The sequence below is a fragment of the Hesperophylax consimilis genome, unplaced genomic scaffold (assembly GCF_061612785.1).
Source record: "Hesperophylax consimilis isolate HC1 unplaced genomic scaffold, BYU_Hcon_1.0 scaffold_32, whole genome shotgun sequence".
Lineage (NCBI taxonomy): Eukaryota > Metazoa > Arthropoda > Insecta > Trichoptera > Limnephilidae > Hesperophylax > Hesperophylax consimilis.
Genome location: NW_028301262.1, coordinates 542,394 through 605,290, shown reverse-complemented (window position 1 = coordinate 605,290; position 62,897 = coordinate 542,394). Strand labels below are relative to the sequence as shown.

Here is a 62,897-nt window from a genome sequence, read left to right as displayed (position 1 = left end):
CCTTTACGTACTTTGGCAGTTCCTGCAACCCCACCACCTCCAGGTCGCAGCCCTGCCATTTCCGTATGGTCGGCACCATCTCCCTCAGCCATGTCTCTGACTCCTTGTCGGAGCAGGTCATTTTCAGGACGCCCCTCTGAGTGAAGCATTCGTCGAATCTGGGTTTGAACTGCCCCTTTGGGATGCTCAAAATCAGATCCGCGGCCGCCTCACTCACGAGGGCCTCCTGCTCTTTTGTAAATTCTTCCTCTCTGTTTCTATGGACAACAGCCACCCGAATTTTACTTCCAGCGGCTTCCGCATAGGTAGCAGAGGTGAGAATTCCTCGGGGCTTTTTCCTGGCATTTCCCGGTGAAAGCCCCAAGGGTTTAGGTTCCGGTGAGGTTCTTCTCCTCTTCCCGGCCTTCTTTTCCCCGGACGTTCCAGGTTGCTCCCGGTTACCTTGTGCGGTCCCCGTTAGCTTCCGGTCTGTCCCTGGTTTGCTGGTTCCGGCCTTCGAGGTCCCTGGTTGTCCCCAGCGGACTTTTACAGTCCCTGGTTGTTCCTGGTTTCCTTCCTGCCGCCCCTGCTTCTCTCTTTTGAGTTTTCTCCTCGCAGCCCCACTGAGTTTCTTACTGATGTGAATTTTTTTCACACCGTCTGACATGGACTTTACCTTGTCTTCCTCAGCGGTGGTTGTTGGAGTAAGTCTCTTCTTTAAGTCCCCCCCTCTCCCCTGGTTCCCCGAGGGCCCCAGTTGGAGCCGGGGGTTCTTAAAGAAGTTAATTTCCAGGTCCCCTGATGGTCCCTGCATTTCCACGTCTGGATCCCCTGGGGGATCCCGCCGCGTTGCGTCCGTCGGAGGTCCTTCTTTATGGTTCCCAGAGGGCCCCTCAAGGGAAGAGTCCACCAGGGTGGTCCCATCTCTCCTCTCCACTTCCTCTTGGTTCCTCAAAGGCCCCAAGAGGGATGAGTCCACCGAGGCGGCCTCAACTCCTCCTTCCACTCCCCCTAGGTTCCTTAAAGGTCCCTCGTCAGTGTTGTTTTGGTTTTTGTTTGAACAGTCCATATTTGGTCCCACGAGTATCTAGGGAAATAAAAGGTCCACCCCAGCAGAGCCCCGAATGCTGGGGTAAGGTCTGTATACTCCGAGATACGACCTTGTGTCTCGGAGGAACCGTTCGTGACACTGTTCCCCAGTGTCATTCAGCCCTGAGCACGGTATCTCACACCTTAGCTTGGGATGGCTATTGCAGGTCGTGTTTCCACTCCCTGAGCGATGGGTTCGCCACACTCCCTACGCTTACGTGCTCCAGTTTCCGGATCCACAAAATGTAAACTGTGCTTAACACAATAATGTAAACTGTGGTTAACACAATAATGTAAACTATGGTTTACACAATAATGTTCAAAATCTTCGTATTTGAGGCAGTCGTAAGCTTTCCAGCAATCCGAAATTATTTTCGTCCGGCAAAATATATTCTTTAATTAATCTTAAGAGAGTTTCTTTTGTTATGTCCTCCACTGCACAAACGAACATTTGATCCCCGCTCGTAACCATCGAAAATCCACTGTCTCTTTACAATTCTACCCCTATTATATTTTCGTTTTCCTATTTTGGCCACATCTATTTCAACCGTAACACCTACACCTCCGATTTGTTGTTTATTTTTATACACACATTGTACACACACTTCTCTACAAAATGACGACCAGTCAACTACAGTATTGTTTCCGACTCCTAATTCTAATTTGATAAGCGATATTCTGGGTGGTCGCAAAATTGCCCAAAATAGCACAAATTTACAAATATTTTCCATAGATAAGTTTGATTTAGAAAAAAAAAGTATTTTTTCTGGCCGAAACACTAAAATTACACCTCTTTTTAATACGTTTGTGACCAACACTTATTGTAGAAGTTTTTTGGCAAACATATCTAAATCCGATTTTAATAATATACACACATTTTCACAATTATCACATATTTTTTCATTACGTATAACGCCGTGATTCTTTAACCACTGTAACAGTTCATCAATCTTATCAACAATTCTCAAAAAGCCTGTCAAACCAATTACGCACGAAGCACACGACATTGCAAATTTTGGGAAAAACCGGGAAAATCTACTGAAAACTAAACCGGCAAAAAACAACGGAAACAATATATATATTTTTTAATGTGCATATTCCTGATACAACTAGTTATTTACCTAGCCAGTGCGCGGGTTAGGTACAGTACCTACCTACGAACTAATTCAGTTAAAGAAAATAAAATCTTGAAAATATTAAATTAAATATATGAGGCGTGTTGAAACAAAAACAGCAATCTCCACTTCTCTTCATTTTGAGTAAAATGCAATAAATGTTTTTTTTTTGTTTTTTTCCAATACCGTAACTATAAAGTATAGATTTTTTTAGTAAATATTTCCTTAAGTAACAGTCTGTGTATATTTTATTGCGATTAATTGGTAGATTATTGAGTTATTTTCAATTAATAGATGGATATTGCTGCTTTTGTTCTGGAAGGTTGGACACTGCCGGTTTTGTTCCAAACACATGTGGATTTTGCTAGTTTTGTTACGAACTGAAAAGGCCATTTTTTTAGGTTACAGTAAAACACGGAAATCAGTAATAAGTATCATTTTACATATTTATTCAGAAAGACATATTTTACAACACAAGACAATTTACATATTGGAAAGGTAATTTTAAAGAATGTATGCAGCGGTAGTGCAATGCGATAGATTCCATATTTTGAAAAAATTATGCAAAGTAACAACGGTACAAAAAATAAGAATAGAACAGAAAGCAATTTAATGCTAATATGTAACTCTTAAAATAATTAATTACACAAAACCAACAAAATAGTGACGAATAAAAGACACAGTATCCTGTCATCATAAATAATATTATTGTTTTCTGGAATTTCTGAAATATTTTCTAACGAATTTAATTTCAAATTAAAAAATACAAAAGTAGCTTATCAAGTAATTATTAATTAAGTACAAAATAATATTGAAAAATGGTAAATAATAATAATAATAAGAGCAAAAATTGTTGAGTGAGCAGGAATTGTTTTTCCGAATATCTGAAAAAAATATTATGTTTTATATTAAATAGGTTAGTACCAAACAATAAACGTAAGATAAATATTTCAGAATCCTCTTTATCACAATATAACACTTTATCTTACGCGGGAACTAAAAACATATATATGGGCATTTCACCAAACGGACAAAAGTTTGATGTTTATGTTCCTGCTAGGCAAACTCGCAGTAAAGATACTTTTAAATTTAACAAGAACCTCAACACTAATTATTCTATTTTTTCACCAATTCCTAGAATTCACAACCTTGCGAATAAATACTGTGAACTTATAGATATATTTGGTTTTGACAATTTTGTGAGCTTTAAAAGGCAACTTATTTCGATTCTATCGGCTAATAATTAACTTTTATAGCTTTAATAATTTTATTACATCTTCTCCCATTCGAAACCTTTCAAGTAAATTATATCCATATTTGTTTGTTTTTTATTTGCTCTACTATACACTTATAATTGTATGCATATACCTACTAACTACTTTTTATACATAACACTATGTTCCATCTCAGATCTTATTATTTCTTATTCATGTCGATATTGCTAAATTCTATTAGTTTTTGCTTTTTACAGGTGCAACTCTTATTTTGTTATTTTTTTTTTTAAATCTCTGTTATAATGTTCTTTACCTCACGAGTAGGTAAGTTACACTCTAATTTATATTGGTTTATCGATTTGTTAAACACACAATTAATACTGGGTTTAAACACACCCACTTACTTACTTTTTATGTTGAACTTTCTTTTACTTACTATTTCATGCTTGGGTATATTTTATATTGAATCCATCTTATTAGTGTTTTGCTAATTTGCACAAAATTTTATTATATGTGTTGCTTTCTTACAATTAACTCCATTTATCTTCTTATGTTCAATTATTGTAATCAATGTAAATGTATATTTTCATGTAAAAGCCCATAAGGGCGTAAATAAAATAATAAATAAATAAATAAATAAATTACTAACCTCTGTTTTATGGCAACATTCCTCTACGACATTTCTGGTTTTTTCGCACGCTTCCTTGCCATTTCTGGTGTAACTTCATTGAGAAAACATTCCATCTTTGATTTCAATAAAGTTTACAGTAGTATAAATCACCTTTTCACCACAAAAACATTAAAAAATCGAGCTAATGTATCACACCAGCTGTTCACACTTTGTATGGGGTGGCCATTTTGAATATCATATTTCTTGGTCTCTGATTGGCTCAAATAAAAACTGCTGTTTTTGTTCCGTAACCTAAAGGAGATTGCCATGTTCGTTGTGGAACTAAATATTAAAATTCAAAAATGTATGGGATATTGTCGTTTATGCTCCAACATCTTTGCAGCGGTCGATAGTATTTTTGATTCTCTATCCATCGCCATATCTAACTCATTTTACACCAATGGTGGAGAATGCTGTCTTTGTTTCAACACGCCTCATATAATATAACCTAACCAAATCTAACTGTGATTTTCTATAGCAAAAAAATGCCCCTTTAATAACGCCTGCTCGCGTCCCCTTTAGAGTTATATCCCAGTTTTCAAGTAGTTTGTGGGCTACGCTAGGTTTGTATAGACTGGTTTGTGATTTAATTCTAATACCTTTTCCCATATTCTAACCTAACCTAACCTAAACTACCTAAACGGAATACGTTTAACCTTTCCCTTACTGTGCTAAAAAAATCCACGCGTTCCGATGCTGTGTAGTCAATACACATTTCAAAATAAGCGATTTAATATCGGAAAAAAATGAACATTCATAGCTAATCGATTATGTTTACTATATTTTATATAAAAAGTAATAACAATTGTAATTTAATTGCTGTAAACATGAAAAAACCATCGGCAGATGCTAAAAAAAGTGCGAGCACATCTAACGACGGTCGCGACGGTTCGCTTCCGACTGGCTATATGAATATTAGTAGACCTGCCCTAAGTGATTAAAAGCGTATTATTCCCCACTCCTCATACCGGTTCCATTGGAGCCGGCTGTGCTCGCGTATGGCCTCCCGTGAATTTAGCAAACGTGACGTCATCATTCTTGTGCGAACTATGGTCGAGGCATCATCGGTTCATTTTACGAAATAACACGGCAAAATGGTGGCTTGTGCTATGAAAACTTGTTTAAAATAGATGTGAAAAAGAGAATAAACCCAATTGTCGTATTACATTCCATATATTATAAGCATTATTTTACTTTATTTTAAGCTTATTCACATCGTATAATATGGATCAGTTTAAGAAGCATTTTTTTCGTACCCTACCCTACCAAGTCTAGTGTTGACGTATTTCTATGTCCACATCAAATTAATAAAAATCACTAAACAAAACAACTGTAAACTGAGTTTTAAGTGCACATTTTTTCTAAATTGGAGACCACGCGTCAAACCAGAGATTTTTTATCTCGCGAACTGACTTATTTATAGTGTTTTACCTTAATTTCAATACTGCCACGAAGTGTCAATTACTACTTGAAAGAATCTACTGCTGTAATATACAATAAGTGTCTCCTTCGGAAATAAGTGACGCTTAAGTGATTACTGATTTTTTTTATTTTTTATATTGAATACCTCACAAGAGTCCCAACTGCTCCCGTCTGGAGCCAGTGAGACTATGGCATCCCCAATTGGGGGATGTTGTGAGGTTGAAGGTAAGTGGGGAAGGGAAAGAGGAAGGTTGGGAAGTACCTGGCTATTCAGATCTAGTCATTAAACACGGCTAAAGCCATTTGGAGCAACGTTTCAATTCTGAATGGTGGTCTTACACCAGGGCGATACTGGTAGTATCTTCCACTCTGGAATGTGCCGCAAATATACTATATATTATTTTAATTAATTAATTGTGAAATAACACAAATTAATCAAATAAAATTTATTTGCGCACGCCGGGTTCGAACCCGCGACCTTCGGAATGGCAGTCCAATGCGTTACCACTTGACTATGCCGGCCGTCAACTGATTACCATCATATAAGAAAATTAACCATTAAAAAACACTTTTTTTCCATAAACTCGTGTAAAACATCATTATCATGAATAAACGTGCATCAAACATTGATACCCCATCAGACTTTATATGCTGTAGTGTTTGTGAAAAAAACTACCATCTTGGCTGTGCAGAAATTGTTGATACATCACGGCGTAGTGCAAGAAGTCTACAGTGGAAGTGTAAAAAATGCGTTAAAAATATCAAACCTAATAAACCAAAGCAACCTACAAACAACGTATTATTCGATGAACATGAACGGCCATCTTCTGTCAAACAAGCAAAACAGTCTACCCAACCGCTAAAACCTGTAAACACAAATCAATCAAATGACACAGAAAACTTATCAACCACAACCACAGACGGCGCAAATGATATTTTAACGTCACATCTATTTATAAAGGAACTATCAGACTTCAAAACATCCGTAATGAAATTCGTAGAACAAAAATTTGACTCCTATGTAAATAAATACGAAGCACTCATCTCACAAAATCAAGAAATCATAAAATCAATACAATTTATGTCAGATCAACAAGAAGATCTTAGTAAGCGCTTAAAGATTGTCGAACTTTCACATGAAAAAGTCAAGGATGATATAATTTTACTAAAAAATCAACACACTGTCCTACAAAATATTATTTCTAAACAGGATGAAAAAATTGACAGATTTGAGTTTTTAAGTCAAATTTGCAATATCGATATACGAGGTGTTCCGGAGTCAGACACTGAAAATAATGTAGAAGTTCTTAATAAAATCTCTAAAATTATTAATTACAATGATACCGACGCACCATTACAATCTGTTTTATCAAAAATCTACAGATTGGGACCGAAAATTTCCGAGAAAAATCCAAGATCGATTATAGCGACGTTCAACAACATTAAATCACGTGACGACTTCCTTTCCAAAATCAAAAGTTACAAGAAATCTACCACAATTTCGACAAATAAATTAAATACAAGGGATCTGGGATTATCGCAAGACGCCAAACGCATCTATGTGTCCGAACACTTAACTCAAAAAGGAAAATTTCTGTTATCTCAAACCAAAAAATTTGCCAGAGAGAATAACTACAAACACTCATGGAATTCTGAATGGCGAATTCTTTTGAGACAAACTGACACATCCAAGATAATCATAATAAATAATGTCGCTGACCTTGAACGTGAAAAACGTCAATTACTGTGACTGATTATACAAGGTACAGTGCTGCTATGTTACTTTATTACATTGGATATTAATTATTGTTTTATAATATGCTATTATCAGTTATTCTATATTTTTTCCACATTTGTAACCACACTTGTTAATAACATTCAAGTACTAACAGTGTCTACTACTCAACTGCAAACAATATATCGAAGCAATCTACACCTTATTCATTTTGTAAGTAATATTAACGGCATGAATAGTGCTCTACTAACTACAATCTCAAGCTTATACACAAATCCTACCCTTCTCATTACAAAGTCAAGTGTTTTAATATTTTTTATGAAAAAAAAAATTAGTCATTTAGCCAATAATATTTTCCTTGTAAGTTTTTATATGAATCATAGTAACAAAAGCAAAATATGTATAATTATGTATTTGTACATTTCAAAAATCATTATAACTGTTTTCTTTGTTTTAACGTATTTATTGCAATCATATACTTCACACATGTTCACTTACCCTGTTCGATCTATATACCACACCTACCTCTACTCTTTAAAAATGCCTGTAGTACCATTAGCTTGCACTTAATTATTATTATTTTTTTTTGAGTATTGGTTTCCAAAGATTGAACAAAAAAAAATATAAATTTCAGTCTAGAGAAATGATTGATATTAATCTACAAATAGAAAACCTTGGACACGTAATTAGTCCTGAAACCAATGATCCCTCGAAATGTATAGACATTCTAAAACCCTATAAAAGATTAAAAATGTTTTCATCTAATATTCGTAGTATTGACAGGAACTATGATAATCTACTTGTAACACTTGCCGGTTTGAATAATATTTTCGACGTAATATTTTTAACTGAATGTTGGATTAAATCAAATTATACTCATAAAAACATTGCAGGATTTACGGTATTCAATACACAAAATAATAATACACAGTCAGATGGAGTAATTGTCTATGTCAAATCCGAGCTGGACCCGACTATCTCTGAGTTATCCATTGAACATGCCAACTGGCTTCAAATAAAAACCAACCAAACCGCAATTCTGGCACTATATAGGTCACCTAAACACCAAAATATTTCATCCTTCCTTAAATCCTTAGACTTGGCCTTACTTAACTGTACATCAAATGAAGACCTAGTGGTAATTGGTGATATTAACATAGATTTACTTAAGCCTAAGGCAACGCAAACACTCGATTATAAAAATCTTATGACTCAACACGGGCTTCTTTCTTATATTAATGCTCCTACTAGAGAAACTGATACGACAAATTCATGTATTGATCACATATTTTGAAGAACAAAAAAAAATGCCCAGGGGATTGTGTATCAATCAACCATAACAGATCACTTCTCTGTAGCAATTGGCCTTATGCACAATAAACCCACTACCGGAACGTCACGTAATAATATAAAAATGAAAAAAGTAAATTTCGAGAAACTAACTTCTAAAATTAAATTAGAAAATTGGCACTCCACTCTAAATTCCAACGATGTAGATGTTGCTTTTAATACATTTTCTTATATCGTCTTGCAACATATTGAGGATGTCACCGAAGAATCCCGTTTGAATAATTCAAAAAATAAAAAAAACTGAAACCATGGATCACAGTGGCCTAAATGTTTGTATTAAAAAACGGGACAAGCTCCACAAAAACCTACTCAATAATCCGGACACTCAAGCCAAAATATTTTATAAAAAATACAGAAATGTATGTAATAATCTCGTTAAAACCACAAAAGAAAACTACTACAAAGAAAAACTATACAGAGCCAGTAATAATAACAAAAAAATCTGGCATATTATCAAAGAAATATCTAATACCGATCACCCTGCACAACCACTCAATAAATTAAATATCAACGGCCAGGACATCTCTCTAAACGACCATCCAGACATTGTGACCAATCACATAAACGAATACTTTTGTAATATCGGCAAAAAACTGGCATCACAAATTTTAAATAAGGCATCAACCGATGAAAATGCTCTTGCTGACATAATCTATCAGTCTACCAGTGAAACAGATAATATTCTCACACTAAACCCAACGAACTGTGCAGAAATTTCACAAACTATCAAACAATTAAAGCCCTCCCATTCATGCAATCATGAACAGTGGCGGTTCTTCATAAGGGGACCGTGGGGACAGTCCCCACTACAGATATTCCAGAAATCTACCAAGAAAAAAATGACAATTCTTTCAGTTCGCAAAAAATAATGAATGCATTCTTTACATGAAAGTAATTAACAGTTGCAGAAATTTCAACTAAAAATTCATTAGGGTAATTTTTAAGCTCGAAATTTGAAAAGTTTCTTCCGACGAACGTGCGACTAGCCTCCTCCGTTCCTTGCAGCATACTAACTAATACCAACGCGAACACGCGACGGACGAGCCCGAACTAGCTAGCGTCCAGTTATGCGCAGAACGTTCTGCGCAGTTGGGGGACAACCCCAGGGATTTATTCCCACTAAAGTGATTATTCTACTTGGACAGAATACTCTTGTATGAAATGTTATGAATTTGCGCATGCGTATTTGAATCTTCTAACGAAACCTCAGGGGACAGACTTGAAAATCCCCTTGTGATGGTTTGTTTTAGTTCTAATTATTGAGGTAGGTCAGTTAGGTCAGACAAAATATTGTCAACATTTATTCACAACAGTTTTATCACGGCGACAGAATGAATTTATTACAAAATATTACATAGTTTAATTTCAACTGGTTAATTATAAGAGAGACCAAAGTCCCAAACAGCTTTGAATTTGGTTTCCTAATATTTAAAGGGTTAACACCGAACACATCTTTAACCTTCGTAACACATCTTTAGTACAATAATCTTTGTATATTTTATACCAAAGTTCTACGGAACATATTTTGATGAGCACTTTGGTCTTATGGACGAATGGAATAAAGATATTTTCGGATAACAACTAACGAGGACAGAGGATTAAAAACCAATACTAAACGAGAAGTTATAACAAATACGAGTAGAACTGCCAATAGACAGTCCCTATTAAACTTGGCCTTAAAGCATAATCCATAACATTTATTTTAATTAATTACAAATATGCTTTCATTTTAAAAGAGTCTTTGTTAGCAATTTAAAACTTTTTGGATTGTTATTCATTTCGTTTGATGTTGATATTTGGGCTAAATTGTGATTTTTTTAAAATCTGATATAAAAATTGAATTTTGCCTTTTTGTATATAAAAAAATATATATAACTATTATTATTGATTAAAAAGTTTGATTAATACTAACTTAAGATGAATATTTGTCAGAAACAATTTTTATTCTTAAATTAAATAATAAATCAATTTACAGAGTTTAATCATTTATGTTAACTAAAATAATTCCTCAACTTACTTTTCACCGCTTTTCATTTTTTTAAATGATTTTCTTCTAAAGAAGCAGGTGCTTGTCTTTAAAAGACTTGTGAGCATCAAGATGAAGAATATATATGTTTTTTTTTATCAATAATGATTTAAGGAAATATGATAATTACAAAAATACATGGAAATAAACAAATTAAAATTTATATTTATTAAGAAAAAGAGAATTAATAATGAAGTAAGTAAAATGACATGGTTCACAATGCTAGAACTGGGCCACTCGGCCTACTTCTATTTTACAGTGTTAATTATAGTGTTTATATAATCGAGTTGAAATATGTACACTTATAAGTTATTATATTAATTTATTATTTTTCGCTGGCTATCATAGTAGTAACAAATACATGAAGGTGGGTATGTGGAATAATGTTAATTAATAATTGGATTTTTTGTATTATTTTGAAAACTGACAATAGGCCGGCATTATCGTTCTTCAACACATCCAAAAATTCGATCTCGTTGGCCGTATTTAATTTTTTCTAAAAAATTGAGAAACACGTTTAACGTTCTCAGATATACGAGCTGTGTGAGTCGGAGCTGCTTCCAAAAAATATTAAATAAAATAAACCTTCTCAACCTTAGCTTTACGAACGATTGTAATTTTTTTTCGTGTGAACATATTACCTTGCATTTCATAGAGAAGTATGTGAATAGCAGTGTGGTTGAATATTTGATTTCAAAATGTTTTCCGTAAACTTTTAATTGTAAGTCAGCATGTGGCTCATAAGAAAAGATAATTATTATATTCACTGGAAACGAGACAAAGGTTTTCTTTAACTGTGGGTCAACATGTGTCTTGTCAGATAGCTCTTCCGAGAATATGAATATTTGCACTCAGAACATGAAAATGGTTTTTCTCCACTGTGAGTCAGCATGTGTTTCTTCAGCGTGCCCCTTTGAGAAAATGAATAATTGCACTAATAACATGAAAAAGGTTTTTCTCCACTGTGAGTCAGCATGTGGATCGTCAGAGAACCCTTTTGAGAATATGAGTATATGCATTTGGAACATGAAAATGTTTTTCTCCACTGTGAGTCAGCATGTGTTTCTTCAGCGTGCCCCTTTGAGAAAATGAATAATTGCACTAATAACATGAAAAAGGTTTTTCTCCACTGTGAGTCAGCATGTGGATCGTCAGAGAACCCTTTTGAGAATATGAGTATATGCATTTGGAACATGAAAATGTTTTTCTCCACTGTGAGTCAGCATGTGGCTCTTCAGATTCCACTTTAAAGAACATGAATAATTGCACTCAGAACATGAAAAAGGTTTTTCTCCACTGTGAGTCAGCATGTGGATTGTCAGAGAGCCCTTTCGAGAACATGAGTATTTGCATTTGGAACATGAAAAAGGTTTTTCTGCACTGTGAGTCAGCATGTGGCTCTTCAGCGTGCCCCTTTGAGAAAATGAATGGTTGCATTCAGAACATGAAAAAGATTTTTCTCTACTGTGAGTTAGCATGTGGCTTGTCAGAGCGTCCTTTCGAGAACATGAATAGTTGCACTTGGAACATGAAAAATATAGAAGACTGTAGAAAGCTCCAGGAAGATATCGATGCAATTATTGACTGGAGTATTGATAACAAACTTGGGTTCAACTTCCAAAAATGTTCAGTGATGTTCTTTACAAGGGCACACAAGACCATATATTTTAATTACAAAATGAAAGATACGTCACTGAAGCACATGGTGACTTGCAATTACTTAGGAATTGTGTACGACATTCGCTTAACATTTCACGCTCATATTGAAAAGATCTGTAAATCAGCCACTAAGATGTTGGGTTTTGTCATACACAATTCGAAAGACTTGACCAACCTTGCAGTAATAAGGCTGCTTTACTTTAGCTTAGTGCGTAGCATTCTCGAGAATGGATCTCAGGTATGGGGGCCAGAGGACACTGTCTATGTACTAGGTCGAGAAGATACAAAAAAAGTTTTTACGATACCTCTACATGAGAGAGTTTGGTTATTACCCATGGCTGTTTCCAACAGCATTTATCTTGGGAATGCTGGGTGTATGCAGCCTTAGTTCCAGAAGGGATGTTGCATTACTCCTGATGGCGTATAAGCTACTAAACGGTTTAGTATCAATACCAGACATTCTGGCTAAAATAGGATTTTATGTCCCGGATAATTTTGCGCGACGCCGCCAACACAGGCTTTTGATTCTTCCTAGGTGCAGAACTAACTTACCAATGGTGATGCCTTTGGGAAGAATCACTAGGTTAATTAACTGCCTCGCAGGAAATGTGGATATTTTCCACATGTCCTACAACGTATTTAAGCGTGAAATATTATTATTCAATACTTAAAATTGTAAATCTAAATTTGAAACTTTTTTCTTTGTCCCACTTGTAAATGTACCTATTTGTTATTCACTTTTTTGTAAATGTTAATTATCGATATTGCAATGTTCTGGTTCATACTGTTTTTGCAAATAAACAATAAAAAAAAAAAAAAATAAAAAAAAAAGGTTTAACTCCACTGTGAGTTAGTATGTGTCTCGTCAGAAAGCCCTTTCGAGAAAATGAATAGTTGCACTCGGCACATGAATAAAGCTTTTCACCACTGTGAGTCAGCATGTGTTTCATCAGCGTGCCTCTTTGAGAAAGTGAATAGTTGCATTCAGAACATGAAAAAGGTTTTTCTTCACTGTGTGTCAGTATGTGGCTCTTCAGCGTGCCCCTTTGAGAAAATGAATGGTTTGATTCAGAGCATGAAAAAGGTTTTTCTCCACTGTGAGTTAGCATGTGGCTTGTCAGAGCGTCCTTTCGAGAACATGAATAGTTGCACTTGGAACATGAAAAAGGTTTAACTCCACTGTGAGTTAGTATGTGTCTCGTCAGAAAGCCCTTTCGAGAACATGAATAGTTGCACTCTGAACATGAATAAAGTTTTTCACCACTTTGAGTCAGCATGTGTTTCATCAGCGTGCCCCTTTGAGAACATGAATAGTTGCACTCGGAACATGAATAAAGTTTTTCTCCACTGTGAGTCAACATGTGGATCGTCAGAGAGCCCCTTTGAGAACATGAGTATTTGCATTTGGAACATGAAAAAGGTTTTTCTCCACTGTGAGTCAGCATGTGGCTCTTCAGCGTGCCCCTTTGAGAAAATGAATGGTTGCATTCAGAACATGAAAAAAGTTTTTCTCCACTGTGAGTTAGCATGTGGCTTGTCAGAGCGTCCTTTCGAGAACATGAATAGTTGCACTTGGAACATGAAAAAGGTTTAACTCCACTGTGAGTTAGTATGTGTCTCGTCAGAAAGCCTTTTCGAGAACATGAATAGTTGCACTCGGAACATGAATAAAGTTTTTCTCCACTGTGAGTCAGCATGTGGATTGTCAGAGAGCCCTTTCGAGAACATGAGTATTTGCATTTGGAACATGAAAAAGGTTTTTCTGCACTGTGAGTCAGCATGAGGCTCTTCAGCGTGCCCCTTTGAGAAAATGAATGGTTGCATTCAGAACATGAAAAAGGTTTTTCTCCACTGTGAGTCAACATGTGGATCGTCAGAGAGCCCCTATGAGAACATGAGTATTTGCATTTGGAACATAAAAAAGGTTTTTCTCCACTGTGAGTCAGCATGTGGCTCTTCAGCGTGCCCCTTTGAGAAAATGAATGGTTGCATTCAGAACATGAAAAAAGTTTTTCTCCACTGTGAGTTAGCATGTGGCTTGTCAGAGCGTCCTTTCGAGAACATGAATAGTTGCACTTGGAACATGAAAAAGGTTTAACTCCACTGTGAGTTAGTATGTGTCTCGTCAGAAAGCCTTTTCGAGAACATGAATAGTTGCACTCGGAACATGAATAAAGTTTTTCTCCACTGTGAGTCAACATGTGGATCGTCAGAGAGCCCCTTTGAGAACATGAGTATTTGCATTTGGAACATGAAAAAGGTTTTCCTCCACTGTGAGTCAGCATGTGGCTCTTCAGCGTGCCCCTTTGGAAAATGAATGGTTGCATTCAGAACATGAAAAAAGTTTTTCTCCACTGTGAGTTAGCATGTGGCTTGTCAGAGCGTCCTTTCGAGAACATGAATAGTTGCATTTGGAACATGAAAAAGGTTTAACTCCACTGTGAGTTAGTATGTGTCTCGTCAGAAAGCCTTTTCGAGAACATGAATAGTTGCACTCGGAACATGAATAAAGTTTTTCTCCACTGTGAGTCAGCATGTGGCTCTTCAGATTGCCCTTAAGAGAAAATGAATAGTTGCACTCAGAACATGAAAAAAGTTTTTCTCCACTGTGAGTCAGCATGTGGCTCTTCAGATTGCCCTTTAGAGAAAATGAATAGTTGCACTCGGAACATGAAAAAGGTTTAACTCCACTGTGAGTGAGTATGTGTCTCGTCAGAGAGCCCTTTCGAGAACATGAATAGTTGCACTCAGAACATGAATAAAGTTTTTCGCCGCTGTGAGTCAGCATGTGCCTCTTTAGATAGACCTTTCGAAAAAATGAATAGTTGCACTCCAAACATGAAAAATGTTTTTTTCCTGCAGGGTTGCGTAGGTGCCTATTTAAATTCGACTTATTAGAAAGGGAGAAGATAGAATTAGGACAAAATAATTGATTTTCCACAGGATGCGTCTTGATATCTGTCCAAAAAAATTAATACGTTTATAAAGGCTTTATTCGAAATAGTATCTACACTTACCATAATAAAGCACTAAAATTGTTAAAAAAATTTAACAAATTACGATGGCAGAAATTGTAAAATTTTAGGATGGAAATTTTTTTTACCGGACTGGTAGATTCTTTCTAAGCGTTCTAAGCATTCATTTTTGACATCCGGCAGGTCTATGTCAATTTCCATACAATGAAGTCCCCCATTAATATCTTCTCGGCATCCGGGTTCCGCCTTAACGGTAACAGTCTCCACATTAATGCAAGCTATAAAACAACATGTACGTACATTGATAATCGATGTTAAACAACACAAGTTTTCAAATTACAATATTTACGATAAAATACATCATTGATTAATCCTGCAGAATTGAAAATTAAATGAAGAGAGTTCAAGGTTAATTTAATCAAATCAATAAGGACAACCCCAGATGTCCGCTTCAGGAAGGAATAAACATTTTCTTTAGAGCACCTGCATTATGGATTTGTTATAAGTCGACGAAATGTTGTTTTCTTCTAATAATACGTATTTTTAACTCATGAGGAAAAAATGGAAAATTTGAGGAATCGACCACTTATTGTGAGCATTGGCGGCTTCTGTGATCAAGGGGTATGGCTCTCGACTTGTTATCTGGACGTCCCGGGATAAAATCCAATCGTGCGCAAGCAATTTTTTTGATTTATACATGATATTTTACAATATATTCTTGTGGCTCGTTCCAGAGTAAGAGATACTATCGGTATCGCCTTGGTGTAATGTTAGCAATTTTTCCATTTAAACATTGATTGAAATGATAAGATATGAATAGACAGGAACTTCCCACCTTTCACCACTCTATTTCCATTCCCTCCTTTTGACTTCTAGCCACACAACATACTATTACGCCAATAGCTTGAAAGCAGTTGGAACACGCGTGGAGTATTCAGAAAACTAAATAAAACTAATTTAGTTTAACTAATGTTGTAGATTGGCTGTTTCTGGCAAAGATAAAAACTAAAATAACTACGGCAAAAGAGGGCAGCGATAAAAAACATATTATGTTCTGTCGCCATGGCAATCCAAAATGGACTTGAATTAATAGCATACAATTTATTTTACAAAAGCAATGCAACTAACTTGCTGTCTGACTACTCTCCGCATATTGCAAACATTCCTTCTTTACATCCGGGAGATCTAAATCCATTTCACCACCGCCTTCTTCCTGGGGCCCTGGTTCCGTCTTGATGGACACAGTTTCTGGATTTACTAGATCCATGGCACCGCTGTCATAGGCTGCGGTAATTGGTACAAGCCCAAACAAAAATGTATACCTGAAACAGAACATAATTGTGACGGAACCCTATTTTAAATGAGCTTTTCATTTTGTTTGGTTAAATATTTTGTCAAAACAATGATATTTTATGCAAAACTTATATTGGGAAATAGGGATATACATATTGTGAATATCTTGACCTTGAAGTTGACATTTGAAATCTGTTGAAAGATTCGTCGGATAACTCAATATAACTATAACCATAAGTAATGTAAAGACCGGTAAAGCTTTTATTAAGTCCGCTAATGCGCTTTTAACAGAATATTTAAAACTAATTTTTGAAATATTTTCAAAATTTTTTTACTAAAATAAACAGACGTCTAATTGACAGGTTGAACGTTCCGCAAACAAAACGCCAATAGATTTGTTAAATTAGGTGTACCGATAACGGTCGCTACCAAAATTAGCGTGATTCATAAAAGCATTAGTACTTATTAATAAATATCACAAGCACGGGAAGATAAATTTAACTTCGTGGGTTCAACAATGTTAGCGATATAAAGTAGAATTAGAGAGTAAAATCCGGGGGCGACTGGCCAACTGGCGATGAAAAAAGGATGAGTCATCAAATTAGGTTAGTTTTACACAGACAATAATGAAGTCATAGACAAGTTTTATGTCATCATCAGCAATGCTTGCATATTTAATTTGATTTTAAAACGATGCAAAAGTTACAGACGGGTAAAATAATTGTTCCTCTTTGGCGGCCAAAATACGCATTTATTTTGGATTTTGGTTAAGGTGGATATCTCCAGCCATAGCTTGAAGAACAGTAAATTAGAGTTTTTTGTTCGTCAGGCTATGTTCAACAATTAAATAAATGGTTCTATGTCAATTACTTAACATTAAACTCGGGCAAAACTTATTACATAATATTTACACAAACAGACAGACAGTCCGGGCAGGATCATATAAAACATATCATGTAACATTAAAACCAACAAGTAGACAGTCTGGGGAGGATAATATAAAACAGACTTAGACCCATTGGAAGTGGTCCAAAGAAGACTCACAACAAGGTGAGTAACTCTAGTTGCAGGTACAACAGAACAACACAGAGTTTGTCATCTAATGGGGCGGTTAATTGACTATACAGAGAAACAATTCACAACAATTGACAACAATTCTTTTATCCGATATGTACTTACATATATTAATATGTCCCTAGGTATCCATGTGACTTGAATTCACAGAAAGGCCAAAGCAACCACGTGCGCCTGCATCTGTCTCTGTGATTTTACACGCAGATGGAGGCGGCAGTCGGATATTATTAGACCTAAATATTTAGTCAATAGCGTGGCCGGAAATCACAATAAAAAATTAGAAAGCTTACTTGGAAATACACCCATTACTCGGCAGATTTATCTCTAGACCCTCATTAAGTAGTAATTTTGAAATGGGAACGTTAAGCCAGCGACCCGGCAATAAAACAAACCTTCGCCCAAGGCTAGGCTAAATTGTAATTGTTTGAAGGTCATATTTAAAAACGTAATTTTAAAATATTGAACATTTAGTATAAATCTAGATGTAAGAGTAATTGTCAACTTAGATAAGAAATTTAATTGCAACCAGATATTAATTAAGTGTATGCATGCATAATGTTAAGATACTTAAATATATAATATTAAGATTTTGAACCGTAAGTTAGTACGAATCAGCCAGGGACTCAGCCAACGCACCGAAGTGGTGTAAAGCGGAACCACTATAGTTCAGCACCCCACCACAGGCGCGCTACGGTCACCGGATTGCGCGGGTGAATACCGCTGATTCAGCTCTCGACAGTCACGCTCTCGCCTCTCAGGAGTCACCATCTCGCGTCCGCCGAGAAACCTCTTGCCCTCCCCCTTGGAGCGGTCACTGAGGCTCTTCCCGTAACCCCGCGAACTTCCGCCCAGGAAGCTGCCCTCTCAGAAATCGCTGCCTGCCGACTCCGCCCTCCGGAGCCTTGGCCCAGGCTGAACTGATTCCGCCCTTCGGAACCAGCCCAAGTTGCCGCTTTTGTGTATCAGTGATAAGTGCGAACGTGGAGTACGTGGTTCCAGAATCATCGTAAAGGGAAGTGCCTAAACAATTTTTGCATATTTATCTTGTAACGTGACCCAACTTTTAAGACATTGAATGAACAATAATTTAGGATTAAGAAAAAGGACAATTAATTTTAAGAATTACAATTTAAAACTATCATTAAGCTAGATTAGGACTAACCCTTCTTTATACATTTTTTTAAATAAATTTTAGTCGTGTTCGAACTGAAGTAACTTCTTTTTTTTTGTACTCGTTCCTCCTTATCTTTTACCTGAATAATATTAATTATTAACTTCCCTTGAGTGGAGTTATAACAATATAATAAAACAATAATTTAAACAATATTAAAACAATAATTTATAATAATATAAATATTTTTTAAATTTTCTTTTACCCATTTAGGTAATTATTCGGGATCGCTGGCAACGCTTCATACAATATTTTTTTCAAATAAATACCCGTTTATAATAGGAATAAGCGGTAAGAATAGGCCGGTGCCGTAATCCGTAATATTTTAGATCGTTGTTTAAAATTGGAATTGAAATAGAATGGAATACGCTCATATAAGTGACTATGCCGCTGTCACTTGTCTATGTCAACTGTCAACCGAGATATTTTTCCTCCATCTTACAAAAGTCATATTGTTTATAAATAAATATTGAAACGATGGATTCATCACACATTGTTGCATGTCGAATATTTTTGTCAAATCTGGAGCTAGCACACACTGCAATAAGAGACGAAAAAATAAGGAAAAAAACGACGTAGGAGTGTGCATCCAATTAATCATAAAATGAAGAAAATGGGACATTTCCATAATTTGTGCCGCTATAATGGCGGCATTAGACAACAGTCAATTGAAGAAATATACAAGAATGTCGCAGATCAATTTCTATAAATTGTTAGGACTTCTACAACACGAATTAGTTAATTATATTCGATTGTCAAATAGCAGATACCATAGAGTATCGATCGAAAATACATAAATCTTAGTATATATCTCAGCTTTCTGCAATCCGTATCCGTAAAAGATAAAGTTGAAACATCTTTTCGGTTATGGAAAAAAATAAGAGATTATTGCCATCTATTATAAACGGATACACAGGTTGTCTATCTTCCAACTTCGACGGCCTAGGGCTTTTCGGCCTATCCTTACCGCTTATTCCTATCAGTGAAACGGGATGTATAGGGACTTAAGTCTAAATAGGGACAGGTTTGGGTAAAAAAAATTGTTACACATTTATTTCATACCATTCTACTCTACATCAAAAACCGTAACATTATAAGGTAGGGAAATGTATTTTTTTACGATAGCAACATTGCGAACTGTCAGAAGTGTCGTTTTCTTAACCTAAAAATCATTATTTAGTAAAGCGTGCTGGCGGTCAGAATACCTCGGTGCAAAACTTTCTGAAAAAAGTGTGCGCAGGCCTTGAAAACCTTTGAAAAAGCTTGTCAATTGTGAAGAATAAGATTCCTACATCAGGAGGAAGATATTGGTGAGTTTAATAATGTATTATATTAATTTACTTTAGAACTGAAAGTGAATTCACAGTAAATTGATTATGTTGTGGGGAGAATAGGGACGCCATATGGGGTGAATGGAGACGCTATACGGGGTGAATAGGGACGCTATATGGGGTGAATGGAGACGCTATACGGGGTGAATAGGGACGCTATATGGGGTGAATGGGGACGCCATACGGGGTGAATAGGGACAGGGCATACTCAAATTAGTTTTATTTTTTTAGTATTTAATCTTTAATATGTTCGCTGTATTAAAATGTCTCTTATTAAAGTAAAAACCCTATTTATTAATTTCAGAAAATGCCACGAACCTACAAGCCCGATCCGAGGAGTAGTAAAAGATACAAAAAATACAACGATGAGAATATCAAAAATGCGTTGGAATTACTGAAGAATGGTTAAAGCTATCGTGAAGTGGCTTCTGAATTTGGAATATCCAAGAGTGTACTTTGTCGCCATAATTTGCGCCACAAAAAAACAAGGTGGCCAGAAAGTTCTTTCTGATGAAATAGAAAATTTTATAATTGATAACATTAATATTTGTGCTGAATGGGGTTACCCATTAGACACCTATGATCTTCGGCTAATAGTCAAAGGATACCTAGACCGACGTGGGAAGAATATACCAAATTTTAAAAAGAACTTCCCAGGGCGTGATTTTGCTGAAAGCTTTTTAAAGCGCCACAAGTCAAAAATATCTCAAAGAATGAGTCAAAATATTAAACGTTGTAGAGCCCAAATATCTGTCGACACCATTTCTGATTATTTTGATCATTTGGAATCTTCCTTGTGCGATGTTGATCCGGCAAACATCGTCAATTATGACGAAACAAATTTAAGCGATGACCCAGGTCGTAAAAAAATTTTAACAAAAAAAGGCTGCAAGTACCCGGAAAAAATTGTTAATTTCAGCAAAAGTTCGACTTCAATAACGTACGCTGGATCAGCAGCTGGCGACATTTTACCAGTATATTTAGTGTACAAAGCTACTAACATGTATGACACTTGGACCCAAGGTGGCCCCCCACTCGCAAGATATAACCGTACAGTATCAGGTTGGTTTGATGGAGACACTTTTGAAGACTGGATCAACACAATTGTCATTCCCTATTTCCAAAATAAGCTTGGGAAAAAATTCTAATTGGCGACAATCTTTCTTCGCACTTGTCGCTCGATGCGATAAAAAAATGCAGAGATCATAATATAAATTTCGTTTTTTTACCCATTAACTCCACACATCTCACTCAGCCGCTTGACGTGGCTTTTTTTCGGCCATTAAAAATGGCCTGGCGAGACATACTGGCCACTTGGAAGGAAAATGATGGACGAAAAGAAACTGCCATACCAAAAAGCATGTTTCCCAGACTAACTTTTAAAAAAGTTGTCCGACAAAATATCCCTGAATGCAGGGAACAGCATTATTGCTGGATTTAAAAAGACTGGTTTACACACTTTGAATCGGAACGTTGTGCTTGATCTACTTCCAAAGGAAAGTCAAAATGACCACCATGGCACTAAGAAACTAAATGATTCGGTAATTTCCCTCTTGAAAGACTTGAGATATCCTGACTCAAGCAATAAAGAAGATAAAAAGAAAAAGAAAATTTCTTTGCAAGCAGGAAAAAGTGTCGACGAAAAATGTATAGAGAACCTTAAAAAAGCGGTGATTACGACACAAAAGAGAGTTCAAACGCAGAAAAAAGTCGCTTTAAAGACAAAAAGAAATAAAAAAAAATCAAATAATTTGAATAGCAGCTCTAACTTCGAAAATACAGAATCACAAAACATTCAGGTTGCAGATATTATTATACACAAGCTGAAGGAACCAATAAAAGTGGTAAATGCGCAAGTAAGATCAATGTGATAAAAATATACGACAAAAACGGGCAAGAACTGGTAGATGTAACATCTTCAGAACATTATCGAGCTGAACCATTGAAAGTCCTCAACCAAAATACTTTTAATGAAGAAGAGATAATGGAAAAAGGCAGCTTCTGTTATAGAAGGAGAGGCAATAGAAGTGGAAGATAAGGAAATTTATTCCCTTGTGGATGAAGACAAACAAATTTATTCCCTTGTGGATGAAGACAAACAAATTAAACAACCTAATGTTGTCAAGTCACGTAAGAATACTGCTCCTGAAGGTGAAAAAAGTGTTCAACCAAATACTATCCTCAAATTACATAGGCAACACTGCTGTGCTTGTAATTATGTTGAATATTACAAACTTAAGTCTAACTGGACCTCTATTGGATGGATTTTTTTTATTTTTATTATGAATACCTCACAAGAGTCCCAACTGCTCCCGTCTGGAGCCAGTGAGACTATGGCATCCCCAATTGGGGGATTTTGTGAGGCTGAAGGGAAAGAGGAAGGTGGGGAAGTACCTGGCTATTCAGATCTAGTCACTAAACACGGCTAAAGCCATTTGGAGCAACGTTTCAATTATGAATGGTGGTCTTACACCAGGGCGATACTGGTAGTATCTTCCACTCTGGAACGTGCCGCAAATATACTATATATTATTTTAATTAATTAATTGTGAAATAACACAAATTAATCAAATAAAATTTATTTGCGCACGCCGGGTTCGAACCCGCGACCTTCGGAATGGCAGTCAAATGCGTTATCACTGGACTATGCCGGCCGTCATGATGAAATGCATTGTGTGCAAAAATTTTGCTTGCCCTACTTGTGTTACTGGTGCTTTAAGTTGTGAATTTATTTGTACGAAATGTTATGAAGTTTAGTTTAAAGATAAGTTAAGCATAGGTATCTACTTATTGATCCAAAAATAAACACTATAACTCTTTTAAGGTTTTGATGCCTGTTAACTAATTATTAAATTCGATTCTTATTCACCCCTAAATATTTTTTTTTTTTTTTTTTTTTTTTATTGAAACATATAAACAAGATTTACAATTTTATAACAATATAAACACAAATATTTCAATCACTCTCCTAATAAAGCAGCTGCTTGTGTTTAGGAGAGGACAACAAAAATATTTTAACATTTGTTTAAATTAAACAAAAAATATTAGTAATAAAACAAAAAATATCAATAAAAGTAATAAAAATATAGGTTAGTTAATAAATCGTTCAAAGAATTTAAAAGGCAAAAACATATTTCTAAACAATAAGTAAAGTTATGAGGTGGTGCAAGAGTATTTTAATTTAATTTTATTTTTATATTTTTTTTTTATTTTTTATTATTATTTAAAAAATAAAAAAATATTTTTTAATATGTCCCCAATGATCCCAAAAAATTCTCCAATGACCCCACAGGCATCCCTAATCACCCCAAAGGCGTCCCTAAACACTCCGCATTGCAGGTAAATAGGAACACTTGCTTTTTTTGCGTTTATTGAAAAATGTGCAATGGCAACCCACAAAATAGGGAAACGTATAATTAAAGAAGCATAAGAAAAAAAATTCAGCATATTATTATCGTCCCTATGGCTTAACGAAAAAGAGCTATGTTTACTTAAAGATTATAAACTGTCCCTATACACCCCGTATATATATCTTAGCTTTCTGCAATCCGTATCCGTAAAATATAAAGTTGAACCATCTTTTCGGTTATGGAAAAAAATAACAGATTATTGCCATTTATTATAAACGGATACACAGGTTTTCTATCTTCCAACTTCGACGGCCTAGGGCTTATCCTTACCGCTTATTCCTATTATAAACCAGCCTTAAAACGTTTTGATTGAAGGTTAGGTATGATAGGTTAGTATTTGTATCGGTTTAAAACAACAAGCCCCAACTACAGTTACAAATATCGATGACATGGACAAGCTTATCGATGCCTACCAACACAATAATAGATGGAGATGCGTTTTGGCTCGCTGCTAGCCAGGGGCATATAACTCCGCTCTGGGCTATGCTTTGCTATTGCTATCCTCCGATAAAATTGACGAAAATTTCCAAGACGCCATTTTGAAGGTTGAAGTCAGTTGTTTTCGGATGTTTACGTTTTAAGAGTTAATATTTTCAATTTTCTTTTACCCATTGAAAAATAATGTTGCGTGTTAGTATTCTTCAAGGTGATAAATTAATGCTGTATTGTGTTAAAGGTTGCTCAGACGGATATTCTATTCGACCGATTCGATAATCCGGTGCTAGCAAGAAGTGCGTTTGTTTGTGAGCGTCATTTCGCGATTGAAAGCAAACATACGGTACTAATGGAATTTTAAAATAAATAAATTCTTTATTCCAGGATGTGTGGAGGTGAGTGCCATCTCACACATCTCATAGAGGGTATAAGTACAGATCATATTTACATAAAAGGAAAATTAAGAAAATAGATAAAAAAAAAAAATAAAAAAAAATAGATTAAATCAGAGAAGCACGGGAATCCATCGGATCTAAGATTGTGGGAGCAAGTACCTTTCACCAATAGTTTTCAATGCTCGATCCTGAAGTCAGACGGGATTCTATGATAAGAGTATTTCTGGAATGGTTTCTCCTTCCCCTCAGTCCTGCTATCCTGCTTCTTAATAGAGCTGTAAATCCTGGAACTCGCCCTTCTGTAAACATTGAGGAGGCACTGCAGTACCTGGGGAGTCAAAACATCAATTGGTAAGCGTTGTTATATTGCACCCAAAGCCTTTCCATTGTTCTTTTATTGAAATTTGCCAAGAGCTTGCAAAAAGCTATGAAGAGCGTCTTTTTCACTCGTGGACTACAGAGCCGAAATTTACTACTGAGCATTTTACATTTTATACTCATACACGCCTCTGCCTGTCAATATCTTCATCATCCGTTAGCTTATTGTTGATGACATGTCCTAGATATTTTGTGGTTTCTACTATTTTCAGAAGCTCACCATTCAAAAAGGCGGGGGAATGTTTTTTGAGCCATCCCTGTGTTTTATGACCAACAGTGCTGTTTTTTTCGATTTATAAATCATGTTGGTTTCGTGTGCAAATTCTTCACAGATTTTCAGGAGAATTCGTAATCCCCTTATTGACGGTGCCATCAAAACCATATCATCTGCGTAGCTCATATTGTTAATACCTATTGTTAGACCTCCGATGTGGCAGCCCACTCCAGCATTGTTTAACCTGTGGGTTAGTTCATCCATGTACCTATATGTTAAACAGTATTGGGGAGATACATCCTCCCTATCTGACCCCGCTTTCCAAGATATAGGGTTCTGAGAATCTTTCCACTTCACAAGGTTTTCCTGCTGACGGTGCCATGATTCGTGAATTTTTACCACTTTCCATGGTATCCCTCTTTCTTTTAGTTTTTTCCATAATAAGGGGTGGAAAACTCTGTCGAATGCCTTACTAAGGTCCAGAAAGTATGCCTTCGTTGTTTTCTTCTTCCTGTAGTATTCTAATGTTCTTTTTACGCAGAATATAGCCGAGTCAGTAGAGCACTTTCTTTTGAAGCCCATCTGATTTTCTTTTGTTTTCATATGGTATCCGACTTCATCTAAAAGAACTCGTTCAAATATTCTAGCGATGGCCGTGGCGATTGATATCGGTCTGTAGTTTTCCTGTTAAGTTATGTCTGCCAGTTTGGATTTTATTATCGGTATGATAATTGTCTTTGTCATGTCTTTGGGTAGGGAGCCACTCTTTATGATGTCAGTGAACAGTGTTGCCAGAAGTTTCATAATCGCTGCCCCTGCATTTTTGACGTGTTCGGTGCTTAAACCATCATGCCCAGCAGACGTTCCAGATTTCATGTTACTAATGGCCGATTTTATCATGTTAGTTGTGACGATGGGATCGATATCGTCATAAGCAGTGAAATGTGATTCATTTGAGTCAATAGTCGGCGTGATAGTTGAGAAATGTTCTATAAAAATGTTTGCAATTAATTCTGGATTCGTCTCTCCGTGTATGTTGCACGAGATTTTACAACGCATGTTAACAATTTATTTGACTTATTCCAAAATTTATTTATTAATTAAGTCACGATTATCTAGGTCCCCTGCTATTTTGTCCATCTGGAGTTGAGTCGAGTTATTTTGTCACTGTTTTAGTGCTGTTTTAAAGGCAGCACGCTTTGCCCTTCTATCCTCTGCGACAGGACCCTCGCGCCGCACACTGGGGCAAGAATGATGAAAAACGCCCTTTATTCACAGGGACATTTTTAAGAGAAAATTTGAATGTGGAAAGGAAAGTTATAAAAAAACAAAAATTTTAAATACATAATATATGTAAATTTTATTATGCACATATTTTATATTCACGATTTAAATAAATAAATACCAAAACAAAAAAAAATCAATTCTCTTTATCCGACTTGATTGAGTCAAAATCATTATCATCATCACCATCATCAACACTACCATCATCACTATCATCATAATAATCGTAGTCGTCACTATCATCATCATCATCCTGAGTACTTGAATAATTTTCACCTGTCGGCTGTAATGATTCTACCGCTTCTATGGGGAGTGTGGTCAACTTTTTTTTTTGGCTGCTTCCTTTTGCTCGCAGAAGATCTGATAACAAAAAAAAAACAAATTGAAAACATATTTTATAATTCCTTAGAATTCAGTGTACGTATTACATTGCCCTGAGCGAAGACCAAACGATTGAGAATTGTCTGCAAATCATCATGAACTGAAATATCACTAACATTGATTTTTGCAGTCACTGGGTCACATTCCTTTTATGTGGCCTGTAAAATTTTATAAGACGGGTATAGTTTTGGAGCATTTGATCTTATTACATTGTATTGGTGTCGAAATAATCCCGCTTCCACTACGAGTGCTACAGCATCCTCTCCTGACATAGTAACTGTTTCAAAAGACTTTCTATAAGCTACTTTTACTGGGACTTGATGAATCCGATAAAATATCAGTGATAGCTATAGACGCCTCTGTCTGTCCTGTAGTTCTAAGTTCCATATGTGTGGCATAAACTAATTCAGTTAGAGGAGTAGACTTTCTCAAATCCAGAGCCTTTTGTGGTTTCAATCGTTTTGTACTCTGATCAAAGGTAATTTTCGGGCGACCGGGACAACCGCGTTTTAGTGTAAGATTCGGAAAATAAATTGATGAATCCACCAATGTTTTATTTTTCTCCAGAAATCTTACTTCAATCCGGTGCGCTGCACCCATCGTAAATAGTGTTCCGATTTGAAGCGATTTATCCTTCTCGAAATATGTTTTCTGGGATCACCGATGCATCCTGTCCTCAACTCCATTTCCTTTTGCAGCGAATTTAGCTGATCTGGAATGTGTAGGTATCCAGAGTTCTTCATTATTGTGAATAATTGTCGTCTTGTCATGAATAAGGTATCAGAATTAACACCTGTGTGAAAAAAAGAAAATGAATAATTTCTCCGCTCGGTTCACGTAGTGCTTTTTAATAGATAAAATAATTTTAATAATTTTATTTTCTTCAGGGCCTCCTGTGTGGAGTAAATATAAAAAAAAAAAAAAAAAAAAAAAAAAAGTGCTGTATTTGTCACGAAGCATAAAAAACCACTGAATTGCATTGTGCTATATCTGTCACCAACTGACACGACTATTTCTCTCAGAAAACGCGTTCTATCTTTGTTCTATTATGACCAGATATGTGGTATAAACAGTTTTGGGAAGGGAGACCATGAAGTTTTATCTTTGAGTTACACTTTACCACCTTACGTCCAAAAAATGGAAATTGAATGTTGGTAACGATTATTTTGAAATAAATCTCTATTCTGACAGGTTTTGTAACCAACATGATATTAAATTGTCTGATCCCGAGTTTTAAAAAAAAACTGTTCATTTTAATTATAGCTCCCGATCACATTAAAATAATTCATTACTTAAAAAAGTGTACATATGTGCAAGATTTTAAAAGTGATTCGTAAATAACAATAGTTACTGGTCCTAAAAGTGTTTGAATGATAGCCCGGAGGTGCCCGGAGTTCAACTAATCTCTAAAAGAATATCATTTTTTTTAAAATCACGACTTAATTTTTGTATATATTTAATAAACAATTTTATCTATTAAAATAATTAATAATGTTCAAAATATAATGTGAAAAAATAAGATAAATACCTGAACATGATGGTTCCATACTCACTTTTGGGATTCGTAATAGGTGTCTTCCGAAATAAATACTTGAACTTGAGGTTTATGCTGGCACTTGTAAACGGCGTATTATCTGCACGAGTGTTCGCTCTGTACTGAGCGGTGTCACAGGTAGAAGGGTATGGTCAAAGGTTTCTACCTACTATATAATAATGCTACAACTATCGAGTTACCTCGAAACAAATGAAGCGACATCGTACTATTGAATTTATTTTTTTTGTTTATTGTATCAACTTCTGGTATTTGGCCCCAGTGTGCGCCGTCTCCCATTTATTATCCAAGTGAGCATCGCTTATCTGGATTCATCGTATTTATCCGCTACACATTCATTCCACCCACATTCTTGCTTTTGTTTTTGGATAGTACACTTAGTAAACACAAAAATGGCACTGCTTCATATAGCATTTACTATACTGCAGTAAAAGTATTTTATCTTGGCGCGTGTAGGGTTGCCGCCATCCTCAACAAATGTTTTATTTTACTTGATTTTGACGAGATAGGTTTGCGAGTAAGAGTTATATTTTCCGATATCAAGTATATTATTCAGATTCAATAGTACTGGATCCCTCAACACAGATGTAAACACTTCCGTTGTTGCTATTCCATCTGTTTGTAAGATCAGCTCGAGAGGCCGGTGATCTGTCCAATCAATATCGTAATATATTTTCAAATCAACAATTTGCTTCAAAATATTTTTCGTAACTAGATAATGAACGTCTAACCAACTGGTAGAGCTGTGTGCGTCACTGATATTAGTGTAAGAATCCACAGGTAATAATTCTATGTCGGCACATAAATATTCAAATTCTTGACAAAATGAGATTAGCTCCATTCCAAAGATAATATGCTGTCCTTGTTCTATCGGTATTACAATGTAAGATGCTCTGAGGAACTAGCGTCATTGATCCCTTCGGCACCGGTGCGTAGTCGGGATACACGCCAAACGCGCGCCCAACATTTGTACACAGTTGACACTTGTCACATGAGAACGGGTCGCTTCTACGATTCGTTCTTAAGTTCAACAGCTCGGCTGTGGAACGAACTGCCGGCCTCTGTGTTTCCTCCCTCCTACAACATGGGACTCTTCAAGACCCATGTTCATTCCTTCCTCTCCACAAAAAGACCCTCCACACAGCATCCCCAAAGATGACATAGGCCCTGAGGGAAATTATTTTCTTCAGGGCCTCCTGTGTGGAGTTAATATAAAAATAAAAAAAGAGTAAATCGGGATTAGTGTTGAAGTCTCCGATAATAATTGTGTTAATGTAATTAAAAGAGTCTTCGTCAGCAATTTATTAATTTACTTTGATGTTGATCTTTCGGGGTAAAATTTGCGCTAAAATGTGATTTTTTAAGACATTGAATTCTTAAAAATTATGTTGCTTTATTGATTATTAAAAAAATGAATTACTAAAATTCGAAATGTTCAGGACTGGAACACAGGTGTGGACACAACTCGGTGAATTGTGACCAATTCTGATGCGTTCACTATTATTAAAAAAAAATGTAACCTTAAAAAACTGAAAGATTATTAGTGCATAAAACAAGATATTATAAGATGAATATTTGTCAGAAATAATTTTTATTCTTTTTATTAATAAATTCGAGTATAATCATTTTACTAAACTAAAATAATTTGTTAAATTAGTTTTTACTTTTATTTTTTGTGTATTTCCAATAGTTGGTTGCGTTTTCGATTCCATTGAAACATGAATTTTTTTGGCTATATTTTGGTATTTATTATCTTCGTCATAATTCACTTGACATAAGTCTTAGGTGTAAGTCACTCGTTTTAAGTCAGTAGTTCTAGTATTTATTATTTAATAAATATATTTGTACAGCGCTCTTGAAAACAGCGCCACATAAATTATCCAAATATTATTATTAATGTGAAGTATTTTAAAAATAAAATGTGCATATTTGCCCTGTTTTCAAGGCGCTCGGCAATATGGCAATTATTTGGAGGTCGTATTGTAAAAATTTCATTTTAAAATATTGAACATTAAGTATAAATCTAGATGTAAGAGTAATTGTCAACTTAGATTAGAAATTTAATTGCAATCAGATATCGAATAAGTGTATGTATGCATAATATTAAGATACCTAATATATATTAAGATTTTGAACCTTAAGTTAATCAGAATCAGCCAGCCAGCGCAATCTAACGCTGAGAATGGCGATGCCAGCGCCACGGACCCGAACAACGTACCGAAGTGGTGTAAAGCGGAACCACTATAGTTCCAGCACCCCACCACAGGCGTGCTACGCTCTTCCGTAACCCCGCGAACTTCCACCCAGGAAGTCAGAGTGGTCGCCAGACTTCCGCCCAGTTCCGTCGCTGCCTGCCGACTCCGCCCTTCGAAGCCTTGGCTCTGACTGAACTTATTCCGCCCTTGGGAACCAGCCCAAGTTGCCGCTTGTGTTATCAGAGATAAGTGCGAACGTGGAGATCCGCGGTTACAGAATCATCGTAAAGGGAAGTGCCTAAACAATTTTTGTATATTTATTTCGTAACTTGACCCAAGATATTGAATGAACAATAATTAAGGATAAAGTAAAAGGACAATTAGTTAAGAATTAAAATAGTATTAAGCCTAGATTTAAACTAACACTCAACATTAAACACTTTATTTTAACAATTGTTTAAAAATATTTCGTTTGTAACTAAGTAACTTCTTTACTTTACTCGTTCCTCCTTTAATTTTACATGCATAGTGTTAATATTAAACTCTCCCACGTAAAGTTATAACATGCTTATTCCCATTTTACCTCATTCCTTGTTTAATTTTTATTCCTTAACTGTTCACCGGTCACTGTCATAAAGTTCACCAGGGTTGTCATTGGATATGTGGCTATGTCTTCTGGTTTTACAATGTTTCATCCTACATCTCATCTCTCCTCTTCAATCCCTTTTGGTTCCCTGAAGGCCCCACAAGGGAAGAGAGCCTCATCTCTCCTCTCTATTCCCCTTTGGTTGCGTGAAGGCCCCACAAAGGAAGAGTTTGCGAAGGTTGATATCTTCTCTCCACTCCTCTTTGGTTCCGTAAAGGTCCTACGAGGGAAGAGGGCCTCATTTCTCCTCTCCACTCCTCCTTCGTTCCCTGAAGACCCCGTGGGGGAAGAGTCTACTCCCCGTTGGTTCCCCGAAGGCCCCACGACGAAATAGTCAACTCCCCCTTGGTTCCCTGAGGGCCCCACGAGGGAAGACGGCCTCATCTTTCCTCTCTACTCCTCCTTGGTTTCTTAAAGGCCCCACATGAAAGAAGTTGAGTATGTTAGTATTTCGCAAATCTTTATAATGCCAGATTGGGTATTATACAGAACACAGCTTTAGTATAGGAATTAACAAGAACGGTTTGTTATAAAGCAAATTTGTGATTTGTCAATCTTTTAATAATTTGAAACAATATAACTCTCAAAGTAATTATATAAATAATCGCATTCTTGACTTAACTGTAAGCAACATACTTTTGAAAATTACGCATAACAATATTTCATTAGTACCAGAAGATGTTTATCGTAAAACACTGCTAATCTCGATTCTTACCAAAAAAAATAAATAACATCTAACACAAAGCAAATATTACAATTCAGAAAAGCGGATTATTCAGTAATAAACACAAAACTTAGCGAAATTGATTGGGATCATAGACTGAACCATTTGAATACTCAACACGTAAGTGACGTATTCTACAACATTTTGAACAATATTAAAATAAATTATGTACCAACTAAACCGGCAACAAGTTGTAATTATCCACCATAGTATACATTATCTCTGTTATAAATTAGGGTCCTTGGAATTAAACTCCGTTATTGAGAGCAAACTGAATCACTTTATTTAACAATAAATATCCACTATCACATGATATGACTACCAGAATTAAAAATTATAATTCATCAACTTAAATGTAACAGAACTAATTGCAGTCAAGAATGTTCTATACTCAGTCTAACTTCTGAAATTAAATATCTTGGTATATATATAGATCAACATTTTAAATGGAAAAAACAAATTTGTGAACTTGTCAAAAGAATTAGAAAATGTATTTATATATTTATAAGACTTAGAAATATTCTTAGACTAGAAAACCTAAAAAGAGTGTACTATGCAATTGTACAATCTATATTACAATATGGTATTATTGGCTGGGGAGGAACTTATAACAATGTATTAAATCCACTTAAAATAGTTCAAAGATTGATAATTAAAGTAATATTGAAAAAACCATCCAAATTTTCTACTGAGATTCTCTTTTCAATATTCAATGTACCCACAATAGACAATATATATAAAAAATATTCAATTCTACAAATTTATAAAGAAATACAGTTAAATAACTTACAATTCAATTCATCAGTAAGATATCAAAAAACTATCAAAATCCCAAAACTTCATACAAAGCACACACAAAATACCTATCTCTATCTAGGTATAACATATTTTAACATCCTTCCATTATATCTAAAAAATATTGAAGATATTCAGGAATTTAAAATAAAATTAAAAAATTACCTAAAACTACTATAAAAGTCCATATCTTACTCTTATTATTATTTCCTTCAAATCTTGAAACTGTATTATTGATAAATCTTGTCTATTTCTTACTTATCCCTTTGGTTTTGCAAATATATTATTTACCTACTTACATGATTCCATATAATTGAGCTAGGATTCCCTCACCAAACACAAGAGCCTTGTCTCTTTATGGTGAGGAAAAGCTATTATTATTTACCTTGATAACACTGTATAATATGTATAATTGTATATTTATTGTATATTGTAAAAAACATGACTAGGCACTTTTTACAGGAAATTCTCTGGATACAGGCTAGTTCCTGTGGTTCTTTAGGAAAGGTGAAACATTTGGTTGTTTTTGAGCAAAAGAGCGTTTTTAAGGAAACCCAACCTTATACGACAAGAGACTGTTGACAACCTTCAAATTCAAAAGGGCCGCAAAACAGGGATCGTCTTTGCGGACACAATTTAATCACAAACATATAGCAGAGGCGAGAACCTTTCAGAAACAATATAATCTAACCTTCATAGGAGTCACTAGTGGTACATAATGACTCTGAAAATTATACAATCTCTTATAAAAATAATTAAAGAAAAAAATAAATATCATAAAAAAATTCAAAATACACGTGACTACCAAACGTTTTCACTCTTAAGATCTAGACAGAAACGAATTGCACAACAACTCTACATTAATTATATACATACTGCTGAAAGTAACATGAATGGTAATCCTAAACTCTTCTGGAATCATTTCAATAACATAAAAAAAACACAATCGTCTCTTGCAAGGACGATGCACCTAGATGATAAAAAAGCAGAAAATGGCCAAGACATATCTAATATTTTCATGGAATATTTCCAGTTTACATAAACGATAATAACCTACCTACATTCGACATACCAGAAAACACAAATAACATAAATATAACCATGGTTGTTTCTGCTATCGTGGTACGAGAACACGCCGTCAGATGGAATGCAGGAAAACACTTCTTATTCTTGACATATAAATTTATTAATTCACAATATATTTGCAGAGGATCTTATTTTCCTCTGATCAAACTTAAACTGAAAGAAATAAAGGTCTAGTTTCCTTTATTCTTCAGTTTTCTCTAGGTTTACATAAACCTAGTAATTATCTCACGACTGACTGCATAGGTACGCATGTACCTACCAGTTATTTCAATTCTGCCCTCCTGCATAGGTACGCCTGTACCTACCGGTTATATCAATCATGCCTCTTTTCTGGGAGATATCTGTATTTAAACTAAATTCTAAAGGACATATTACAAAAATAAAGTTGTTCCACCCGCTCGTCGGCAAACAACATTCTTAAACATAAAATGTAATGCACTTAACTATCCTAAATAATACAGACGTGACTCAAACAATACAAATATTTTAAAGGGATTATTTTAAGGGAGATTAAACTTTATTTGGAGTTTTTATTACTATGGGACAGGAGTGGGAAAGGTATTGGAAAATATTTTTAGGCATAATGGTTTAACTAGGGTGATCATGAAATGGGGCGAACAGCTCTTGGGTGAAATCCACCGCCGTTTGAAGTAAAATGTCACGAATTCTTAAATCATAAATGATACATAAACAAGACAATATTTTTATAAAAATACCAAGCCAATGAATTGTTTTACTGTAGGGTCAAATGTGCAAATGTGGGAAACTACGCTTACTTAAAATACGAACTGTGGGAACGGGCCTGAAGGCTAAATTTTATTGAGCAATATGTAAAAGTCGCATTCTGGAAGATCCAATGGTTAAATTCACACGAGAAATAGTCTTAGAAGAAATAGGGGCTCTTGACATAAACACGAGCGCGGGGTGTGATGACATTCCATCATGCTTTGTAGCTAATTGTGCCGAAACACTCGCAAAACCTCTGCATTATACACGGTGTGAGGAAACTCGTAGTACAAGCGGGAAACTGGTGAATCTACATCACATTTTTTTGATTTGTGATTTCGTTTTCGAGTAAATCAAGTCAGAAGATGATTTTTTTTGATCAAATTCTTATAAATTATTACTGAAGATCAAAGTACCCAACTTATTAAAACTATTTAAAGGTAAAACAAATAAAGAAACCCGGATTTAAAGCATTATTTTGAAATCACCCTTCATTTAATGCGGTGTAGCCATAAAATGTTTCTGTTTAATCTCTGACATATTCGCAAAATATAGCTTTCTCTAGTATGCTAAGTTCAACTAACATATGAAGGAAAGAGACGCACGATAAGCAGATGTCCCATTTCTGTTAAATCGTAAGTAGGTCAGTTTTGGTTTATGGGTCGCCGCAGGTGGCCGTATATATGTGATTGTTGATACATTTGTGGAGGTTTTCTATGTTGCAGGAGTCGTGGTTCGCCAGAATACTTAATCGGTGCTGCGGGGTCATTGATTCGGAGTAATGAAAGAAATTTCCACGTTTAATAATTTATTAATTAGAAGGTTACGAATAACATTTTAGAGCGAAAGTGACTTGAATGGATAACAACGTGTTGGTTATACGACGCTCAAGAACAGAATAGCGCTTCGGTCACCGGCGTATCCGCTGGGACCCTCGGTGACTCGAGCGGCCGATGTTGTCATTTTGTAACGGGTGACCATCTTCTGAATAATTATCAATATATTGGGGTGCTTTACTAGATCACGACAGCCTGCCCTCCAGTATCCACGACATACTACAGGAGTTGAGATATATATATTGGTCATATCCTGACTGAGGCACCTTCAGTCAGAATGTGAGCAGCCTCCAATGTGTCCAGGAGAGTAAGAAATGTTCAGAGAAGTTATGATTGGACTTGGCGAGATGACAAATTGTTTTTTAAGCGTTTAAAGTTGCAAAGTTTTCGGGAACATATTGGAAGGCATTGTTGGCTTAACAATTATTAGAAGATAGATGGTCAGCAAGAGTACTTGATTCTAATACAATATTTATAATATGTGATGAAATGGAAACATAACGTTTTGTTTACTAGTATTAGCTTTCTTATAACAACTATAGGTATTATTGCTAAGTTTAATTATAATAAGTTGTTTGTAGTTTTAAATTATTTACAAAATAGCTTTAAACTAAAAGTTTGCTAATATTCCGCGTTTGCGGTGTCAGGTGCATCGACGAACTAATTGCTCGAAGTATTTGTTTATTATTTTGTGGTGCATGGAAATCAAAGTTTGATTCCAGTTTGTGGTTTAGATCACTGTATAAATCGTGAAATTTTTGTAAGCTGAACTATGTTCAGTGCAACTGCATGATTTTTACGCAGAGTGCGTACTATGTAGCGCTGGTCATGAAATTATTATATAATAGAATATAAAAATATTTAATCCTATCATTTATGATAAACTTGAAATTAGCATTGTACAAAGATAATTGAATCGAAAATATGTAGTCATAATTAGCTTAGGAAACATTTCTGCGTTTAGAGAAATATTTGTTTGACATAAAATATAAATGTATAGTGAGCTATAACTAGAGTATGAAATGTTTAGAGCAATATAAGCATAAAAAATATAGTTGTCTTAATTAAAGAAGTACATGTATAAGGTAACCTAAGTAAGGTGTTCATTATGGTATTAGAAATATAATGTGTTACGCTAATCTGTAGCGGTGAATTGGTAATTTTAAATTTACTATGCAACACGTCTGTCATCGGTATGTAAATGTGTTTTTTGGAGACAAAAAGTCGAATAACCATGTTTATTTACATACGTATGACAAAGTGGGTTAATGTTCCTTAGTTAGGAAAGTGATACATCATCAGCTGTTTACTGTTATTGCATGAAAAAAATAATAAAGAAATATTAAATAACAGAAGTTTTCGATTATATGGTTCTCTAGAAGTATATAGTGCCTTATACGTCCGGAGAAGCATATTTGAAAGTACACAAAAGTACCTTGGTAAGTGGTTAAAAAAAAAAAAAAAAAAACTATGCTCATTATATTGGAAGTCGATCACACTTGTGATGACGGTTGATGCTATTAATCGAGTAGCAATGCATATATAAATGCTAAAAAGCGGTGAAAAGATTTCATCCGAACGTAGAGTTATTTTATAATTGTTATACATTTTAAGGTGCATGAATTATGAGGTTTACATGATGATTTGTGTTCATCGTATAGAAAATGTTTCACACTCGTGAATACATAATAATTATCTAAGTTTTAGATTCGATCATTTGATAACAAACAATATTAAAGTCAAATTTCCATCAAAAATGTGTAAATTTAATAATGTTTGATTTGCAGTATTTTTTAAGAAAAAAAGATATATACTTTAAGAATATGGTTTGCAAGAGAAAGCTAGGCGAAATTTAGAAATTAATTTCTATCATGAGTTATAAAAAAATGCCAAATAGAAATGTCTTTTCGTGCTTATTCCGATCCAAATCGCTTTAGAAAATGTACTTGCTGACCTGAGCGAGTTGTCGTCTTGGTAACAGGTGTGACAGCGACAGTGTGTCTATAGTGACATTTTCTTCGACCGGAACGAAAGCAGGCTTGAGTCTGTCTATGGAGACGCGTTTAGGTTTGCCTCTTATTGAAATGACAAATGTTTTGTCGTCGCGCTCTTCTATCTTGTAAGGACCTTCATATGGATTCTGTAAAGGTTTTCTTACACTATCCGTTCTCAGGAATACGTGCGTGGTGACAGGTAGGTTTTTGTGTACGAAAAAATTTCTAGTACTGTGTTTGCTGGCAGGAGTCGATTTAATATGCTCGAACTTCCTTTGTAGACGTCCTACGCACGTGTCGGGTTCCTCACGGGGGGTTTCAGTGAACAAATCGCAAGGTAGCCTTAGTGTTCCGCCATAAGTGAGTTCAGCAGGCGAACCTTTTTAGTTCTTCACGAACAGTCGCTCTCAACCCGAGCAATATGAGGGGGAGATTTTTGATCCAGTTCCGGTCACCACATGTCATGAGGGATGCCTTGAGCGTGCGATGCCATCTCTCTATTATCCCGTTCGCCTGTAGGTGATACGCAGTAGTTCTGTTGTGTTTGATGCCAAACTTTTCTGCGAGTTTTTTGAAGAGACGACTCTTGAACTGACGACCATGGTCCGTGGTGATGCTGCCCGGGGTTCCGTGACGAGCGATCATATTTAATTGTAAGTCAGCATGTGGCTCGTCACAAAAGATAATTATTATATTCACTCGAGACGAGACAGAGGTTTTCTTTAACGGTGGGTCAGCATGTGTCTTGTCAGATAGCTCTTTCGAGAAAATGTATATTTGCACTCAGAACATGAAAAAGGTTTTTAACCACTGTGAGTCAGCACGTGGATCGTCAGTTGGCCTTTTCGAGAACATGAATGGTTGCACTCGGAACATGAAAAAGGTTTTTCTCCACTGTGTGTTAGCATGTGGCTTGTCAGATTATTCTTTCGAGAACATGAATAGTTGCACTCGGAACATGAAAAAGGTTATTCACTACTGTGAGTCAGCATGTGGATCGTCAGTTGGCCTTTAAGAGAACATGAATAGTTGCACTCGGAACATGAAAAAGGTTTTTCACCACTGTGAGTCAGTATGTGTCTCGTCAGATGGCCCTTTCGAGAACATGAATAGTTGCATTCGGAACATGAAAAAGGTTTTTCGCCACTGTGAGTCAGCATGTGGATCGTCAGAGAGCCCTTTCGAGAACATGAGTAATTGCATTTGGAACATGCAAAAGATTTTTCTCCACTGTGAGTTAGCATGTGTCTCGTTATATCGCCCTTTCGAGAACATGAATAGTTGCACTCGGAACATGAAAAAGGTTTTTCACCACTGTGAGTCAGTATGTGTCTCGTCACATGGCCCTTTCGAGAACATGAATAGTTGCACTCGGAACATGAAAAAGGTTTTTCACCACTGTGAGTCAGCACGTGGATCGTCAGTTGGCCCTTTCGAGAACATGAATAGTTGCATTCAGAACATGAAAAAGGTTTTTCGCCACTGTGAGTCAGCATGTGGATCGTCAGAGAGCCCTTTTGAGAACATGAGTAATTGCATTTGGAACATGTCAAAGGTTTTTCTCCACTGTGAGTTAGCATGTGCCTCGTTAGATCGCCCTTTCGAGAACATGAATAGTTGCACTCGGAACATGAAAAAGGTTTTTCACCACTGTGAGTCAGCACGTGGATCGTCAGTTGGCCCTTTCGAGAACATGAATAGTTGCACTCGGAACATGAAAAAGGTTTTTCGCCACTGTGAGTCAGTATGTGTCTCGTCAGATGGCCCTTTCGAGAATATGAATAGTTGCATTCGGAACATGAAAAAGGTTTTTCGCCACTGTGAGTCAGCATGTGGATCGTCAGAGAGCCCTTTCGAGAACATGAGTAATTGCATTTGAAACATGTAAAAGGTTTTTCTCCACTGTGAGTTAGCATGTGCCTCGTTAGATCGCCCTTTCGAGAACATGAATAGTTGCACTCGGAACATGAAAAAGGTTTTTCACCACTGTGAGTCAGCATGTGGTTCATCAGATTGCCCTTTCTAGAACATGAATAGTTGCACTCGGAACATGAAAAAGGTTTTTCGCCACTGTGAGTCAGCATGTGGATCGTCAGAGAGCCCTTTCGAGAACATGAGTAATTGCATTTGGAACATGAAAAAGGTTTTTCACCACTGTGAGTCAGCATGTGGTTCATCAGATTGCCCTTTCGAGAACATGAATAGTTGCACTCGGAACATGAAAAAGGTTTTTCACCACTGTGAGTCAGCATGTGGTTCATCAGATTTCCCTTTCGTGAACATGAATAGTTGCACTCGGAACATGAAAAAGGTTTTTCACCACTGTGAGTCAGCATGTGGTTCATCAGATTGCCCTTTTGAGAAAATGAATAGTTGCACTCCGAACATGAAAAATGTTTTTTTCCTGTAGGGTTACATAGGTGCCTATTTAAATTCGACATATTAGAAAGGGAGAAGATAGAATTCGGACAAAATAATTGTTTTTCCACAGGATGCGTCGTGATATCTGTCGAAAAAAAAATAATACGATTATAAAAGCTTTATTCAACTTAATATCTACACTTACCACAATAAAGCACTAAAATTGATAAAAAATTTAACAAATTACGATGGCAGAAAATGTAAGATTTTAGGAAGGAAAGTGTTTATACCGGACAGGTAGATTCGTTCTAAGCATTCCTTCTTGACATCCGGCAGGTCTATGTCAATTTCCATACAAGGAAGTTCCCCATAACTATCTTCTCGGCATCCGAGTTCCGCCTTAACGGTAACAGTCTCCACATTAATGTAAGCTATAAAACAACATGTACATTGATTGATAATCGATGTTAAACAAAACAAGTTTTCAAATTACAATATTAGCGATAAAATACACCATTGATTAATCCTGCAGAATTGAAAATTAGATGAAGAGAGTTCAAGGTTAATTTAATCAAATTAATAAGGACAACCCCGGATGTCCGCTTCAGGAAGGAATAAACATTTGCTTTAGAGCACCTGAATTATGGAGTTTTTATAAGTCGACGAAATGTTGTTTTCTTCCAATAATAGTAAGAGCCCTAATTGGGCGTGTACAAACAAGTAAATATATATGTATTTTTAACTCATGAGGAAAAAATGGAAAATTCGAGGAATCGAGCACTTATTATGAGCATTGGCGGCTTCTGTAATCAAAGGGAATGGCTCTCGACTTGTGATCTGGAGGTTCCGGGATAAAATCCAAGCGTGCGCAAGCAATTTTTTTGATTGATACGTGATATTTCACAATATATTCTTGTGGCACGTTCCAGAGTAAGAGATGCTATCGTTATCGCCTTGGTGTAATGTTTACAATTTTTCCATTTAAAGATTGATTGAAATAGACAAGTACTTCCCACCTTTCACCACTCTATATCCATTCCCTCCTTTTGACTTCTAGCCACACAACATACTATTACGCCAAGAGCTTGAGAGCAGTTGGAACACGCGTGGAGTATTCACAAAACTAAATAAAAATGATTTAGTTTAACTAATGTTGTAGATTGGCTGTTTCTGGCAAAGATAAAAACTAAAATAACTACGGCAAAAGAGGGCAGCGTTAAAAAACATGTTATGTTCTGTCGCCATGGCAATCCAAAATGGACTTGAATTAATAACATACAATTTATTTTACAAAAGCAATGCAACTTACTGGCTGTCTGAGTACTCTCCGCATATTGCGAACATTCCTTCTTTACATCTGGGAGATCTAAATCCATTTCACCTCCGCCTTCTTCCTGGGGCCCTGGTTCCGTCTTGATGGAAACAGTTTCTGGAGTTAATAGATCCATGGCACCGCTGTCATAGGCTGCGGTAATTGGTACAAGCCCAAACAAATATGTATACCTGAAACAGAACATAATTGTGACGGAACCCTATTTTAAATGAGCTTTTCATTTTGTTTGGTTAAATATTTTGTCAAAACAATGATATCTTATGTGAAAATTATATTAAGAAATAGGGATATACATAATTGTGAATATCTTGACCTTGGAGTTGACATTTGAAATCTGTTGAAAGATTCGTCGGATAACTCAATATAACTATCACCATAAGTAATGTAAAGACCGGTAAAGCTTTTATTAAGTCCGCTAATGCGCTTTTAACAGAATATTTAAAACAAATTTTTAAAATATTTTCAAAATATTTTTACTTAAATAAACAGACGTCTAATTGACAGGTTGAACGTTCCGCAAACAAAACGCCAATAGATTTGTTAAATTAGGTGTACCGATAACGGCCGCTACCAAAATGATTAGCGTGATTCAGAAAAGCATTAGTACTTACTAATAAATATCACAAGCACGGGAAGATAAATTAAACTTCGTGGGATCAACAGTGTTAGCGATATAAAGTAGAATTAGAGAGTAAAAACCAAACAACTGGCTATGAAAAAAGGATGAGTTATAAATAAACCACTCTCTAGATCGATATCTTCGGGCTTTTTGTATGGCCCCATTTTATCACCCCTTAACCACAGACAACCACAAATAAAACGGTCGTTTGGTCCAGACAGGTAAATATATTGTGGACCATAAAGAAATCTCAAGGCCATTTAAAAAAGTGCAAACATAGACAATATAACTGTACCCAGCTAACATCGTTCATTCACTGGCCCAAAAAAATTATATTTTAAAATAAGAATATTGGAATGCAGGAAAAGGAAAATAAAAAAAACCCACACCTATGCACACATAAAAAATACTTTTTATTTTCAAAAAGACAATGGACAGTAATACAAAACAGGGTCAGTACAACCGATGTATTGATCATTGATTTATCATTGAAGTAGAAGATAATACTAATATATCTAAACAAAAAATGAAACAGAACAAGACACAGAAACATAAAAAGTAACGGTCTCAACTAGGAATCGAACCCAGGATTTCTGTCTTACTGCAACAACTTAATAGGATTTTATTTGACCTTGCACAAAAATACAAGAATATATACACAAAATACATATTCAACGTCTTGAAAGATATTCATCATGTCGGGTGCGCCTGTTCTCACATTGCTGTAGGATTGGGGGCGGAGCTACGAAGTTTGCCGAGTGAACACGAAGGCTCAAAGCGGCTCGGAACTACGAAGTTTGCCGAGTGTACACGAAGGCTGGCAACAATCAACTTGATTTTGAATAATTTGTTTGAAGTCTTGAAGTTTGACTGTGGTTTGACGTTCGAAAATCTCTCAAGTATGAGAGAAATTTTGAGTTGAAAGAAACGAAACATGGAGGTCGTTTTTAGTAAACAATTACAAGACATAATCAACCCTACGGACGAAAATAAGTATTATTCTGGATACAGGAGAAATACGCTGCATTCAATACTGACTTGAAGGCTTCAGGGTTTTCATTCTCAACCAGAACCAGTTATGGTAGAAAAGGTATGTAGCCCTACCCTACTACAATCACAGAGCGTGCAGCGTCTAGCCCTGCCCTTTTGGCCAACATAAACTAATTTGTATTCCATTTTTTTTTTAACCTAACCTAACCTAACCTAACCTTCTACTTCCTGGTTACGAAACCATTACTAGGATAGGTTATTGTACTTTTTATTACTAATCTCCAACTTACCTAGCTCTGGTAGTTTGTATTGATATTTGAAGGTTATGTTTGTATTATTTAAGCTTTATGCCAGAAGCCTGACCTCACAATTGTTATTTAATCTTATATATTCTAGGTTTTCCGAATAAAATCACAAAGTAGAAGAAATTTGTGTTTAATCCGTGACCTATCCTGATATTCCTTTACGATAGGCCTACTTCACTAGTAACTCTTAAGATCATTTAAACTTGAATGCACTACTTGTATTTTTATGACAAAGTGCCTTCTTCGAGGTAATTGTTATGCAGTCTTATGGAGAAATAACAACCAACCAAGAAAGCCAAGTTCTCATTGTCACAGGTTTAAATTTGCCGGGCAGATATGAAGTGAAGTTCGGATTTCGTAGCTCCGCCCCCAATTCTCCAGCAATGTGAGAACAGGCGCACCCCATCATGTCAAGTAATAAAAAAAAGAATTAGAGGCAGGGCCGACCCTGTGCGGGCGCAATTAGAGCAGTCCACTTCGGGCGCTGAATTTCCAAGGGTGATAATACCTAAACCAACGTAAGATTATCTTTCATAAAAACCACGCTACGCATACATACAAATCATCAAAATATAATTGATTACAGTGATCGCCTATCTACTACCTAGGGCCTAGGCATCTACTGGTTTTGACAAGGAGCGCTAAAATTCTACTTGTGCCATGCGCCATTTGGCTCAGGGCCGACCCTGACTAGACGAACAACAATAGTAACGCCTTTTGACTTTTACATGGTATAATTTAAATCATAATACATAAACCATAATATAAGAAATAAAAATCGTGTACATAATAAAAGCTTGTAAAGAAATATAGCTTGTAAAACAACAAAAGATATTATGAAATAGAAGTTAAGAACATGTAATTAATATTTCTATTTTGGATACTGACAATTCGTGGTGGAATTTATCTATAAATAGTATAAAATAAAGTGACATTCGCGTCTGTCTGTTTGTGCGCTCAGTTCTTCTTAACTATGCGACTGATTTCGTTAAGTTTTTCAGCATCATTTAGAGAATTTATTCCGGAAGGTTTAGATAAATAACACATGCATTGACACATATTGATAAAAAGCAGAGAAAAGTCGATATAAAAATTATTTTTGGCCGCTTACATTGCTAACGCTGGAGAGACCTTATGAGAATATCAAAATAATGTACTACGGAATTGTATACCTTAAAAAGGCCTACAGAAAAGTCTGTTATATATATATATACAAATGTTATACATATCGCAGTTGCCGTCTGGTCCCCAAAATCTCCAAGTGCGTCTTCTGTTTCCTGGGAGAAAGGGCTGCCGTCGGACCAATGCAGCTCAAAATGACCTTTGTCTTACCTAGAAAAAGACAAAATTTGAGACCAATGATTACACTATTCTAGTATTGTACACATATTTAATAAAACTCATGGATAAAATTAATTAAAAATATTTTAAGAAGAAGGGGACATGGTGATGGATTAATTCACTGCTGATCTTTTGAACTTTCTTGTACGGGAAAAAATAGCGTTTTATGCAGTTTCTGCAGAATTTGTAGGGAGCGAAAACAAAACTTCTTGAGCGAGTTTCACTGCAATATAAATTAGGTGTATACCTTCAGAATATTCCTTCAAATGAGGATTCCACACTGTTAAAGCGTACTGTAGGTGACTTACATCTTATAAATATCAGAAGAGTAACAAATTTAAGTGTTAATTATTATTGCTACAGCACTAGAAGTTATTCAAATTCTCCTGCAAGGGTTTCATATAATTTCCACAGCTTTATCGTCAGCAAACATTATGGAAAATGCTGGTTAAATCTGAATACTTACATGATGCAATTCTGGAGAGGTTTAAATGACCTTGTTTGATGTAATCGTGGCTTTGTTTAGCAGTTTTAGCATCCTAATACGTGGTATAGTATCGCGTCGGAATACGGATAGGTCTGAAAAGGAAAATTAATTAAATTATTAGCCAATGAAGTACATTCAGGAATCAGGAACATTGTATCAAAGAACGAAAGGTTAGTACCTGTATTTAACAACGGGATCGGGTCCTTCTTTCAATTGGTGGAGATAGACCGGATATTTTATGATGATTAAGCGTTGGCAACGCATTATTTTTTAATCCCAAAAGTACCGTATTTTTGCTTTCAATCGCGAAATGACACTCACAAACAAACGTATTTCTTGCTGCTTCTTGCTAGCACTGGATTATCGAATCCGCTTCCAACCTTTAACACAACACGGCATTAATTTATCACCTTGAAGAATTCTAGCACGCAACATTATTTTTAGATGGGTGAAAGAAAATTCAAAATATTTACGCTAAAACCTTCAACTGACTTCAATCTGCGAAATGGCGTCTTGGAAATTACCGTTATTTTTTTATCGGAGCATAACCGATGCTTAGCTTCTCTTTCTGTTACACAAGTAGCTATGGTAGAGAGCGAGAGATCAAACTACAATTTTTGCTGTGAGCCAATGAGATGTGAACTTTCAGCTACAACAGCTTTGTCTAAAAGAATTTGGGTTAGGAATAACTCCTCCCATCAGGGTTACAAGGTCAGACGGGAGTTGTACGCCCCTGAGCAATGGTATGGTAATGGAAACGTCACTAGAGTTGGTCGATATTCCTGTCCCGGTTATAAGGAACCAGTTCTGTACTGTCACTGGAACCATCGAAATTATTTCTCTGAGGAACCGGCTATTTTTGGAACAGGTTACCTTGGAAATATTACTTTAAAATTTAAAAAAATATTTTAATAATTATTGTAAAAAACAACAAATTATTCGGAATTTTTGAATAACTGGATCCCTTTTTGAGAAATTCCTGTAGCAACCTCTCTTTTTGGTTTAATTTGCTCCCATTGGATATTATTTAGATTAACAACGGGATTTTTTTTTAACTTCATTTTGGGAAAATTTATTGAGTGAAAAATATCAGTGCTTATGTCATCTGTTGCGATGCGGTGTGGAGATATTTTTTAAGGAAAGGAAGGAGAGGACGTTTTTGGAAGGTAAAGGTACGAGGGAATCTAGGGATGATTATGTCCAGGAGTGACCGACGGACTAATGGATATTTCCTTCCTACCGCGAGAGACCGGTTGGAGAAGTCAATGGTTCTCCTCAAACCAGCCTCTCTCGATCTGGCATGCCACGCAGCTGGTGGGCAGGTTCTTCTTGAACCCGAGCACCCCTGATAAATCACCAAACGTTGTGAACGAATTGAGGTGTCCTATGGTAGAGGTATTGGTTGCAAAACCAGTAGAAACCTGTAGGTAGGGGGGTATACCTACGATTCAAATTTAAAATCAAAGGATAGATACGGAAATTTCTATGGTTATTTTTTGACATCTTCACAGCAATTAGCTAAATACCAATGAAAACCCACTGTGGTATGATAGGGGGGTATAACTCCGCTTAAAAACGTCAACACAAACCGTAGACATGGTAAAAATCTATGTTTGAGACCTCACCGATGCAAATTTATTTTGTTTCTCGCTCACTCCACCATAAAACCCGTGTAACAGATAGAGAGGCTACGCAAACCGTGTAATGCCTGGTAAGTTTTTAGATTTTCACGGCCAAAAGCATTTTTGTTGTTTGTTTTTGGGGTTTTATGCCGTGTTGCGCTAACTCCTTCTTTAGCCGATGTTTCGGACAGCGTTGCAGTGTCCATCATCACGGCAGATCCGGTAGATCCGAAGATGTGACACACACGCGCAACACGGCATAACACCCCAAAAACAAACAACAAAAACGTGTAATGCCTGTTCTTGCAGCTAGGTGGCCGACGCGTGCTCCCGACATTTCCGCTTCCTGGAAAAAAATGTAAGCAAAGTCTGGTCTGACGGACGCCATTATGAGTTTTATGTTATATCATTGTGCAAACATTTAATATTTTCAAATATCTGGTTTTGTGAAACTAAAAATGCCTACCGATAAAGTTCTTTTCTCGTGTTGTATAAAAGAATGTACTGACAGAGACTCTATTCGATACGAGTTTCCAACCATAACCTCTGAGAATATATTTCAGGAATGGTGTCGGAGATATAAAAATTTGAATTCATTGATTTTCCAATCTTAGCTCAATATTCATCAGTTTGTGGGTCTCATTTCAGTAAAATAATAAAGTAATTAAACGCCAATGCAGCTAAAACAGTAGGTTGAATCGTTGTTTGCATTATTGACACTATTTTTTCAATAGCGTTGGATGTTGAAAGAATATAACCATTATTTCCAACAGCTAGTTATTTATTGATTCAGTACTTCTTGGTTCACCTTCTAAATGTGTTTTGTGCTTATATAATTGTATTCATGTTTATATTTAAAAAATAAAATTATTGTACATGTAATTACGAGTTTTTTTTTCAGCTTCTGACAAAACGCTGTCCTGAGAAATTGAGCTGTAAAGAAAGATACTTAAAAGCTCATTTTTTTTTCCTTCGGACAGCGCTATGTCAGATGGACCTTGTGGTCTTGGGTGAGATTTTCATAATGATTTAGGCTAATGAATTGGGTTTCGGTAGGTTCCGAAGCAGAATTATATTGTCTATGGTTGCGCGTTTTTTTTAAACTTCCTCTATCCTTTGTCGATGGTGTGATGTGACGTCACCATTGCGTGGTGTCTTAAAATATGCCAGATCTAAGGTAAAAACTTGACCAAACCAATCGTATGGAAAGAGGGTCGAGTTATCAATCTATAGATAGTTGATTTATGGGTATGATCTCTCACTCTATCCACATAAAGGGACTGGGACACGGTCAAGCGGCTTGATCGCAAGCATTTAGTTTTTTTGTCTATTATTGTCTATTGTTGTCTATTATTGTCTATGCTTAGCGGCTTGCCAGCCCGCATCAAGCCTCTCCGTCAAGCATGGCCACGCCTTCCTGTGATTTCGTGGTGGTCAAAATTTTATTGGTTTATTTATGCATCTATGTATATGTACTTCTATGCCTTCCTGTCATTTCGGGGGAATCGCTATATGCACAGCGACTAATCGACAGGGGGCGTGGCCAACATATCCGAGCATACCCGAGCTGTTCCGAGTTGCAAAATCAGTGAAACGAAACGTCAGAAATGGTGTTGTAATAATATAATGTAAACAAACCTTTTTAGAACTACGCTAGGTTTGTGTAACATGGTTTGTGATTCAAAAGAAAGTGTCTCCTTAATACCGCCTGCTCGCGTCAAGGCAAGAAAAACATCCCAGTTTTCAATTAGTTTATCGGCTACGCTAGGTTTGTGTAACATGGTTTGTGATTCAAAAGAAAGTGTCCCCTTAATACCGCCTGCTCCCGTCAAGGCAAGAAAAACGTCCCAGTTTTCAATTGGTTTAGCGGCTACGCTAGGTTTGTGTAACATGGTTTGTGATTCAAAAGAAAGTGTCCCCTTAATACCGCCTGCTCGCGTCAAGGCTAGAAAAACATCCTAGTTTTCAATTAGTTTAGCGGCTACGCTAGGTTTGTGTAACATGGTTTGTGATTCAAAAGAAAGTGTCCCTTTTATACATATACTTCACTTCGGGTATGCTCGGATATGTTGGCCACGCCCCCTGTCGATTAGTCGCTGTGCATATAGCGACTCCCTCATTTCGGGGTGCGCCTGTTCTCACATTGCTGGAGGATTGGGGGCGGAGCTACGAAATCCGAATTTCACTTCGTATCTGCCCGGCAAATTTAAACCTGTGACAATGAGAACTTGGCTTTCTTGGTTGGTTGTTATTTCTCCATAAGACTGCATAACAATTACATCGAAGAAGGCACTTTGTCATAAGAATAAAAGTAGTGCATTCAAGTTTAAATGATCTTAAGAGTTACTAGTGAAGTAGGCCTATCGTAAAGGAATATCAGGATAGGTCACGGATTAAACACAAATTTCTTCTACTTTGTGATTTTATTCGGAAAACCTAGAATATATAAGATTAAATAACAATTGTGAGGTCAGGCTTCTGGCAGAAAACTTAAATAATACAAACATAAGCTTCAAATATCAATACAAACTACCAGAGCTAGGTAAGTTGGAGGTTAGTAATAAAAAGTACAATAACCTATCCTAGTAATGGTTTCGTAACCAGGAAGTAGAAGGTTAGGTTAGGTTAGGTTAAAAATAAAATGTCCGTAGGGTTGATTATTCAAACAAATTATTCAAAATCAAGTTGATTGTTGCCAGCCTTCGTGTACACTCGGCAAACTTCGTAGTTCCGAGCCGCTTTGAGCCTTCGTGTTCACTCGGCAAACTTCGTAGCTCCGCCCCCAATCCTCCGGCAATGTGAGAACAGGCGCACCCGTCATTTCGTGACTCGAGGCAAAATGAAATCTGTCAAAGACAAAGCGTTCTTGGCTCTTACGTTAGCTTTATGTTTGAATAAAAATAATAAAAATAAACGAATTTGGTGTCAAGAATGGTACAAGTTAAGGTACCGCTTTACCCATGAGCATTTGCAAAGTGTATTACAGGCTACAGCTATTTTTTGTATGAATATCTTGTGCGGTATTCATACAAAAAATATGTTTTCTCCATTGAAAATTCAGAATAAAAACACATAAATTTGTTTTTGACCACTATAGTTTTATTTTCACTCTACCGGTTTCGGAAGATCCCTTCCTTCGTCAGGAGAATATTTAAAACATATGTTTAAAATATTTAAAACATATGTTTTAAATATTTTTGTCAGGAGAATTGAAAACCGCTGTCATAATTATTAAAAAATACTAAAATACTTCCAGAATTTTTAAATTAGATGGATTTCTACAAATTGAACACAAAAACAATAACTAAGTACCTATTTTATAATAATTTTATTCAATTTATATCATTGTTTATGATACGTGATATTTATTTGTCTATTTTCGTTTGTCTATTCCCACAAAAATACAAATTCGCATCAAGCCCCGCCGCCAGCACGTAGTATTGCGCAATGCTTGCAAGCCAGCTTTGGTACACGGTCAAAATGCACAAAGTGCCATAGACAAAAAACTACGTACTTGCGATCAAGCCGCTTGACCGTGTCCCAGTCCCTTTATACCCGTGTAACAGTAAGAGATTTTTTGGGCTCATATTCCTGGAAACTCTATCGACAACTACATTGTTTATATTGATCGTAGTCACAACATTGTCGTGAACGTAAATAATTTGAACCATCCACTTTTTTGAAAATGCCTCCCGATAAAGAGTTGCTTAAAAGACTGTACTGACAAAAATTCTACTCGACATATAATCCGACCTACGTGAGCTTTAGGAAAGTTGGTTCCGGGATAATAATATGCGTAGTTAAAATCTTTCTTAGTATCGGCAGATGTATGGTTAAATAGTCGACAACACTTTTTCCATACAAAAACTCGGAGCTTTCAATCTAGTGAGTAGTTTATTTTGGTTCTATGATAACTCCTCAAAATGACAATTCAACAAATCGTTGAAATGACATATAAAGTCATTAAAAGTTAAACAAAAACCAGGTTAAATTGTTACATATGTAACATAAAGAAAGTAAACAACGAGTTAAGTGATATAGAAAAAAATAATTTTGGAATCCCACAAGGAACTGTGCTGGGCCCAATACTATTCATATTATATGTAAATGAACTTTTTGAACTCCCAATCATGGGAAAGATTATATTTTATGCGGATGACACAGAATTAACGATTGAAGAAAACTCTTGGCAAGAGGCTGAAATATCGGCAAATAATGCTATAAATATCATTAAATAATGGTTTGACAAAAACTTACTCTGTTTAAATATTGAAAAAAATCATTTTCTACCTCTGAGCCTAACAGAGAATATTTCAAATATAAATTAAAGTTTACGACAGAAATTGTCTACTTAAAATCACACCCTGTAACTCAAATTGTATACATATTAGTAGTCAAGAACAAATAAAATATCTCGGAATAATTATCGACAATAAAATCAAATAAACTCCACAATAAACAGAATGAGGAAACTAAAATATATTCTTCAGACTTAGAAATATTATCTCATTAAAAATATTAAAAGAAATTTACTTTGCACTTGCGCACTCTGTAATACAATATAAAATCATAGCTTGGGGTGTGCATATAAATCATCCCCCCACTCGAAACAATTCAAAAAATTCTTATAAAAATTATCCTAAAAAAACCGTATTACTACCCAACAATAAATGTATTCCAAGAATTCGCTGTTTTCCCACTAACAAAAATTTACGACAAAATTGCATTACTTCAGCTCCACAAAGATATTTTTAATGAAAATAATACCCCACTGCTAAATATTAGCATAAGAAATACTTCTGTTGGTAGACTAACTGTACCATCCGTACGAACCACAACAGCACAGAATCACTATGTATATAAAGGAATAAATTTATTTATTCAATTACCCGCTGATATGCGAACAGAAAAAAATACGACAAATAAAAAATAAAAAATAAATATATTTTTGTAGTACCAACATTTAATTTTAACTTCCTCAAATATTATATTCTGGACTGTTTTGTTATTCCTAATGTTTTATGTACATCTCATATACATTTCTTATTTTAATTACGAGTACCTTTATAATCTTAAAAAATATTATGTCAAAATCTCTAATTATGTTAAATTCTTAAGTTATTAATACGTTGTCCTCTCCTAACCACAAGCTTCAGCTTTTGTAGGAGAGTGTATAAAAATATAACATATTACTCATAATAATAACTCATTTGAACTAAAAAAATTGTTTCATCACTTTTCATAACTTTATAACACTTTTTATGAATCATTGATGAGTTATTTAGTCACCGTTTTTTATGCCTGTAGGAAGGTGGTCACTGTAATCAATAATGATGATTTGAATTTTTATTAAATATGTTATTTGTGTTTCTGATCATGCAGCTCCAATTAGGCTCGTTATAAATACTTATACATTGTAATTGTACTGGACGGGAGTCCGCACAAGACTGTAGATTAAGCGCCGGGTCCAAACCGTGTCTTCAACCGATGAGAATGCTCCTTTACGGCCGATGATGATGATAGTAGAAATATTTGATGAAATCTGCCTCCCGCACCCAGGCTTGGTGAATGTTGGGCACTGGGTGTGCTGTCGTCTCTGCTCGCTTCTGGCGTTGGCGGTTTTCCAGAGGAGGGCCGGCTTGTCTTGAGGAGGTAACACCAGAAGATCTTGGAGCAGAAGACTTGGCGAGGTGAGGCAGATGTTGGGCAGGAGTCACTTGTAGATAAATAAAACGCTTGGTTTCGGTGGTAAATATGAACTAATTTATTTTCAATTATGTGGCTGCTTATATTCAATTAGCATGACTCGCGCCCGACATTGGGCTGGGAGCCCAAAAGTGGTGGGGGATTGTACCCGCGCCAACAATGAGTTTATAGGCCCCGGCAAAATGTCGCATATTCATTTTGCCGGCAGCACCGGCGAAAGTAGTCGCTTACATTTGCGAGTTAGAAAAGATTTTGAACGCTTACATGAATAACAATTACATAGTTTAAATGCATAGTAGTTATAAGAATGTGTATCTTGACAACTTGATTTTTTGTTTGTCAAGATACGATAAAAAATAAGAAATGTTTGTAAATAAATGTGTAAAAATGATCTTAAAGCGATCAAATTTGTAAAACATTGTTAAGTTGATATTTTTCCCAGGTCCCCCGTAACATAGCGCTCAGAAAGAGATAAGATTCACTATGCTACGAGGTTCCTGGATTTTTGTACACGCAAAAAAGGTAAAAAATATTGTTCAAAAAATGGTTATACATATGTGTGAAAAACAGCTTTTTTAATATCTCCTCAGCGGTAGTATATTGAAAATAGTGTTTATTTGACTACCGCCGAGGGGATGAACAAGTAAAATATAAACATTTGCAATATTTAAAAATTGATTTTTCCTAGTAAATTTTACATAGAAAAAATGCTGGACATCGATCCACGCGGCAGGTAAGCCGGCAATGCGGTATCGATGCCGTTCGTAGACAAAGTTTTTCAAGCGGCCGGGAACAAAATGGCCAGTGGCGGGGAGTGATGATTTCGCCAGTGGCGTGGGGTAGGCACATTTTATAAATGTAAAACAGATTTTATGAAATTAAATAATGTGGTTAACTACGTCCGTTACAGAAATGAATGCAGAGATTACAGAGTCTTGACTAGTTGACCCACTAACTTTAGGTGAGAGAGGCTGAACTACCCATGCTACTAAATTATATACTGTTTTATCAGTATTGCAAGAGTTACCATTATTATTGCCTTACATCCTCCTCTGCTTAAATTAGAAGTATTCTTCTTCTTTCGTATGGTGGGGGGTCAGAGGGGGACATCTAGGTCGGCGAGCCAGTCTATGGCCTCAGGCGTCGCCATATGGACCTCCTCAATCCCGCCGGGGAACAAATGGAGCGGGCATTCGTTGACCACGTTAGCCGACTCTTTAAGGCCCCATCTGTGCATCATGCGGGCACAGCGGCTATGGGAGCACCTTACCTATTGATGGCGGACCAGGTTTTGCGAGGCAATGAGATCCCAGGCTATCTCTCGGTGGGGTCCTGCACGTTATTGTTACCGCGCGTGTAGGTAGTGCAGTGAGTGAAGCGGATACCAAATTAAGTTGGCCTCCAACTACAAAACTATGCCGCTTTTTAAGGGGTCGAAGACCGATAGGTCTCCCGGCCAAGGGGAATCGATAAATATCTGGGAACAATTAAAAATATTTTCCCTGAATATTGAGGGAACCTCTTCATCAAAGGTGGATTTCCTATTAGAAGTATATAAACCTATCGATATGAACAATATTTATCATTGTACATTAAATATACTACATACTATAATTCAATTCACAATATTATCCTCATGGATTATCTTTATCCGTTCGCGTTCCCTGGATGCGTTCCATCTTCTGTTTCTCCTCTCTCCTCACCCCCTTCGGATCTGTGGAGAGTCCCTCATCTTGGCCGTTACCTCCTATTCCATGGCTTTGATCTGAAACACAGAGAAATTGGATTTGAATTACATCGGTTACGCAGCATCCCCGCGAGAATCAAATCGTCCGAATCCAGTTATATTGACTCTGTTGCTCTATGACACCCGGGCTGTTTCTCTCACGCCAAGAAACATGTAGTTCTTTCACTTGATCCAAGTGTCTTTTCCAAACCATATTTTAAATATTAATTTTAATTGATTAAATTTCATTACCATTTTTGTTAACGAAATTACCCCTGGAACCCATAATCTATTTCCTTGAGATCTAAAATCCCAAGTCATTTCTTTCTGACCAATATTTAAAACTGCTTTATTTCAACCCTTTTAATGTTTCTTTTGATTAATTTGACTTTGCTTACGTTCTTTAAAACTGTATTTGGTTGTGTAGAAACTAAATCATTCTTTTCTTCCACGACATTTCTAGAAATAGACGAGTCAAAAACTATCCGATTAGTAATAAAGCTATTTGATAACCCGTTGTTGAATGAATGGTGTTCATGTAATCAGTTAAAAAATTACAAAATGATAAACTGGTGTAGTTATGTGCTCCAATCCATTTTACTTACAGAATTCTTCAAACTCATTTGCACTAAAACAATCTCCTTTATCACCCACTGAAGAAGCTGGAAAACCGAATTGAGAAAATAATTTTAATATTTTCTTTTGATGTTTATGTACACTGTTCGCGAGCTTGACCCTGTGTCAGCAGTACGATTTCAATGCACTCTGCGGTCTGCACACATTTCTCGAAAGTTTCTGCTTCAAGAAACAATTTCTCTCGAATCTTCCCCGGCTTATAACACGGTACAAATATATGATGAATGTAAAAACATTTAGATTTGCCAATTATGAAATTAACTTTACCAATTCCACATCGGTAAACTTCTTAGCTATAAGCTGACTAAAAGAAATCGAACGTGCGACGTACAGTGGGCTGAAAATCGCCTTTCATAGACATAGAGACTTGAATTTTCAACGGTATTTTTTTTGGCTAGAAATGAATTCTGCTGATCATTACTATGCTATAAAATTTCGTATGAAGCAATTACGTGTACAAATGAAAGAGTTATCATTTTTTTAAGAAAAAATTGTATGGCGCTGACATTAAAAATGAGGTTATCTCTGGAATTCTAAGGTTGGCCATTACATTTTGTACGAAATTTAATAGCATAGTAATGATCAGCAGAATCCATTTCTAGCCAAAAAAATACCCTTGAAAATTCAAGTCTCTTTGTCTATGAAAGGCGATTTTCAGCCCACTGTGTGACGCCTGATTGGGACCCAAACACGATGCCGACCAAGCTACTGACCAGTCGTGGTTAAGAAAGTATAGAGAAAGAAACATTAAAAAAACAACAAGAAACAATTTAGACAAGGAACATCTAATTAAAATTTATTGCGCCTTAGGCCAATCTCATCTACAGTGTGGTCTAAACGGATGCGATTCCATTTATAAACCAATCCCCACAGCACGAATGGCAATTTAGTCAAATATACTTAGAGTCTCCATTGGAACCCCAACAGACTATCTATTTAATTCTCAGAATTTAATGTCTCTGAAACAATTGTATTAAAAAAAGATTTAAATTTATGTATTGGAAAACCAGGATAACTTTGCACACACAAACTCGATTCAATTCACCTACAACTAAAAATTTGCAATATTTCTTTTTAACTATTGAATATTCTTCTTAGTGGATTTGGATTACGGACACGGAAAAAAGAATATAGATTAAATTTTCAGACTTAACAAGGATTAAAGCTGCATAGAATTCACCCGTTAGATAGCATAAGCAATCAATTCGTAAATTATTTATATTACAAACTATGAAATATTTATTTAAAAACAAAAATAATTTCAAAATAAATGAAAACAGAATGAGCAAAAGAACAAATAATAATATATTTTACACCCCCCAAACCATAATAAATTAATGCAGACACATAGCAGTTTCATTGGTCCTCGCACATTTAAACTTCTACCACTACAAACAATGATAAAAGAGATACAATTATGGCCGAATGACGCAGTATTGAAACGCTTTTTCTATAAATTTATTGATCCTTTCTACAACTCACTTGCTGTAACTTTCTAAACTGTAGTACATTATGTTTTCTCTTTACTTTTTACAATAACTAAAAACAAAACTAACAAAAAAACTTTTTCTACTTGTTGTATGTATTTTATAATTTAGGTACTTGGAATTATAGTAATCGTTTTTATATTAACCACACTCAGGCAGTGCCTTAGTGGGTTTTTATTTCTTGTTTTATTATTATATATTCTATTTGTTATTATATATTATGTTATTATATACTGTTCGAGGAACGAACAAGGGTTGGGATAGCCGTATTTTGAAGGGCTATTCCACACAGATAAATCATGGATAAAGCCTATGGCTTATGACAGGCGAATGGGATAACACAATTTGTAAGGTTAATTCACAGTCAGCTTACCGGTGGCGAACGTAATCTGCATATCAAGAATCATCTGTCAGCACTGGAACGGTTATCGGTGTGTGAATTCAAACTGTACAGTTCAAATTCTGACCATACTATTGGTTAGCACACGGCCTGTCGGCGTGACCGAATATATACTATTTGTTATTTTTATATGTGAAAAGAAATGAGAATAAATAAAGTAAAAACAAAAAATAATAAAGGGCCTAACAGCCACCCCAATGCTAAGAATCACCACGACTCAGCACCAGTATTTGTTTTTAGGTGTGAAATGGTACAATATGTTACTGTCCAAAAACAAAATTAAGATAACAGAAACATTGAAAAATGAACAATTGTAAAAGAAAATTATTACCCTAAATTGGGTAATGATATATTGTACCCTTAATATACGCATACGATCTATACTATCTAGCTTTTTTTATTAAACTTTGGCTATTGTTATAATACTAATTTTATAAAATTGTGTACATTGAATTATGTTTGTAGTTAATTTGAAGATTGAATTATGTTTGTAGCTAATTTAAATATTGAATTGTGTTAATTTGTTTTTTGAATTACGTTTTTAGTTTTTTAATAAGGAGTTGAATACTGTTCACATATCACCTTTTAAACATTTTTTTATATAAAAACTCCCCCCATAAACACACGCTCTGGAGCTCACCCTTTGGAGTAGTAGAATTAATAGGAAAAAATATATTATTTTGCAAACTGTTATAATTTTGAAATCTTGTACTATTATGTAATAAAAAAATAAATGTTATGTTTTTATTCTGAAAGCTTTGCTTAGTGTAATAATGTTTTGTTTCTCTTTTATTATTATCCTCTTTTGACTATTTTTCCCTTTAAAACCTTATTTAAAAAAAGAATATACTTACATTTTTTTTAACCTATTTTGTTACAAAAACCAAATGCAATGTGACCTTAAAACAGTGGGGTAAAAAATAATAAATAATAAACCCCGTAAGGTTACATTCTTTTCAACAGTTGTAATAAATAATAATAATAAAAATAATAAGTACAAATGGAAAAGAGAACGATTCTGTAGCCAGTACCGGCTATATAGAGAAAAATGTGTTATAATGTTGATCATTGCAACAACACTACACAGCAATTATGCACTAACATATTAGAAGCAAAAAATAAAACATTACTAACAAACTAACTATTAACATTAACATTAATAACTATTTTGTACTAAGTAATAGTCTATTAAAAACTGAACTTAACTAACTAAGTTCTAACTGAGGAAAATGTCAATTAAATAAATGTAGATAATATACAACAATCGGATAACTTTACATGTACTACCGCGAAAACACACCGAATAAACCAAAACCAGACAAACCAAAAAACCAAGACAAATCTCATAAGCAAATAAAAATGACACTTACACACTATCTGTCTATCAGCAGCTGTAGGCAGACTGATGGAACCTAAGCCCAAGCCAAATACTAAGTTTGGTGATCGCGCTTTCGGAGCATCTGGGCCGAAGGCTTGGAATAAACTCGCCCCAGAACTAAGATCCATAACTAAAAACTTACCTTTTTAAGCTATCATACCCTTAAATTAAACATATCATTCCTTAGAAACAGACCAGTTATATCCAATAATGTCCTAAATCCTGTATCTAAATTTCTAGTAAACAATTAAAAAATCCCAAATGACCTACCAGGTAAGTATTGTAGTGTTTATTATCTCCATATATAGTTAGTAATAACAAAGATCATTGCAGAAATGTATTACTTACCTTAAGGTGATTTTGCACAAAAACGGCGTTATACAAACCATCCGAATATTATTATTATTAAATAAAAATAAATAATCAAGTCTATCAGATTATTGCTGTATACCGAACACACGTCTCGAAAACTCAACAATTTATTGAGAACCTCAAAGATGTAATAAATAACAACAAATGGCAACATACTTTAGTGACGGGTGACTTCAATTAAAACAAAGCTCAAAACTTAAACAGCGTCAAAAATTATCTACTTTATATGATGTCTGAAATGCACATCATATAAACGATTACACCAGAGTTATGCCCTGACAAATTACATCGTGTATAGATCATTTTTGGACACAGGCTGACAAAATTACAAAAATAACACTTTTAAATAACAAATAAAAAATTTAAAAATAACAATTTTTTTTTTTTTTTTGAAATTATTTTTTATTTTTAATAATATGTATACATGGTACATAATTAATTTTACATCTTGGGTATTTTTACTACTCTTCCATTGAAAGCATTTGCTTGTGTATGGAAGGGGAGTGTACATAAATGTTGTTGTTAGTTAGTACTTAAATAATTCATTGTACATAAATGTATGTTTGCTGTAGTATTTTTTTGATAGTAGTGAAGGATAATATATTAATTTATTAAATTTTAAAAAAATAAAGGAAGTTATGGAAATCTAAGGATATTTGTGAGATTAATTAAGTGACAGTAGTTTTTTTTTTCAGAATATTTTTAAAGTGTCTCTTGACAGAAAGCAGTATTTGGGTTTTATCATTAATGCTTCTGATTTCTTCTGGTAGACGATTGAAAAAAGTTCTTCCCTGGTAAGTATAATGATGTTGTGCAAAAGACGTATTTAGTTTTGGGCATAGAAAAACGTGTCTAAGTGGCGTTCTGTTTTCATTTAAAAATTGATATTTATCTTTTTCTTTTATAATTTGGATTAATGAGTTTTTAATATATAGGTCTTTAAATGTAGCTACTTGAAATTCTTCAAATAGGCGTTCTGTTGGGTAGTCAAAGGATTTTTTTAATATAATTTTAATAATTGTTCATTGTATAATTTCAATTGGAAGAAGGTTACATTTATACGCGTATCACCAACTAATATTAGCGTATTGTAAAGTGGATTGAACTAAGGCATCGTAAATTAAATATAGATTTTTTATCGACAGAAAGTTTCTAATTCTTAAAAATATATATTACTTTTCTGATTTTGTTTACTACTTGACATATTTTCCCTTCCATTTCCGATTTTTATCAATAATTATTACTCCTAGGTATTTAATTTTATTTGTTGTTTTTAGTACTGTACAGTTTGATTTGCAATAGTTTTGGCTGTGAATTTTAGTGTTATTATGTATCACAATGTTAAAATTTTTAGGAGTATCATTTGTATGGATTTCAAATGGAATTACAAATGTCTTTTCTTTATTAAGTGACAGTAAATTAGTGTCGAAAAAATTCTTGAGCGTGTTGATGTCTTCTGTGGCCTTTAATTCTACATTTTCCCAAGTCTTATCACTTATTATTAATACTGTATCATCGGCGTATGACGTAATTTGACCATGTAAAGGTTGAAAAAAAAAATCGTTTACATATATAGTAAATAGAATTGGTCCAAGCACTGTACCTTGGGGGATTCCAAAGCTTGTAATCTCTTGATCACTATTAACACGATTGATTTTTACTACTTGAGGACGGTTTCTTAAGTAGTCAGTGATCCATTTAAACACAAAAAGTTGGATTGGTTGAACAATAGCGCCTCCAGCGACTAAAATCTTGCGAAAACGGCCCATTGCACTGTGGCTAGAGTCACATTCCATTTGGGTATGACCCTTTTCGAGGAATTTTTGCGTTATTACGACGTTATATTCCATGGCTAAATCTAAAAGAGCATTAGCTAAAACAACGTCCATCAGAAAATAGGATAATTGGCATAGGTTTTTCAGAAAGTGATTTTCTCAGGCAATCTATGACACATGATATGATGTAAAAACAGATGCCACTAATCCTGCATTGTGCTCGTCAAACCAGTAACAATAGACATCTTTTGTAGCTAGATTAAACATTGTGAAATTGTGAACACAGAGTTTTGTTTTGTAATACAAAGCACTAGCCTGCAACATCAGACATAATTTTACTGATTGGAGATCGTGCGTAAATATGTGTGCTTCTCCTGCTAATGCTCGCTCCTTGTCTTTATTTTTCTCCTCTCTAGCTGCTTCTTTTCGAATGACGTGATTGCGATAGATATCTTCACTTATATTACCTGCTTTGAACGCACAGCATGTGTCACATTATTCAAAAGTATGCTTGCAGACTTTGTGATGAAAGGCTTTAAATCACAGTGAAAGAAAAACAGATAAACCATAGCTGCAAGAAAATATGCAAATTATTTATGAAAACGGACATGCTAACGACATCTGGCGGAGAAAGAATTGATCCAGCTTGCTTGCAGTAGACTCCTGTAATAGTTGAAATTAAATCAAGGTTCCGGGACGAGAGCAGAGATGTCGTAAAATCGTCTAGGACGACTGGTACTTCCCCTTTTCCTAGGCCTATAAATAAATATTGAATTTTGTCAACCAATAGATCTGAACAAAGAGCTATAAAATTTTGAGTAACCAATCAGTGAGCGGAGGGAGGTGTGTCTACGACGGACAAAGGAATAAACTTTGGATCGGGCAATAAAAAAAGATAATTAATTGCATTTCCGTTCCCACAAAAATTAGAGGTGAACGCACTATGGTATAAACACTGACGTTCAAGGCGACAAACTCTAGGAAATGTTTACAATAACCGAGACATTTAGGTGATGGCGAACCATAGAAAATCGAGTGCTTTGAAGATTTTACAAGTTGAAAAACACACACACGAAAATGCAATGGAAAAACTATAAACGTGATAGTATAAAAAAGGACGGGAAAAGCGAAGGAAAATCACTGGCAGAATTTTCAACTGTAGTACAATTATTTATGATAGAAGGAGGGTGTCATGTTCGATAAAAATCGTACTAAAGAGAGGAGTGAGTGTTGAAAACAATGGAAATTAATCGTTATCAATTTAAGATGAAACGGACATATTGGTAAATCAATTTTGAATGAAAAATCTCGCAAAAAAATACACATTTTAGAAAAGTGCGGCGATCGAATGGAAGGATAATACAGAGATTTTGGACTGCTACGAAGCTCCTAGGGACATGAAAATTGAGTATCAGAAGAAAACAGTAAAACTAAACAAATAGCGATAGATTAAATTCAGAAAACGTAGGCATTTTACATGATTATCAGGGTAGATATATATTAGAGTTACCCAATATTACGGAGGGATCGAAACAAGATAAAAGGTTGGCGGTCTCATGTATATTTTGAAGGGTAAACAATCGAAATCCGAACATGATTTTTATTTACGTTAAGGTAATAAACGATTAGAAAAGCGATTAACTTTAACGTGGACCTTATGGAAGTATTTAGATTAAGCAAAAGAGATTAAAATTAATAGGTTTGAAATTAAATTAAATTTACGAGTCTGGTACCAAAATTTTAAACGTAAACAGGTGTCCAGACATATAATTTATGTGAAATCTTGTAAGTGAGGGATGGAGGATGGGGCGGAGATTGGATCAGGCAATAAAAGTGACAGATATCCCAGAGTCAAATTAGGTATATCTCCCATAGAAGTGTGGAAAACTATATATTAATTAATAATAAATGAAGTATGAAATTTTCCTGGAGACCACACACATCGGGAAAAGTGGAGAAAAGATAAAAGGAAGGGTAAAGAACGGAGATAAAGAATAATCCAAGTGGAGAAAAGCGATACAATTCGAATTTATCCGTGAAATAAATAAATACGACTTGGAAAATAATTAGTTATAGAGTTATGAGAAATAACAAAAAAATAAAGAAGAAAATTGTGCAAGAAAACGTCGCGGATAAAAGAAAATCCAAGAAGATAAGGAAAAATTCAAATCTGCGGCATTAAGAGAGAAAGTACTGGTGAAAATGGAAAAGCCCATATAAGGGACAATAAAATTGAGTAGAATTCAGACGAATCGAAATTCAAAAATGCGTAGTAAAGATTTCAGCATGGATTTAAACAATTTCGCACGAGATGCATAAAATTGAGATCTATATATATGTTATTGAGGACGGACCTATCGCGAATTGAGAAAAAAAAGGAACGCAAAATCATGAGATTTTAACTACATTTTTGTATGAACAGAGGACAAAGGGAGCTTGGGCGATTAACGCAGACTTACCCGATTCGGACCCTATCGACTTAGATTTGTGAGATAAAAACTAACTACCGCCCAGAGCCGGAAAGCAGAACATCTTATGGAAGCACAATCGATATTGATGGGAGGGATGTTCGGATTTACGAGTTGATAGGAGATAGAATTAAGCATCAAGAGAAATTCAGATACGTCTTTTGGAATCTGAGAAGGGTATAAAGTGACGGTACACACCAGTTTTGGGACAGTCGCGCCGAGGGTTTGAAAAGTTGTTACATGGCAGTACTACGTCTATTGGTAAAATTCTAGTGAAATAATCTAAGTGTTAAATTCTGAACAAGTCCCTGGACTTAGAAAGTTTTGTAAAAAGTCTTAAATTCAGTTTCTAAATTCTGAAAACCCCACCAGTGAAGTTTTGTTAAATCAGTTTAATTTGGTTAAACAGTGAAAATAAATATAATTTAAACTCAGTGCTTAAAAGTGTTAAGTGAAGTGCAAAAAGTGAATTGTGAATTAATTAAAAATTTAAAAATAATTATTTCATTCAAAGTGAAAACATTCAAATTAAATTTAAGAGTTTGTTATCGTTAATCTAAAGTGAACGTGATCGCGTATTGATATTTAAAAATAGATTATAATTTAACGTCAATTTGGTTAAAAAATAATAATAATAGTAATAAATACTTCATCTTAGGTTAAAAGAAACACAAAAACAAAAAAAAAAAGGATTCGATAATAATAAACGTTTAAATCTTTGTTCTAAAATTAACAGT

At 35.4% G+C, this 62,897-nt stretch overlaps 1 long non-coding RNA gene and 1 pseudogene across 1 annotated transcript; one reads left to right on the top strand and one right to left on the bottom strand.

The window, feature by feature from the left end:
* Nucleotides 1-2,910: 2,910 nt before the first annotated feature.
* Nucleotides 2,911-15,408, bottom strand: LOC149409255 (uncharacterized). Its single transcript, XR_016305224.1, has 3 exons — nt 15,363-15,408; nt 4,047-4,119; nt 2,911-3,067 (listed from the first exon to the last, which is right to left on the bottom strand). It is a non-coding gene; the product is annotated as an uncharacterized LOC149409255 (long non-coding RNA).
* A 5,002-nt stretch (nt 15,409-20,410) lies between these two features.
* LOC149409254 (uncharacterized) lies at nt 20,411-31,327 on the top strand (annotated as a pseudogene).
* Nucleotides 31,328-62,897: the final 31,570 nt, after the last annotated feature.